Genomic DNA, 60,948 nt, shown 5'->3' with positions numbered 1-60,948 from the left:
AAATGTATCACAATAAATTCTATTTGGACTCCAGACTATACTTGCGTCCCCCTGGACGAGTGTCCCCACGTACAGGTCACCCTCATGCTGTAATGCCGTATGTGCCGCGTGTTGATGCCTTCAAATTTTCCTTTCTTGGGAAAACTATAGTTGATTGGAACAAACTTGACGCAGATGCATTTATCGAAACGCCCACAACTGAATCATTCGAGCGTAAACTGTCATGTGTTTGCTTAATGCATTTTTTGTTTATTGCGGAACTGGTGTTACGTGTTTGTGGAAACGTTTTTCCCCCACCCCTGTAACAGCCCGCAAGGGCTAACAGTATTGGAAATAATAAATAAATAAAAATAAGATAGCCAACTATACCGTTATACGTGGGAATATTGCTTTAATGAAAGAAGTTGTCGTTGCTCGGCGAGAACAGTCCCGATTTGCGTCTTCGTTTCTTGTGATATTCCGTTCGTCCGCTGTCTTAGTTCCTAATATGTTTTCATTGACTGTATATTTATGTGCCCGCTTGAGTCAGTAAACAAACACTTGGCCCGATCCAACCTGTGTAAGATTATAGTTACAAAAAATTATATGACAACAGGAACAGACACAGCAGTCACAAACATGAATGTGCGCGACACAGTAAATCGTAAGTGCATGCATCGGCCAGTGCTTGTGGCGAACCTGTGCTAAATAAGCGACGCCGAATTATGAGAACGGCTTCCTCATTCGGTTCCATGAGCCGTCGGTATACTTTCGTGCTGTGAGGAATCTAATAAAATTACATGACGCTTTCGTGACGCTCGCAAGCTTCTTACAAGAGCCTCTAAGCTGTTCGAAGAAAAAAGCTCCCCACAAGAAGTGATAAGAATCCCGCTTTATCGAATACATTGCAAAATTTGCACATTTCGACGTCTTTGTCAGACGCCCACTGGTACCAAGAATCTGAACGCGAAGGTGCAAATTCATATTTCCAGATGACTCAAGCTGTGCTTGGGGAACTGGACAAGCTGAGCCAGGCGCGGCTCATTATGGAAGTATCTCACGTTACTCATCACAATGAGTTAATTAAGTCGGACTGTTACCTAAACCCACCCGACGGACCATGTACCGCCCCAAACCTATAGCTGAATACCCTACTTTCGCCAGAAGTATAGCTTCTTGGCGGCCTTTCTTTTTTTCATCTGCGTGCGCTTTACCTGTCAGACCGGCTCTTTTGTTTTGCCAAGGCTTCAGCTAACAGCCATTGCGTACTCGTTTTGGAACCAATGCTATCATGTTATTATCATTATTATTATTTGCTTTGAAAGCGTATGTATACACTTGACAGGAAAGGGAAAAGCGGGGAGCGGGCTCGCAACTGCCACCGGAAGGGACAGTTGCGCCTGCCTACTTTTTCAGAAAGAAGGTGATATTAACGCAGAAAGGGAAGACAAGAAGAAGGGGAGGAAAGAGGAAAGAAATAACAAGATGACCAATCCCAAAGAATAAAGCAGCACACACACACACACACACACACACACACACACACACACACACACACACACACACACACACACACACACACACACACACACACACACACACACACACACACACACTGTACAGGGGAGGTATTCTGTAAGAATGCACCTAGTGGATGTGCAGTTCGTCTGCCGTTGAAGTTCTGATTGGCTGGGCTGGGTTGCGCGTGCGCAGCAGCGAGGCGCCGCAGCCAATCAGCACTTCAGCAGCAGACGAAATGGACATGTCCACTAGGTGGACTCTTACAGAGTACTTCCCCAGGTCTCGCACTGTAGGGCCTGTCACTAAAGAACATTAAAATAGAAGATATAGTTGTCCGAGGTCCTCTCAGACAGACGCGAACCTAAGTTAGTTACTTCTAGAAAGGTAAGGAGTACGCAATGAGCCTGATTGCGTCGAGACGCACAAACACAGGGGTACAAATATTCGTCCGGTGTCATACACCGCAGGCCAAGGAGATGATAGTCCCTCACTGGCGAAGTGCGCTGCGCACTAAATAGCGGGACACTCCATTATCAGGTGCTGAAGTGTCTCGCAGCAACCGCAAAACGTACACGATGGACTGGCCACACGTCCCTGTCGGTATGAACGTTCGCACACGTTCAAACACCCAACGCTTAGTTTGAGTAATTGTGCTTTAGCGCGACGAGGCAAGCCTCGACCGCGAACGCGGGGTGGGAACGTTTCATTTGCGACGCGCTGGTCTGGTTGCTGCTAATTACAGCGGGCAGCAAGAAATTATGAGCGGCAGAGGTGGGGAAGCGTTGCTCAGCTAAGTAGTACTAATAGTACTAATAGTAGTAGTAATTTATTATAGAGGAGGGGGGGGCAGTTGCAGATTCACCCGAAAGGGGAAGCATCGATTGCGATATCAGTGTAATAGAGTTATACAATGTGAGGATAGTAGCTTTATCGGCCGTATAAACTTGCAAGGATTCGCTTGCTAATTAAATTAACAAGCATGGTGTCAGCGCGCGTATACAAACGTGATCACGTCGCACTCGATCAGCGCGGGCGCTGTTAGGGTTGGCGTCTGGCACCACGTGCAGAAAGGAATTTCAACCGACCATCTATCACCCTGCCTCGTCGAAATGAGGCGTGACTTCGCTTGCTATGGTTGGCGTCTCGCACCTCGTGCAGAAAGAACTTTTTCTCACCCGACCTTCTTCCACCAGGCCTCGTCGAAATGAAGCATGATTTCCTAATTCGCCATGACCATTTCGAGTGTCTGCCGGTGTGGCGGAAGCCCCGCAGTGTTCAGGCCTTTTTTGTGTGTGTGTGTGCGGCTTTAGAGGGACCCGTTACTCGAACGGCCAAAAAGGGAACTTCCACGAACCAGCAATGCGCAAGGGAGACGGATAAGCGTCTACAATTCCAGGAGGCGGGACGGCCTCCTCCTTGCAGCTGGCTTTCGGTGCCGGTCACGTGACATCGACGGAAGCAAGATCCCTCCTCCTTGCAGCAGACTTCCGGTGCCGGTCACGTGACGTCGACGGAAGCAAGAGCCCTCCCACGATTGTAGAGAGCCTATTTAAGGGGCTCCGAAATGTACTTTTCATCACTTCATGCTCTTCCCATTTTCTTTCACCAACTTTTGAATAAACCGTGCAAGTTTCGCACTAGAAATCGTCTCGCCCTTGCTTGGTCGCCATGGTCTGCCAGATGCCTGCAGCCCGCCGCCAACGCCGCGCTACCCACTAAGTAACGTCGGTCGAGCATTGATAGGCAGGCGCCGCTACAACTCGGCAGCAGTACGATACGCTACCCTGGAATACGCAACAGCACTCGCTCTAAGAACGCTGGCGTGATAAAGCGCGGCAGCACCAGCGAACGAAGTGACCTTCGTGCTGTCTATCGCTTCAACGCAAACTGAGCGGCGAGAACGCAGCACGCACAAAGGTACGAGCCGTCGAAGCACCTAGACTCTGCCCTTAAGAGGAAGCTTTAGCTCGGGTGCTCCTATCTAAATACATGTAAAAGGAGAATTCGTTTTTCTAGGCAACCACTGCACTAAATTTGACGAGGTTTGCTGCATTTAAAAGAAAAACTTAAAATCTAGTGACTGTTGGTTTCGAATTTTCGATTTAGGTCGTCAATATTTTATAAAAATTTGGGAAAAATCGCAAATTTTCAGAAAACGAAACTATCAAGTTTACAACTCCGTAAGTCAGCAAGAAAAAATGATATCGCAATTCTGTGAATTGTACCTGATAGCACATCTAAAGCGGACAAAATTGATAAAGTTACACATGAACCTCAAAAAATGGGGAAATGTGTAATTACAACTTTTGCAGAACCCTCGTAAACAACGTAACAAATTCACGTAAGATGTAAACTGACATAACAAATTTGTCCGCTTTGAATGGTCTAATGGATGCCGTTTACAGAATCGCGATATCTGTAATCTGCATCTTTTGATGCAGAGCTATTAGTTTGTAAACTTCGTGCTTCTATTTTTTTCAAACGTGTGAATTTTTGAAAATCCTTTTAACAAAATTCAAGCCCTAAATCAAAATTCCACTTCCAACAGTCACTAGAATTTAACTTTTTCTCTCAAATGCAATAAATTTCATTAAAATCGGTCCAGGGGTTATCTCAGAAAAACGTTTTTGCGTTTTTACATGTATTTGAATAGGCCGCGTCGGAGTTGGGCCCGAGCTAAAGCTTCCTCTTAACGCAGATCGCTTTCAGGATATGGTGCGCGCCGCCGCGAAATACGCAGTACCCTGCCCCCCCCCCCCCCCCTCCCTCTCCCCGGAACCTAGCACGCGATGGAAGACGGCGGGCTTCTCTCCAGTGTTCCTACCTTGCGCGCGCGAGATTGAGCAGCAATCATCGGCTCCCCTCGCGCGGTCCCGATTTTTATTAGCCATAACATAATGAGACGCCAACAAACAATTTCGCGCTCCTCGGTTAACCCCTTTTCCTCTCGTTTATTACATAACGAGGGTCTCGAATCCGGCAACATTGAAGCCTTCAGGTAGCATGTGTGGGTTTATTGACCGCTTGCCTTCACCCAAAAAGATCACGTTTTCGCGACGCCTGCGGCAGAAAGGATGTTCCACATCCGCCGCCAAGGTCTGTGAGTGGTGGCGCTGGCTAACATTCCCAGGGTTCTACTAGGAAACATGAACGCCCAAGAAAGTGGATGGGGAGACGGCGCCGCGATAGCTCAATTGCTAGAGCATCGCACGCGAAATGCGAAGGTTGTGGGATCATTCCCCACCTGCGGCAAGTTTTTCATCCACTTTCATTTCCAGTAATTCATCGTTTCTTTATTTCATTTATTAAGCACCAGTAATTTCCCCTATGTTGTCCTTAGTGTCAGTGTTTGCTGGCGTATTATAATGTGACTAATAAAAATCGGGCCTCTTGGTTTACCCCCTTTCTTCTTGGTTGTACTGGTGACTGGTGAGGCACACTGGGTCTTGATGATATGGCCCGCTGCTGTAGCTATCTGCCGATACATTTTAATTGAAAGTATTATTTGCCTATTGCACCTTGAAGTAGGCAGTTCAATATGTGTCCATCTTGCACGATGTGCCATGGTGGTGGGCATAGCGACAGTGGTGGCCCTACTGCTTGCTGGTGAGCGTCATACCAGCCGCAACCATCATCATGACATCGTGATCAAGTCGTTGCCTTCATGTTGAAGCTGTTCTCGCTGAAGTCATACTTTCAGTAGCGTCCCCGGCAAAAGCCGTCGGCGCATTGCCAAGCTTGTCGTGAAGACACCTTGTTGTCGTCACACGCAAGCTTGCATAGAACAAACAATTGTATGCTTTACACGGACGCCAACCTAGGCTACAGAGCAGGCTTCCCTCAAAATGCTTTGCACAGCATTGATTCCCCGAAGTACCTGGAGGCTGCACAATTTTTTAACAAGTAGTGATTGAAAGCTCGACACTCATCGGAAGTCTACAACACAACAGGGCGACGCAGCCGTTCTTCGCCTTCGTTTTTTTTTTCTCTTCACTATATATTCACTGGCAAGTCCGTTAGTTTAGACAGAACGCTAAGTGCACGCCTTAGGCATACACTCAAGCTCAAACTGTCTTTTCGTGTCGTGGTATTTCCGATGCGCCTGTCAATGCTGTCTTATCGGCCGTTGAGTAAAACCTGTCAGCAGTGACTTTAATTTTTATGACAGTATTACGCTCTCCCATGTCTGAATTTTTCCAGTAACGGTGAGGAAAAAGATAATGCAAACGAGTAAATAGAGAGAATGGTGCTCGTAGAATATTCGCGCATCCAACCTAAATGTGCACACCTATGTAAGCAGTTTACCTCAGTATAAACGAAATAAGTAATTGCGGTAAAGGGCTAACTCTACTTTGCCTTTTTATACGTTTGCCACTCGGAACGTGGATATACTTTTAAAGAATATTTTTTTCTAAGAAGAGGTCAACTGGCTGTTGTATGGGAAACTAAAAGTGCATTGCACGTTTGTATTGTTCTTCGTCAACGTTTATTTTGGGATGACATTTTGTAGAGTAGTGACTATTTTTACATCAGTGCATGTCATGTGTTCGCTATTTTTAGACGTTCATTATTTGGGACTCCTTACTAGCCGGAACTTGCTGCTTTTTATGCAAGACAGCACTTCTTGAAACATTTTCTCCTCCGCGGACAAAGTATAGAGATTAGAAAATTGCGATCTCATGAGAAAGTTGCCTGTTCTTAACCAATTAAACATCATGGCTACGTTAAAGCAAGAATGAAAAGCAGAAAACAAGAAAGCAGGGAGGGTACGTACTCTAGAAACCTTGCAACGGCGTTCTTCGTGCATTTCGAGAACTCTTTCGTAGTAGGTGGAAAGGCGTACGGGTACATGAGAAAATTCTCATTTGCAGGACACCCCCTTGATATGCCGGCGCCATCGTGATTAGATCCTAGCCTACAAGAAAACGCACGTTAGCGTCTTAGCACAGTAAATTGTGGTAATCACCGTTTATTCTTAGGCACATGAACCCAAAAATTTTCTGAACACTTACTTGTAATCGAAATCTCACATTTGTACGAAGTGTCGTAGTTGATTTAAAGGGCCCCTCACCAGGCCCCATAGCAAATTTTGTTATACGCTGGAAGTTGTTACGTGTCCCCTAGGGAGCGTTCTGCCGCGAAAAAAAATTCAAATCGGCTCATTATTAGCCGAGACAGAAATATTTCAGTGCTACGAGCCCATGATTTCAACAGGCGGGCTCCACTGCCAAGCAAGACGCTCTCTGCACTCGCCCCGTCTAGCCTTCGCGAGCGAAATTCCTTCCCTGCGTTCTCCCATACCAGACCTCGAGGATCGCGTGACGCATACGTCACAGGCCCCGCCTTCATTTTTTTTTCTCCTCGCTTTTTTTTTTCTGCGTACGCATTTCCGCTGACCGCGCCGCGCGCGACCTGTTGTCTCGTTCGCGCAGCGCACGAATTTGGGCGCTGTGCACAAGGAAACATGACTAGCGGTATGTTTCAGTGCTACACGAATACTGAGGCTGAACAAGCGGATCGCAGAGCGTGATCACGCGCTGGAACATGGTAGAAAAATGGCGTAGTTTCGGTACCTGCGCACGTGACCTCACGACCGTTGGAACAAGCAGACGAAGCGGAAGTACATCTCTCGTGCTTCGGTGCGAAGTAAAGCAAAAAAACACGCAGACATTCCACTTGTGTGTTAATTTCTTTAAGCTTTAGTTCGTCAATTCAAGCGACATATCGCACAGATAACAGATGTCTTGAATAATTAACGAAGTCATGTGTCACCACGAGAGACGTCACACTGCGGACACGACTACGTAGGCGCAGAGGCACGATTACGTCACCGTCGGTCTTGGAGCAAGACAGGGGCGTTCGGGTTGAAATTTCAAATCTTTCCGCGGCGCGTAGCGATGTAATACTTTGCAGACATGATTGTCCTCGCGCAATCTATGCTCTGCGTGTGTCAGCTCAATATGACCAGACTTGCTGAGGGGCCCTATAATATAATAAACTTTAATATTTATATTTTTTGTTTAACATATCGTTTCTGACGCAACAGCCGAATGTAGAGTGCAAAGTAGGTAATTTCATCGTTTTCTTTTTTTTTCTTATTGTGAGAGCATTCTGAAGCAGGGGTAGTCATGCTCCGCGAATTGCACATGTCGAAAACTCTTTTACCAACGCCCTCCTTGACTTCGACTTAACCGAGGCGAGCGGCAAGCACGCCCGGTGGCGTCTCGATTGGCTGCGCGGGGTGACGTCATCACCTCGACACGCTTCAACACATTTCGCCCCCCCCCCCCCCCATCCGTGTTACGTTCGTTGATTGGGCCTTGCTGCCATCGGTGCTCTGGAAGACAAAGACCTCGCACCAGAACGGCTCGTCCCAAGTCGCTTACTGACGCGTAGGTCGCCGAACGACGCCGCTGCGCAGCTGAGACTGCCGAGCAGAGTGCCCAATTTGAGACAAGCCACTCGCAGCTATGCAAAGAAATTTTCAAACCACTTGTTATTTCGATCTGCAGGCTGTACACGTTGCGATAGAAACCTTTATCAACTTTCCTAACTTCAACGAAGCCCATTTCTATGCTGACAGCCTCGGCGCAGTTAAGCATCTCAAACAAGTAACGAGAACGTTGCGTATTTGTGAGCAGAAACACAAAATACACAATTCTCCAATTTTGCAGCGGATGCCCGCCATCTACATTGGACGGGCCCTGGGACAAAGACAATTCGCGAAAGTGTTCTTAAATGTGTCAAATAGAACAGGGATCAAATTGAAGAGTGTGAAAGATGGATTTTGGCTAACGCATTTTATAAATCACTGTTGCAGTATCTCTATGAAATAGGCCTTCTTGTTTTTTTTTCAAATTCTCTATTTCCTCTTCGATTTGACTACACATCTGGTGTTTGAAGTTTAAATAAATTCTGAGGCCGCGTGTAAGTGCTCACAAACAAAGAGTATTATTACTTATGCTGCTATATTTAACGTCACCAATTAAATCTGATTTTAAGGTCCCCTTCGGCAGGCTATTAATGCAATCTAAAATACTCTTTCCGCAGCGAAACTGTTGGCACGAGCACTGTTTATTTTATTGCGGATACGCTCGCCTACTTTCAAGAAGCCACGACATTCTGTTGTGAATATTTTTCCTTAGTGAGTGAGTGAGTGAGTGAGTGAGTGAGTGAGTGAGTGAGTGAGTGAGTGAGTGAGTGAGTGAGTGAGTGAGTGAGTGAGTGAGTGAGTGAGTGAGTGAGTGAGTGAGTGAGTGAGTGAGTGAGTGAAAACTTTGCTGAGCTTTAGTAATTGTGTTTTCTGCGGCTGGGGCGGATTCTTCAGGGGAGTCTTCCTTCTTGTGTCTTCACCAGAGGTCTTCACCCGCTGCTCCGTCCGTCCTCTATCGCAATGGTCGGCTGCCCTCAGTCCAGGGTGCCGCTGGCCTCTGCAGTTCGTCATGCACGCCGCACTAGACCTAGCTGTTCTTCGCAGCGGTTGCTGGACAGCAGTTCCTCCCATTGCTCCGGACTTTGGTGTGATATGATTGGGACTACGTCAGTTTGTTGACATGCTCATGCATGTTATGTGGTATAATGTGAGTTTCTCATCCCATCATGGACATTTGTCCTTATATAATGCGGGGTGCATTTTACTTAGCACGTTGAGGTTAGGGTACGACCCTATTTGTTGTTTTCTCCATGCGACAGCTTCTTCTCTGCTAAGGGATTCGTGCGGCGGGGGGTACCACTTCCTGCTGCCTCTGCACTTGTATAGAATGGCCGAGTACTCTCAGAGTACAGGCGTGGGTTCCTCAAGGCTGTCGACTTTGGACGCTCGGTAATTAGTGTACTCTCCAGCTATCCTGTCCGCCTCTTGGTTCCCCGCCAGCCCCACGTGTCCCGGTATCCATACGAGATTGTGCGTGATCGCTTCATGTTGTTCTGTACTGTTTGTTGTTGTGCTTTACAGTCTACTGAGCAGACTATACGGAGTGCTTGGTGACTGATTCTACCATGCAAGTAGCTGCGGCAGGCTGTTTGCGAGTCCGGGAGTATTGCTATCGACTGTCCGATCGGATAGCCTTTCGCTGCCACTAGAGGAACGGCCATTTCTTCAGCCTCGACTAGCATGCAGTTTTGTAGCGAAACGCTGGTTCTCTCTCGTAGCGTCGAGTCCACCATCGTTGCTACTGCATTTTTGCTTTAACCTTGTCTAGTGTATACGGCTGCGTGCACATACACCGTTGTCTTTTGGAGAGCGTAAGTTTTCTGGAGATATTCGGCCCTTGCCTCCCTGTGACCTTTATAGAGGTTGGGGTACATGTTCCTTGGGATTGGTGCTATATTAAGCATGCTTTGGTCCTCGAGATTTCCCTTATCTGCTCAACGTAGCCGAGTCTCTGGAGGAGAGCTCGGCCTGTGGCTGTGTGCTGTAGCCTGCACATTTGGACCGTGAGTTGTGCTTCTCTTAGTTCTCCGAACGTGTACTGAAGTCCCAGGGCTAGGAGTTTTTCGGGTGAGGTGTTTTTGGGCAGTCAGAGCGCAGTTTTGTACGCCTTGCACATTATCGAATCCGCCTTTTGTATTTCGCTCTTGACGTGGCTGGGATATGGGAGGCTGTATGTCATTCGGCTGACCACCAGACTTCTAACTAGATTGAGTGTGTCTAGTTCTCACAAGCCATATGGTGTCTGTTCGAGACTCACGTGATCATGCGTGCGACATGGAGTTTTGATGCCTTTAGTAGCTAGCATAAGGGTGAGGGAACAGCGCTTGTTTGACAGTAGCCACATCCCGAGGATTCATATGATTGTCTTTTCGGGTATCGGTATTTCTTCCAGGTAGACTTAAAGCCGCAGCTCTTCATTGGTTGGGACGGTTCAGTTTTGTTTTCTTCTCCATACTCGTAGGAGCTCTGATTTTTTCGGTTGCGCGCGCTAGTCCTCTTTCTTTAGCGTAGTTTTCTACACAGGTGGCCGCTTTCTGTAGCCTCTTTTCTTTTTCACTAAGTGAGCCTGTGTTGGTCCATATGGTGATGTCGTCGGCATAAATGGTTTTGAGCGCTGTTTAGGTGGCGAATGTTTCTCAATGTATCTATGTTTCGAATGTTTCTCTAATGTATCAGGTCGTAGAGTGCGGTCCCCGTTTTGTTGATTGTGTCTTTTTAGTGCGGACACCACCTCAATAAGCACTTCGCGGAACTCCTGTCGAATGTTGGCGCACGCGGACTGTATCTCGCGTCTAAGGCGGGTATCCAGAGCCTGCATCTTAGCCTCCAGTTCAGAACAAAGCTGCTGAAGCGCATTCATGTGGGAGCTCTGTGTGGTCTGTGAGGGTGAAGTGGAGTGGGGGACGGAGATGTAGAGGAGCGTAAGAGCAGGGGAGGACCCTTCGCCCAGCTTACCTCCAGAGGTTCCGCCGAGTTGTGCTCGGCCTTGGAAGTCTTGGGTTTCTGGCTTTGTTCTCTCGGCAGCTGGTCCGCCCGGGGTGTCTTCGTTGGTGTAGCGTTCTGTGGTCATCCGTTTTGCTGGTGGCGGGCGTGACTCAGTCCTGGAGCGGATGGGAGAGCGGGCCTTGCTTCTTGACGTCGCTCAGCACCGGGACCTTGATCGGGACTTCCTACCCGGGTTTGGGCCTGCCAGTGGTTACTCGACCATGGGTTAAGGATGAGGGTGTAGGCTGATAATTAATTTCGTGTTGTTGTTATTGCTGTTGCTGCTGCTGCGCCTGCTCCTGCTGAAGCATCTTCCGAACTCGTTTCTTGTTGAAGAGGGGCCGAACATGGATGGGGCAGCCCGCGTCTATGGTGGGGTGATCGCCCCCGCAGGAGCGGCACTTGTGCAAGCGGGAGTGTCCCTGTACCGACTTATCAACGCCGCATATCTCGCATACGATGCGGCCCGGTGTGGGGCAGTTGTCAGAGCGATGTCCCAACTGTAGGCAAACTGTGAAGACTTGCTGGAGGGGACGATGTGCGTAGCAGCGGTATTCGGCGCCGTAGTAGCGAACGTAGTGAAGAACCTGGAGTCCTGCGAAGGTGAGGAGTGCCGTGTTCGATTTACCCATCACACGTGCCTGCAGAACAGTGAAACCCGACGTAATGAGGTGATCCATAAGTTCGGACGCGGTCGTTCCCGGGTCAACACGGGAGATGATTTTATTACACGAGTTGTCGGGCGCCGCTATGTAGACCGATATGGCATAGGGGCGCTGGCCCAGGCGAAGGTGTTGGACGCTGTACAGGTTCAATGCGATGTGTTCATGCGGCGTGCATATCATGGCAAGATTCTGTTCCGGGCGTAGGCGAAAAACAAGCCGATCTACTTCAGCCGGAGGCAAACCTGCGGCCTTCCCAATGGCCCGGCTAAGGGTGGGACGAGCCCACTGTTCCAAACGTAGCCCTCCATGTGGACGCAGAATGGCCTTGTAGTCGTGGAGGGGCAAGGGGGTTGCCGCAACATGACGGGCCGACGCAGTTGGGTGGTCTTGACTTCAATCTGGCTGGTCTTCGTGTCTTGGTTCAGCGTCGGGACGCGGAGGTCCGTTTGCGTGTGGCGTATCCTTTGGACCAGCACCCATGCACAGCCATCCTCGTTGGATCGGGAAGTTTCGTCAGTAGTCGTGGTCGTGACCAGACTCGCGTCCATCGCGTCTTCAGCAGGCGCGATCACAGCGTCCGTCGCAACTTTCTTGGTTGGAGCGTCCTCCATCTGGAAATGGAGGGCTTGTGGGCGCCAGCGGCGTTCACGGAATAAAAAAAAAAAGTTGAAATGTACCGGAGCTATAGACCTAGGCAGCGATATTGGCTAATATTTTGAGAACCTCAGCTTTACACGTGCTTCGATGTCCACCCAGAAGAATCCCATGGCTGTATAATGCCAAATTTGATCGCCCGCGGCATTGCCATTTAGGCTGACCATGTCACAGCGTTCTCAATGAAGGGAGGTGGCACAGTTCGCGGATACCATCAGTCATTTCTTTCAATGAATTTATAAACTACACACACGCCCTATGGCTATAAATTTTACCGCGGCACGACTTCTTCTGCAGTGCGTTTAGGTGTTCATGATTGACACCGACTGGCTCAAGAGTAGCATTTCGGACGGCATAAGCGCTGGATATGTTGGAACCACGGGACTCGATACATACGAATGTGCTACTTCGTGGGCTGTGGCCTGCACTGCAGAAAACTGCCCAGGCTCCTCCCTTATGATGAGTACTTTCTGTTTAGAGCAAGCTCCTCCAAGTATTGTATGCCCTGTTGGCGAAAACGAGAGAAGAAATTGTTTTACAGGATTGTCACGCAATCTGTTTTCCGGATCTACTATAGAATTATTGAGACAAAGTGAAGGATGAGTAAAAAGTATAGCGGGTTAGAAAACTTAGGTACATACACTGTGCACCCCAGAGTTCTCATGTGGAACTTCGTTTGGGGGGCATAAAAATTCAAGCAGTTTAAACCACTTACAGCATTAGCATGCAATCTTATAACAATACCGGTTTCGAGTTGCCCATAAATCATAACTGGAAATGTTACGAAGTGGCAAAAATAAGACTTATTGTGAAATACATTAGCGCATACAATGACCAATGTTCTCACAGTAAACGAAAGAAGCTTAGACAAGCGTTCACATCTGACGGCGTTCTTTAATAAGGAAATCCTTCATGGTTTTTAACGCACAATGTCACTTGTGACTTGGTCCCAATGGTAGAATGCGAAAACTAGAGCTCAATGGAGAAGAAAACAACTCAAAGAACGTATATCTGCCTTGTGACCACCAGCTAATCACAAAAATGTATATAAGCATCCTCGGTATAGCTCGCAGAAATCTGGAAGCTGTTATAGGCGTTACCTAGGACAGAGTGGGAAGAGAAATTAACAGTGCTCTTCTAATGAGAAGCATTTTCTTTCTATCTGATATAACACGCAAGTCGCTATTGATCATTTGCATAACACGACCTTTGTGAGAAATGCGTCATGACTGAGCTCGTGAAAAATCGTTAATTCAAATAAAGAGCTAATGACCATAGATATCGTTAAAGTTTTCCCCAAGAAAATCTTGCCCCAAGTTTTTACACTATTTATTGTGGAAAACGTTTTGGAAGCGAGAATGACCATTTCATGAAAGCTGACGGAACTAAGCAGATAAATATTCATCCGAATGCTCTTCAGCATGTTAATAACAACATCGATCCCAGCATTATCTTTAGGACAGAGAGAAAGAAAAGCGTTTATAGTTAATAAATCAAGAAAGCTAGCCCCTGTGGTGCTTCAGGCGAGGTGCCTGGATTAGGTCGTTTTGCTCGTGAACAGGAAGCTTCCCTTTCAGCGCAGTTTCACACAGAGACAAAAAGAAATCACATGGTCACGGGTCCTGTGAATATGCTAAATTAGGTTTAAAAAAATGGGGTTTAGCCAGGTATTCTTTCACAGATACGCTAATGTAGGACCTCGCGTAGTCGTACAGCAATAAACACTGTTCAGGGGTGACAAATTAGGACGGCGCCGCCTAATCGCTTGGCGCAAATATTTAAGCACGATGATGTAGAAGTTCTGGTTAGAAGTCAAGTAGTCTCTTCAAGCTGCTAGCATCAAAACAAGCGATCGACATTGTTTTCTTTTTTTGTGTGTGTCTGTGTGCCTTTGGTTGCTTTTATGGTCGTCGCTTTCTTTAAAGAAAAGTGAACCGTCACTTCACCGAGCGGCGCTTTGTCGCTTCGTTTAAGGGTCATACTGATAGCAGCAACATTCATTTCCAACGCTGATGCCGAGCAGAAATGGCGGGTCTCTTCTGGCTCTTTCTAAATGTTCAGCTGGAATTGTTCGTCTGCTTTCTTTTTCTTCTTTCGTTTTTTGTTCGTCTATCAGTGGGTGATGGGGGATTTTTTCATTCGGTTCATAATCATCATCATAGTCATCATCATCCTAATCAGCCTATTTTTATGACCACTGCAGGATGAAGGCCTCTCCAAGTAATTTGAAGATTGCCCCTGTATTGCACTAGCTGATTCCAACTTGAACCTGCAAATTTTCTCATTTCATAGCCCCACAATTTTCTGCCGTGCTCGACCGCGCTTCCCTTCCCTTCGCCCCCATTCTGTAACCCTAATGGTCCACTGGTTACCTGCCCCACGCATTACAAGGCCTGCCCAGCTCCGTTTCTTTCTCCTAATATCAACTAGAATATTGGCTATTCCTTTTTTGCTCTCTGATGCAAACCGCTCTATTCATGTCTGTTAACGTTACGCTTTTTTCCATCCAACGCTCTTTGCGGGCCGTCATCTTGTTTTCGAGCTTCTTTGTTAACATCCAAGTTTCTGCCCCACATGTTAGCACCGATAGAATGCAGCGATTGTACGTTCTTTTCTTTTTCAACGACAGTGGTAAACTCCCAGTCAGGATATGGTAATTCAGTTTAAGTTTCCCTAAACTATAATATTGCGTAAGATATGGTGGCACGCCACTATTGTTCAATTTCAAATCTTCCGATATCGTTCGCACAGTAACACGCCGGTTTTCATGCTTCGACTGCCTCAAATATTTGATATTTGAAGTGATATGTAACGTGGACGAGTGGCGGAATACGGGCACGCCTGTACCCGAATATTTTCCTTCTCGAAGCTTTCGCTGCTATTGAAAGACACGGCTTCCATGGTGTGTAATCATATACTTGCTGAAGAGGGCTGCATGTGTCAATAGGTGTTGCACGAACGCTAATACAGAAATCACTGATAGCTAAACTCAGAATTCGAGTGAGTCGTGTTACTCGCATGACTGCCAACTAAATGGGCCAACAAGCCGGACAGTGGGCTGATATACACAGCGCCGTCACAAGGTGAGTAGACGGAAATCCTTCCAAAGTTGTGTATACTCTTAGAACCATAGAAAGCGACTAAATAACACCAATTACTTGAGTGTTAATACTGGGAAAAGAAAAAAAATAGTCAGTCCTGCAACCTTTCTGACCAAGGGCTTATATGCTAGACACCAATTCAATAGACATACTATTTAATTGTACTAGCGTAACGTCGCATTTGTCCCTGCCGTAAATTGCGCATCGTTTAGTTGGGAAACGTTAATTTTTATTCGCGAATTCCTGCCGCACTTACTACGTTCATTGCAAATAACCACTATTATAAATATCAATGACCTGATATGACGTAGCGTGCAGTATTCATCGTACAATCTCCTCCTGCGGCTGATAGTCGTATGCGTTACGGTAAATTAAGTCAAATTTAAGGGTAAATTCTAGAGTATATGACATGAATACATACATAAACACGTAATCAAAACTGCAGCTTAATTCTTCTGTGGTTTCATTCAGAGATAGAATCTCTTCATGTTCAATTCCTGCCTCTGTGCCGGATTTCTAAACGAAACTTACAATTTTACTACACACTCCTTTGAAACGAGGCTCTGAAATGTCTTAACGTTGCTTACTTTTTCGGTCGACTACCGGTCACTTTCTCGTTACCAAAACTATTCTCTCCCTTTTTCTTTTATTTTTCAAAAGTTGTGTTGCCTGCCTTCCAATTGCCTGCTATCCTTACACGTGCTCCAGTTCTCCAAGAACATAGGATCCAGCTTTCCGGAAATTATAAAATCGTAAAAAAATGCGAATACATACCATCGATGTCAATGTATCCGCCACCACTTCCATGGCCGACCATGTGTAGCCTAAAACGAAACAAGGCATATGCTGTGTGGTTGCAACCAAGGTCGCGAAAATAGCCACAGACCTGCGCGGCACACGCAACACAGTCAAGAGTGTAAGCTGGAGGGAGACCATCGTAAGCTGATTGAAGACGGTAACTGCAAGTAGTAAGTATATTGGAAGTGTTGTTTTTATTTGCATACGTTTATGGAAACACACTCGGGTGTCTTATATGTTCGAAAAAGTAGGTTGAGGAGGACATGCAGAGGGGTAGTACGGGTGCTTCGATGTTTTTAAAAACGAAGTCCAAACAGGAACCGGTACGCGAAAAGCTGCGTTGTGTATTTGACCCAAATTCCACGCCGAGGTCTTCTTTCACAGTGTACGAACCGGACGTTGTTTTTTTTCGTTCATTTATTTACCCTAAAGGCCCAGCTTGGGCATTACATAGGGGGGGAGAGCAATTGATATACAATATACAATGATATACAATATACATTGTAAGTCGAATATTCTTATATGAAGTAGTACATGCTATACAACCTTTACATCACTTCTAATTCGACATCATACGCCAATAATGATTAAATTATGCAAACAATAATATGACATCTGAAGAAAGGCAGGAAGAAATGTTAATGCTATTAATTCAAGAATGTTTCATTAAGTGCTTGTTTGAATATAATATGGTCAGTTATTTCAGCTATATTACTTGGGAGATGATTCAATTCCGAAATGGCATTCCATTCCTTCCATTCCTTCGTGTTTACATTGAAATCACCGGTAAGAATTAGGGGCACATCGTGTTGGGGAGCGAAGGTATGTGTCAAGAAGACCCCAATCTTCCCACGTTGAGCACCTGGATACACGTACACTGAGGCAACCGCAATAAGCTCAGGATTACGCACTGCACACACGTCGGCGAAGTCTTAAGTCCGGTGCTTCTACGGATTTGAATGGCGCACACTCATTTCCTCGTTCGTATGTTGCCACACCCGTTTCCCGGTGCGCGACTCTGTTAGCTGACACGAGACACCCGCGTAGCCGGTGACATCATGTCGATGACCCCACGTCTCGGAGAAACAGAGTAAAGACACTCGCATTAGGATGTAGTATTGCATGGCGTTAAGCCTGTGTGCAGCCAGAAAAAACGTCCGTTGAGTGAGCAGATGGCAAATCGCTGGGGCTGATCGAGCAGTGCAAAGCAACGTTGCGTGATCGTGTCGAGTTGAGTCGTGATCGTGTTGAGTATAAGGAATTCGTCTCGCGCACTGCTCGATCTGGGTTTTCGGCTTCGTGGTAAAACGTGAAGCCGTCTTCAGCCAAGTGAAGTGGCTCGACTCAGTGCCACGTGCACAAGTTTCTGGGCGTGACGTTTGTTGTATTCGTCAACAACGATCGTATATGTGCCACCCTGAGACTTATGAATCGTTATTGCACCAGCCTGCACCATGGGAAACTATCAACCTTACGGCCCAGCTTTGTGGTCGCCGAGCGTTTTTTAATTGGTACCCGCTCGGGGCGGACCGCGCTCCCGAGTACACTGCGCAACGGTGCCGCCTTTAGCCGCCCCAGTCTTACCATGGCACCACAGCTAAACCTGAGCCACAGTTTTTTTTTTTGCGAGTACCAACTCGTCAACCTCAGTGTGGGCGAGGTTCCCAACCGCACCATTGACCAGCCCGTCCATAACGTCTACGTTGACGATTATCAATACGGCGACGTTCCCAGGCTTCATTTTCAGCTGCACGGTAACGAGGGTCTTCGCGGCGAAGATGTCGGGCCGAATTTTCGGCCGATCGCACATAAGGTTGCTTGCGCAGAAGTTGTCGTGCCTGATTTTCGGCAGCATGCACTTGAAGGTCTCGGCGGTTAACCAGTCGGGCCGCATTTTCAGCAGCATGCATTGTTTTCTCGAGAATTATGAACTAAACTGTCCGCGTGGCGTCAATGGCGACCTGCGGCTTGTGCTGCTCTCTGCACGGTGGCCTGCTGAGCCCGACGTTGCCTGCTTGCCGGCGCGGGTGGCAATACGAGTCGCTTCTTCAGCAGTGGTTCGTATCTTGCGAGGAGGCGCCATAACGCCTTGCGAAGAGGTAACACAGGTAGCCAGACTATGCGGCGCACATCTCACATCCCTTGATACGTGTCACGATACGATACAAGCGGAAACTGGAGGATCCAAAGCACTAAGTCCGCACAAACAGTAACAAGAACGGACTTTTTCTAGTCAGATATTTTTCGCCATATACCCTCTAAATGCTGATATGTATGCTTTTCGTCATTGTGCTTGCCGCACTATACAAACGCGGCATTTTTCCCCTTTCAAAGTACGCATCGTCCCAATGCGAAAGTTAAGCGCGTATGGGCACGCACGAAGCATTAAAACGCGAATCACTTGGATAAGTATGGATTTGTACACGCCACAACATGTAACTGCAATGCAAAGCGAGCTAGCACGCATCCATGGTATACACGGTGCGCCTGTGACATCGCGTGAATTCTCGCGCATTAGGCGATAGCTGCGACTGACACGGGACACCAGCGGCGTGAGTGGTTTAATGTGAGAATACTTGAGTGGTGGTGCTGGTTAACACTCCCACGGTCAGTTCTAGTTTAGATAAACATAAATTCCCCAGAATACAAAAGACTAGGAAAACGGCGCTGCGGAAGCTCATTCGGTAAGAGCATCGCACGCCTAATGCGAACACGTGATTTCGTATCCCACCAGCGGCCAGTTTCTTCACCCACTTTCATTTCCATTTATTTTCGTTCGTTTGTTCCAGTTAAGAACTACCGGTAATTTCACCTATGTATGTGTCCTTGATGTCATCGTTTGTTGGATATATAAAAAAATAATTGGTACATTTACCAATGAGTGAAAGAACTTTATGGAGGCCTGGCGAGGACGCGAACTCGTCGCGCACCCGGCTATTCCTACCTCGGGACCGGTCGGTCTAGCCTACTGGCCCGGTCGCGGGCACTCTGGGCAGCCAGTATTTGGTTGCCTAGACTGGGGCTACGCGGAAGCGAGTTCCACTCTTCCTTGCTGAACTTCGGGTATCTCGACCCGCACTCCCAGAGCATGTGTGCTAGATCGGAGGTCTGCCCGCAGGACGGGCAGGCGTCGTCGCGATATACGTCGGAGTAAACTTACGTAGAACAGTTATTTAGATGAGTCAAATCACCACCCATCCCTCGGCACTTATCCAGCCGTCAAGACAGTGTGTAAACCGGCTGTTCCAAGGTTTCACGGAAGACTGAGCGAAAAAGAAAGGAGGGGGGGGGGGGGTCAACGACGAACGAACTAGGTTTCGCCGGTTTATTTCTTTCCACAAATCCCAAAGCAGTTTCTTCGGAGATGGAATTACTGCGGGTTATGGCGAGCACGGGCGTGGTATCGCCACGGATTCGACCGTGGTAATTTGCTGCTGGACAGTCTTCAGATTCCCTAGTCGACTCGCCTAGAGAAGACGGCGGTATTAGAAGCAGATACTTTTCGAGAGTGGGGACAGAGCGCCCTGATGTGAACTGAGGCGTTTAAGTTGCTTGGATTAGGATACTGACCATCAAGAATCCCGTAATGGGGTAACCCAGCTCTTCGACGATGCGTTTACCTGTCGCTGTGGTGGTTAGGCGAGCGAGTTGCGCGCGTTCTTGGGCTTCGGCAATCTCCTCGGCGGTGTTACGTACCCCCAGCTTGAGCAGGTCCTCGGCATGAGTCCTGATGAGTAGCCCGAGAGCACTTTTGACTTCTTTGGGGATGAGAGCGTTGAGCTTGTCTCGCTCCGGTCTGAGCCAGATGTGCATTGAAATCGTGTACGTGAAGTGGCATAGTACGAAGGCGCTGATCAGCCTTTTCCTTCAAGCCTCGGTGTCAGTTTGCGATTCTGCGAACGTGGCGGAAAGCGTTGTCCGTCTTTGCGGTGATCTTGCGGAGAGCCTGCCGCATCTGTTCCCGCCTTTGAATAAAGAAACATGCCCAGGACCCGAATGACGTCCACCCTGGATATCACCCCTCCGTCACAAGTGCGAAAACTGATGCTCCCTTCGGAGACTGGCTCCCAATCTTTGGGTCTATCTCCCTTCTCTTTTCTGTAAAGCAGAAGTTCCGACTTGGCAGGGGAGCGTTGAAGTCTGGTGAGGCGGAGCTACTCCTCGATCACGTGGATCGCTTCCTGCATGGCTTCTTCGACTCTGCCCTCGCAGCCGCCAGAGCACTAGATGGTGATGTCGTCGGCGTAGATGCTGGGCTTGACGTCACTAACGCGTGCCGACCGCTCGGAAAGATCAATCATACAGATGGTAAACAGTGTGGGGGAGATGTACGAAAAAGCGTCCTTACATTAAGTAGCCATACTTTTTCCTACGTGTGCCAATAATTGTCTTCTGCAGCACTAGGAGGGGGTCCGCAGCATTTCTTTCTCAGATTATACGAATATATATATATATATATATATATATATATATATATATATATATATATATATTATATATATATATATATATATATATATATATATATATATATATATATATATATATATATATATATATATATATATATATAACCGTAATACCGCCGTAACCACCGCAACAATATATATATATATTACTAGGAGATTTATTAGCAGCGGACCCAGGCTAACGGGCAGAAGTCACCAGCATTCGGCCAAGGACAGCAACCACGAGCTCATGCCGGTTGCGATGCTGCTTAGGCGCAGGCTACTATTCTTCGTTGCAATCACCCTCCGCAGAAAAAGGTACCATCCTGGTGGCTTAAGGCGAAGAGGCTACTATTAAGGTCGTAGTACGACTTAATGTTCGAGACGCGGATGGTACGCTGTTAGAGAAGCGGATGGTACTACTTAATGTTAGAGACGCGGATGGTACGGTAATGTTTGCGGATGGTACGCTGTACTTACGCGGCGGACGTTTCGGCATTCGTCGCGTAGTGCCTTCAAAGCACGGGAAAGAAAGGCGCGGCCTCTATCGCTCAGAATTTCGCGAGGGGCACCGTGGCGCAGAACGAAATGTCGTAACAGAAACGGTGCAATGTCACGGGCAATGGCAGTCGGCAGAGCGGCTGCTTCAGCATAGCGGGTCAAGTGATCCACTGCAACAATTATCCAGCAGGTCCCTGCTGGAGTAGATGGTAGTGGTCTGTGTATGCCAATACCGACACGATCATAGGGTCGACTAGGGAAGGGAAGAGACTGTGATGGGTAGACTTGTCCGGGAGTCTATTTTCGGTGTTGGCAATGAGTACAGGAGTGAATGAACTTTCGCACGTAGTTATACGTGCCGCGCCAATGAAATCGGGGGCGTAGTCGAGCGTAGGTCTTGGAGTGGCTGGCACGCACGCACTGTGGGTCTGCGTGGAAAGCGTCGCAGGTAAAATCAAGGAGATGGCTGGGTATCACAAGAAGCCACTTGCGACCGCCAGAAAAGTAGTTACGACGATAAAGAAGGTCGTCTCGAATGCAGAAGGGGGTAGCCTGGCGGCGAAGAGCGCGAGTTGAAGAGATGGATGGATCGGAAAGAATGTTGATGAGAGCACGTACTGATCCAGGGATCTTTGCGCTGCTCCGTGTTGCGCAGTGCATGTGATGTGAGTGTGGGCTCAAGGGCGGACGGGCAAGCGCTGTCAGCGGAGACCGGTGAGCGAGAAAGGGCGTCAGCGTCCGCGTGTTTGCGGCCGGAACGGTAGAGAACGCGGATGTCGTACTCCTGTAGCTCAAGGGCCAAATGAACAAGTCGGCCAGGGGGATCCTTAAGGGAAGACGACTTCTAAAGGGTAACCATACAGATAAGGGTGGAATTTTCCGAGGGCAGAAATAATGGCTAAACGCTCCTTTTGTGCAACCGAGTAATTAGCCTCGGCCTTTGTCAGAGTTCGGTTGGCGTAGGCGACGACATATTCGTCGAACCCTGCTTTTCGTTGCGCGAGTACGGCGCCAAGTCCGACGCCGCTGGCATCGTTGTGGACATCGGGGGGGGGGGGGGGGGGGGGGCTGTCCGATCGAAGTGGCGGAGGACAGGCGGCGAGGTGAGCAGGCGGCGTAATTTCGTGAAGGCGTCATCGCAGGCGGGCGACAAAGCTGAAAGTTCTTTGTCGCCGTTTAGAGGGTGTGTAAAGTATGCACGCATGGAGGAGAAAGTTCGAATAAAATGTCCGAAATACGAATATAAACCAAATAGTTTTTGAAGCTCCTTTAACTTCCTTGGTTGGGGAAAGTCGGCGTAGTGCGGAGCTTGGCTAGATCGGGATCTCGCAATAAAATATGGCCAAGTGTTATGAGCTTGCGGGCGCCAAAATATTTTTCTAAGTTGAGTTGCAGTCCCGCATTAGTGAGGCATTTCAGAACGTGCTCAAGTTGGCTGAGATGCGTGCGGAAATCAGGGGAAAAGACAACTACGTCGTCCAGGTAGCATATAGATATGTATACCATTTTAGGCCGCGTAAAATATTATTCGTCGTCCTCTCAAGAGTGGCTGGAGCGTTACACAGGGCCAAAAGGCGTCACGGTAAATTTGTGTAATCCGTCAGGTGTTAAAATGTTTTTTTAGGTCGATCAGATGGTGCCATAGGGATTTGCGAGTATCCCGAACGCAAATCCAGTGAAGAGATCCATTCTCTGCAAACAGTCTAGGGCGTCGTCGATGCGCGGTAACGGGCAAACGTCCTTGCGCGTTATGTTGTTCAGACGTCGGTACTCGATGCAGAACCGAATAGAGCCATTCTTTTTTTCTTAACGTGGAGAACTGGTGACACCCAGGGCCTGTTCGATGGCTGCACAACGCCGCGCTTGACCATGACAGCAACCCGGTGGTCAATGGCACGGCGCTCCAAGGCGGCAACTGCCAGGACGGCGATTCCGTCGACAGACACTTCAGTTACGTTGGCTGGAGAGGGACGAGGACTTGGGCATTGCGACGGGGATGCATTTCCTGCCTCGGGAACTGCCGCCGTCAGTTTTCCTGCTCCGCGGACTCGGTACGGCGACGCATCGGAGAAAGTGAGCGACGACGTGGAGATGGTGAGCGGCGGCTAGACACGGCGCGGGTGAGCGATCAGGGCTAAAGGAAGAGGTCGGAAAGTTGGATGGCGAAGAGTAAAACTGAGGGTGGAAAGGTGGCGCTCGCCGGATGTTCGAAAAAGGAAGCATGCAACGATAGCAATGGTGCTCCACGTGACCAGCACCACCACAAGTAGAACATGTCGGACGGTCGTCGAAGATGCGCCACTTGTGTAGGCAAGGTCCAAGTCGTGGCTGAGGAGTAGTAAAGTGTTGTCGGTCTAGTAGCGGCATAGGCGGCGGCTAGGAGACCGGCAGCCGACGCATAAGGGGTGGAGAGAGCATTTGTGGACGGCATTGGCCAACTGGCTCTGCGTACGTGAGAGGTGCAGTGATTGGCGTCTGTCCGTGGGCTGGAGGAACGGCTAGAGAAACTTGCTCGTGGATGAAGTGGCGGATCTTAGGTGACAAGGCGGGTGGTAATTCCGGGACACAATACATCAAAGATAGCTGGCGAGTGACCTCTGCGCGAACGAACTCCTGAATCTTTAGCAACAGAATAGCATGGTTGTCGCCGACTCCAAAGCTTGACAAAGAGTTGGCGGGCGCAGGGGGACGTCGCATGTGAAGCCGTTGCCTGCGCAATTCGTCGTAACTCTGGCACAATCCTGTCGCTTCGACGACAATGTGACGACTCTTCCATAATAACATTTGGAACGCGTCGCCCTCAATATCCTTCATTATATGTTTGATCTTCTCCTCCTCTGACATTGATGCGTTCACCATTTTGCAAAGGTAAACAATGTCCTCAGTATAGCTCGCGAAATTATCACCAATCTCTTGGGATTGTGTACGCAAACGTTGTTCTGCACAAAGCTTTCGTGCTGCTGGTCGAGTGAAAACTTGGGTAAAGCTGGTCTTGAAGACCAACCTCGTAGTTAGGTCGGCTTCATGGTTTAGAAACCATAGTTTCGCAACGTCCGAGAGATGGAATGCTACGTTTCTCAACTTGCTAACATTGTCCCACAGGTTATGGGCACTCACTCGCTCGTAAGAGGAGACCTAATCTTCAGCGTCTTTGTCATCTGTCGGCGACGATGTGCGGATCTCGCTGACGCAAGGCACCGGCACAAACCAGGGTGGACGGCGCCGTTGGAGGAGTGCATGCGTCGTCGGGCAAGATGGGGGGTAGGGTGTGACCCAGAAGTTCCAGGGCGGTCGAAACCCAGCAACCTCCGCCACTTGCTAAGAGATTTATTAGCAGGTGACACAGACGAACGGGCAGCAGTCACAAGCGTTCGGCCAAGGACTGCAACCACGAGTTCATGGTGGCGATGCTGCTGAGGCATTCTTGGTCGTTAATATATATATATATATATATATATATATATATATATATATATATATATATATATATATATATATATATATATATATATATATATATATATATATATATATATATATATATATATATATATATATATATAGTGGGTATATCGAATGTGTTCATCAGGAAATACGGTTCCTGCTATGGAGTAAGTTCTTTGGATATTAGGATAGAAGAACTAACATCGTCCAATAGCATATACTTTGGCAGACGCGCCGCAAACTAAACATCAATGGCTGCACAGAACTCGTCATTACTAATAACCAGAAATTACACGGAACACGTGTAACGAAGCGAACGTGCTGCTTACAAGGTTCTCACAGTTTCGCTTTTTTTGTCACAATAGTTATTTGTGTAGACATATGGGATGATCAGTGTAGCTGCTACTGACTAGTTTCCGGTGCTCCTGCTTGGTTTGTATCACAAATAATGTAGCAGAACTGCTTACCAAGTGATGTAAATGACCACGTCAGATCGCTGCATGCGTGGGATGCTGGCTGCATAGTCAAATAGTTTACTTGCCGTAGCCTCAGCTTGTAGGCGATTATCATCTGTCCGCACTATGTATGTTTCGGTTGCCTGGAAGTAGTTTCCTTGTTAGGCCTGCTGAAGCCATTCGGTGAGATGTTTTCGTAATCACAACATTGACGCTATCTTAATACTTACTCTATGTGTGATTTCTATACCCGTCACAACTATCGTGCCAGGGGGTTCAAGCTTTTGCAGCAGCAGATTCGTCTGGAAGTCAGATGTACACACGAGTATATTTGTCATTGGATTGTGATGTGATGCAAATAATTTCACATAGCAGATGCGCCGTTTCTAAAAGACACGCAATACATTCAAAGAAGGTAAGTCACGACACTAAAGTTCAGCAGAAGCCCTGCACTGAATGTGAAAATACGCGTCTGCTTTTGTGACAGAATCTTGAACAACTGCAAGAGAAGAAAACCATATTAGAAGAGACCATGCGAGAGCAGGACAGGTACAGCATTGGTCGCTGTAGAAGCTTCGTACATCGCGCAAGTGCAGCACAACCAAAAGCCCTCGGTTGCGTGCGCTTGCCTGCTCGCCAGTCGTCCCAAAATCCACGTTCCACGTGCTGTGTGGTATGACAGATGCAGGGATGAGCTGGCTACACTCAGCTGCAGGTCCCTATTGGCCTCAACACTATGGCCTAGGTAGTTGTAGGATATATCTTGCTCTCAAGGAGTACAGCTCAGCATATCCACTCGTATTACACCGTCGATCATCATGAAGTCGGACCTCATGTGTAACTGTGTCCTCAGACTCGTCAACAACTCGGACAGGCATTGTTATTTTTCAGCTATCACTGCGGCATCGGTTAAGTGTTCAAGACTAGGTTTGCCTTGTCCTGCTATCCGTCTATTCCGTTGTGCTGGCCGGTGTCATTGTCGACGTTATTCTGTTCGTCAAGCAGCCTCCACATCTTGAACGTCATTATTGCCATAGAAGAAATAATTTGCCTACAACCGCATCGCTAGGATGCGGTTGTAATGTTCCTTTGACCAGCTGAAGGGCGCCCTGACATCTGAACCTGTCCTGTGTCATTTTGATGAGACTGCACCCACAATCTTGCACACGGACGCAAGCAGCCATGGAATTGGTGCTGTCGTCCTCTAGCAAGACGCCTCTTTGCGTGAGAGAGTCGTTGCATATGCAAGCCGCGTACACACCCCTGCCGAGAGGAACTATACCATCACCGAGCAGGAATGCCTAGCTGTCGTTTGATCCGTCCAGAAGTTTCGCTCTTATCTCCACGGCCGCCATTTTACTATCGCTACGGACCATCATGCCTTATTTTGGCTCTCCACACTCAAGAACTCGTCAGGACGTCTTGGTCGCTGGATTCTTCATCTGCAAGAATATGACTTTGAGATCGTCTACCAGTCTGGCAAAAAGCACCAACACGCAGACGCTCTTTCTCGCTGCCCCCTTTCCTACAGCCGCACTCAACAATGATTCTGCAACCACCTCCAGGGACGCAATCCCTGACGTCTCTTGAACGGTGATTTCATCCTCCGCCGCTCTTGACCATCTCACTTCCGACGACCATGAATCATTTTCGTTTCAACCATTCGCCGATTCGTACTGCCGACGTATTATAGACCGCCTTCGTGGAGCTTCACACCCGCCTACACCAGGCTCCATCGACAGTTGACACAATTCAAGCTACGAAATTCCGTGCTGTACTGCCACATCCTTCATCCTGATGGACAACTTAGGGTGCCCGTACTGTCTCGCTGCCTTCATGCTTGTGTCCTTGGGGCCTTTCATGACGATTTTACTGCTGGCCACCTTGGCATCCAGAAAACTTACGACCGCATAAGAAGTCGCTTCTACTGCCCTATCCTGTCTACCAGTATGGCGAGATACGTCTCTTCCTGCGCCATTTGTCAGCGTCGAAAGCGGCCAACATCAGCTCCTGCCGGGCAGCTACTACCGGTCTCGTGCCCTGCGGAAACGTTCGAGGCTGTCTGAATTGATCTCTATGGGCCACTTCCCATGACTGCAACCGGTAGTCGATGGATAGTTACAGCCGTCGACCACCTCACGCGCTATGCCGAAACAGCTTGTGTCAGTCCTGCATCTGCTTCTGAAGTTGCTATCTTCATTCTTCAAGCCATTATCCTGCCTAACGGCGCCCCTCGTGTCCTTCTGTGCGACCGTGGAAAGACATTTCTTTTAGAACTGGTAGACGAAGTGCTCAGAGCCTCTGGAACAACTCACAAGACTACTTCAGGTTACCATCCTCAGACCGACGGCCTGACTGGGCGGCTTCATCGTATGCTCTCTGACATGATAGCCGCCCATATTCGACCAGATCACAGAAATTGGGGCACAATTTTGCCATTCGTCACCTTTCCGTATAAGAACGCCGTTACCGCGCAACCGGTTACTCGCCATTCTACCTTGTTTATGGCCGTTCGCCCAGTTCCTTTCTCGACGTTTCTTTGTTCTCTGCCCCTGTCAGTCCATCTCCATCTTCCTGCGAAGACTATGTCTCCCGCTTTGACCATTGTGGCCAGCGTGCCCGCTTCAACACCGAAGCCAGGAAACATGACCTCAAGGATCATTGTGACGCATCTCATCATGTAGTTTTCTACTAGCCCGGCGATGACGTGCTGCTCCGGACACCAGTTCACACTCCTGGGTTGTGTGAGAAGTTTCAGTCCCGCTTTATTAGACAATACACAGCCCTGGAAATTACTTCTCCCGTTAGTTATCGTGTCACCACTGTTGTTCCCTCAACTGACCGCCGTTGCCGCTCTACCGAAGTGGTCCACGTTTCTCGTATGACGCCCTTCACGTGGCGTTCCCCATACCTTTAGGCTGCGTCCAGGATGGCCGCTCTCGCGCGGGGGAAGTTAGTGTGAGCATTTATTCTGCACTTCTTCATCATCTGTATATTATCATCATCATGTTTGTGCCTTTCATCCTCATCGTGCGCGTAGTCGCATCATCATAGTGGACTGTGCCGAGGGTCCTACGCCGCGTCTCTCAGGCTGAATAAAAGTCGGCCCTTACTGTGACGTCACAATATATATATATATATATATATATATATATATATATATATATATATATATATATATATATATATATATATATATATATATATATATATAATTGGTGATCAGTTTCCGTTAAATAAAGTGGTCGTTATATTATTCCAGGGATGTCCGATCACCACATACCGATCTGTCAGCTGCAACTTGGATTTGGCGTAACACCGCGACCGTCAATGACCACAGTACAAAATTTCCGTAAAGCTCATGATGCTTGCATTCTGGGCTGTTTAGCTCACGAATTTGAAATCTATTCAAACCTCGCTGTCGATCCAAGGACTGATGCTAACAGACTATGGTCGAGCTTCAAGGCTACTGTTACGTATTGCGTGATGCATTTCGTAGCACTCATGACTAATAGACGAGAAGAAAGGTGGTTAACCAAGGGGCCCGTTTTTATTAGTCATATCACAAGAAGCCAACGAACACTCACACCAAGGACAACATAGGGGAAATTCATCATCATCATCATCATCATCATCATCATCATCATCATCATCATCATCCTAGTTACGCCCACTGCAGGGCAAAGGCCTCTCCCATACTTCTCCAACTACCCCGGTCATGTACTAATTGTGGCCATGTTGTCCCTGCAAACGTCTTAATGTCATCCGCCCACCTAACTTTCTGCCGCCCCCTGCTACGCTTCCCTTCCCTTGGAATCCAGTCCGTAACCCTTAATGACCATCGGTTATCTCCCCTCCTCATTACATGTCCGGCCCATGTCCATTTCTTTTTCTTTATTTCAACTAAGATGTTATTTAACCGCGTTTGTTGCCTCATACAATCTGCTCTTTTCTTATCCCTTAACGTTACACCGATCATTCTTCTTTCCATAGCTCGTTGCGTCGTCCTCAATTTCAGCAGAACCCTTTTCGGGAGCCTCCAGGTCTCTGCCCCATATGTGAGTACTGGTAACACACAGCTGTTATACACTTTCCTTTTGAGGGATAGTGGCAACCTGCTGTTCATGATTTGAGAATGCCTGCCAAACGCACCCCAGCCCATTCTTATTCATCTGGTTATTTCAGTCTCATGATCCGGATCCGTGGTCACCACCTGCCCTAAGTAGATGTATTCCCTTACCACTTCCAGTGCCTCGCTACCTATCGTAAACTGCTGTTCTCTTCCGAGACTGTTAAACATTACTTTAGTTTTCTGCAGATTAATTTTCAGACCCACCCTTCTGCTTTGCCTCTCCAGGTCAGTGAGCATGCATTGCAATTGGTCTCCTGAGTTACTAAGCAAGGCAATATCATCGGCGAATCGCAAGTTGCTAAGGTATTCTCCATCAACTTTTATCCCCCATTCTTCCCACTCCAGGTCTCTGAATACCTCCTGTAAACATGCGGTGAATAGCATTGGAGAGATCGTATCTCCCTGTCTGACGCCTTTCTTTATTGGGATTTTGTTGCTTTCTTTGTGGAGGACTACGGTGGCTGTCGAGCCGCTATAGATATCTTCCAGTATTTTTACATATGGCTCATCTACACCCTGATTCCGTAATGCCTCCATGACTGCTGAGGTTTTGACTGAATCAAACGCTTTCTCGTAATCAATGAAAGCTATATACAAGGGTTGGTTATATTCTGCACATTTTTCTATCACCTGATTGATAGTGTGAATATGGTCTATTGTTTAGTAGCCTTTACGGAATCCTGCCTGGTCCTTTGGTTGACAGAAGTCTAAGGTGTTCCTGATTCTATTTGCGATTACCTTAGTAAATACTTTGTAGGCAACGGACAGTAAGCTGATCGGTCTATAATTTTTCAAGTCTTTGGCGTCCCCTTTCTTATGGATTAGGATTATGTTAGCGTTCTTCCAAGATTCCGGTACGCTCGAGGTTATGAGGCATTGCGTATACAGGGTGGCCAGTTTCTCTAGAACAATCTGACCACCATCCTTCAACAAATCTGCTGTTACCTGATCCTCCCCAGCTGCCTTCCCCCTTTGCATAGCTCCTAAGGCTTTCTTTACTTTTTCTGGCGTTACCTGCGGGATTTCGAATTCCTCTAGGTTATTTTCTCTTCCACGATCGTCATGGGCGCCACTGGTACTATATAAATCTCTGTAGAACTCCTCAGCCACTTGAACTATCTCATCCATATTAGTAACGATATTGCCGGCTTTGTCTCTCAACGCACACATCTGATTCTTGCCTATTCCTAGTTTATTCTTCACTGTTTTTAGGCTTCCTCCGTTCCTGAGAGCCTGTTCAATTCTATCCATATTGTTACGGTGAAGTGAAGGAAGACGTTGAATTGGACTAGAGAAAGACGAAGTCTGGCGGTTGCCTGAACGCCATATCCATCATTTGTAAATATAAGTTATTTTACACTCGTGGGCCTGCTTTCTTCCCGCAACATTTTGGTGGAAGGTGCGGGGTACCACCACGGAACTTCGCAGCGGACGTCATCTACCTGCTGCCACAATGGCAAATCAACCGACACAAGCGACAACGCCTCGGCAGCCCGTGCCCACGGTCATCCTCACTCACCCACGGGACCCGGGAACATTTTGTGGCACGGACAACGTCGACGTCGAGGACTGGCTTACGATGTACGAGCGAGTGTGCGACAACAACAGGTGGGATCCTACAATGATGCTTGCAAACGTAATATTTTATCTTAAGGGAACTGCGAAGCAATGGTATGACACACATGAAGCTGACCTAACGAGCTGGGATGTTTGCAAAGAAAAAATGCGAGACCTGTTCGGCAGACCTGTCGGTCGTCAGCTGGCAGCTAAAAAAGAACTTGCGTGCCGCGCTCAGACGTCCACAGAATCCTATGTCGTGTACATACAGGATGTGCTGGCCCTCTGTCGCAAGGCTGATGACAACATGACCGAGGCAGACAAGATTGGCCATATATTGAAAGGTATTGCAGACGATGCCTTCAATCTCTTGATGTGTAAGGATTGTGCCACTGTGGATGCAATTATTAAGGAGTGCCGGCGCTTCGAACAAGCGAAGGGCCGCCGCGTCACTCAAACTTTCGACCGGTTGCCCAATACCGCCGCGACATCTTCTTGCGAAGACCCGCCGCGGTTCGTTCAGCCCGCAGGACCGGAAGAAATAACGCGCATCGTTCGCCGTGAGCTTGAGGCCATGGCCCCGGCTCCGGTTCGTTCAGACTGTCGGGAAAGCGTACCCGCTATCTCCCTTATACAAGCGGTCGTTCGGGAGGAAATAGCAAGTTTGGGCATTCCATCTCTCTGCTCAGTCCGCCATACCAACACCTACCAAATTTCTCCGACCGCTCGCTCCCGGACGCAAAGCTTTCCACCACTCCGTCGCAACCCAGCTGAATGGCGCACAGCGGATGATAAACCCATCTGTTTTAATTGTTCCGGTATTGGACACATCGCCCGTGATTGCCGCAACCACTGGTCGTCGCCTCCTCGGTGGTCGTCTCCGAGTCACTACAGCCAAGTACCCGACAATCGCACTTTCTCGCCCTATACGCCGACTAGGAACATCAACGCCGACAGTGCTCCACCAAGATCCAGCCGATCCCCGTCTCCGCAAGGTCGTAGGTCCCGTTCGCCTCTCGTTCACCGCTCTTCGTCCCCTTCTGCAACCGGTCGCTTCGCTTCGGGAAACTAGGCGGTGCAGCTCCCGGAGGTGAAGCTGCAACTCCGACCCGGCCCACAAATCCTCTATTGACCCTGCCTACATGTGGAAACCTGCTGGACATTGAAGTCGATGGCGTTCCTGTTAGATCTCTCGTTGATACAGGAGCGCAGCTTTCAGTTATGAGCGCTGCTCTCCGCCGCCGGCTCAAAAAGGTTCTGACCCCCGCCGTACCGTGCACCGTGCGAGTCGCCGATGGGAGTACGTCACCTGTCCTTGGAATGTGCACAGCACGTGTGACCATTGGGGGCCATTATACCGTTGTTCTATTTATCGTCCTTGAACACTGCCCACACGACCTAATTCTCGGCCTCGACTTCCTTTCGAAACACTCTGCCCAAATTGACTGCTCCGCAGGTGTTGTACAGTTGGACCTGCCGCTTCCTGCCGACGCAACCACTTGTGCTCCACACCGCTTATGTGCTGCTGAATTTGCAAGGCTGTCTCCACAGGCTGCTACAAATGTCCTGCTGACGCCCTGTCCTCCCGTACCTGATGGCGAGTACGTCCTGTCGCCGCTTACTGACGTGGTTTTGTCGCGTAATATTGCCCTACCGAGCACCTTAATTCGGATCCGCGAAAACTGCGCTCGCGTGCCCATCCTCAACTTTGGGTTCTCGTCACATGTTTTGCCACACGGTATCGCCATAGCGCATATCACTCCTTTGGAAGAATTTCAGATTTCTTTTTTGACCTCTGAATCCTTCCTCAGTACGAACGGACCTTTGTCATCCACTCCTTCGTACTCGACGCCTGCGGACGATGTTTCTAAGATGATCGCCCCCGACCTTCCTTCCGAGCAAACAACACCTCTTCGTCATCTCCTGTCATCTTATCGGGACATCTTTGATTTGGACGACCGTCCACTTGGCCAGACATCTGTTGTCACGCATCGCATCAACACCGGTGACGCCAGCCCCATTCATAGGCGGCCATATCGTGTCTCGGCAACAGAAAGGGCCATCATACAGAAAGAAGTAGACAGGATGATGGACAAGGACATCATTGAACCCTCCAGTAGCCCGTGGGCATCACCGGTTGTCTTAGTAAAGAAAAAAGATAACTCGTGGCGCTTCTGCGTTGACTACCGTCACCTCAACCGGATAACAAAGAAGGATGTTTATCCCTTGTCCTTCTCTGGACGCCTTCACGTCGTGTCGGCTTGTCGGAAAAATTACTGTCCCGTTTTTCTGGTCCGTACCAGATCTTACGCCAACTGTCCGACGTGACCTACGAGATCGCCCCACTCGGTCAGCCTTCCGTGCCTCCCAACTTAACCAGTGATGTTGTTCACGTCACCAGGCTCAAGCCCTATGTCCCCCCAATAAGTGAGGCTGTTTAACTTGCACCGGGACGGAGCTCCCCCACCGGGAGGGTGATGTTACGATGAAGTGAAGGAAGACGTTGAATTGGACTAGAGAAAGACGAAGTCTGGCGGTTGCCTGAACGCCATATCCATCATTTGTAAATATAAGTTATTTTACACTCGTGGGCCTGCTTTCTTCCCGCAACAATATTATAGTTCCTGATGTCCGCTGTCTAACGCTTGTTGATTAACTTCGAAAGTTCTGCCAGTTCTATTCTAGCTGTAGGGTTAGAGGCTTTCACACATTGGCGTTTCTTGATTACTTGTGCTTAATAAATGAAATAAACGATAAATTAATGGAAATGAAATCGGATAAAAAACAACTTGCCGCAGGTGGGGAACGAACCCACAACCTTCGCATTTCGTGTGCGATGCTCTAATTAAGCTACCGCGGCGCCGTTTCCCCATCCACTTTTTGGGGTATTTATGTTTCCTAGTAGAACCCTGGGGGCGTTAGCCAGCGCTACCACTCCCAAACCTTGGTGGCGGATGTGGAACATCCGTTCTGCCGCAGGCATCACGAGAACGTGATCTTTTTGGGTGAATGCAACCGGTCAATAGACGAGGCAACCTAAAGTTTGCCCGCGCGGCACCAGCGCCGAATGCTCCCCTAGCGGACCGATGGAAGTTTCGAGGGTCGTCGCTGCGCTGGCGCGCGCCCGTGTTCTGTACGGCGGGAGCGCTCGTGCGCGTGGTTTTCGCGATGCCGAGTGCGACCTCATCAGCCAGGAAAGGTAGCACGTAATACTGATGTGTTGTCGATTGCCACAGCAGCCTCGAAAACACGAAAGGCCCTACGCAGCCCGTGAAGTTCTACAGATTTCCTGGGAAGTGGTACGAGAAGGACAGACGACAAGCATGGATAACTGCAGTGCGCGGCCGAGTCAAGTAAGTCTCATACTTTCGCATTCGCGTGTAATATCTTGAAAGCGGCATAGTCATATGCCTGTTTTCAGTGCACGGCCGTTTGTTTAGTCGTGTCGCGTTGTTGAATTGTGGTGGCATCCGCCGTTTGTTAGCGGTAAATGCATGCGTGTTGCGCCACTAAGCTCTACGACGCGTGCTCGATTCCCAGCCACGGCGGCCACATTTCGAAAGGGGCAAAATGCAAGAACACCCTTGTTACCGCGTGCTTTGATTTTTGTGCACGTTAAAGAACCCCCAGAGGTTAAAATTATTCCCGAGACTCCCCATTACAGCGGGCCTCATAATGATTTCGTGGTTTTGGCATGGTTTTGGCACTTAGAATCCCCGAATTTATTTGATTGCACTGTGGCTTCCCTCGCGATCGGCATGGACGAGGTCAAGAGAATTATTTCCTTTTTCCAAACGCTGCAACTTAAATTACTAGTTGTGCAGGTAACGAAAGGGGCCGCGCGCTACTTTTGTGTGGTAGCAGACCGTATTTAATGCAAGCCACGGTCGTCGCGTGCGTCGGGAAGCGGCAGATCGGAAATCAGCCGCTCGAGACGTGCGCGTTATGTTTGTTGTTTGCCCATGCTTTCTAAGCATCGAAGTGTGCAAGTATCATAACTTGTAGTGGTACCACTCTTGTAGAATAATATATGCACACAATCACAGGAACGTTACCTTTGCAAACATATTATTGGGAGTAATTTAATCCCCACAACAAATAGGCACACATACTGTTTCATTCATATGCGATGCAGGTGGAAGCGGCACCAAACAGACCAATGGCAATCACAAGTCTTCTCAGCACCACCGGGACATGTGCTTTCGTACTGCAGTGACACAGCTCTTGAGCAGCAGCAAGACACGTGTGAAACAGACTCCAGAACATGCCTTTGTGAAGTGATGGAACCGTCAAGAAGCAGCCCAATGGATCTGCAGTCATCGAGTGGTATGGCAGAAGTTCCTGCTGCCAGTGTGACTTATGTTGTAATTGAAATAAAAGTGGCTAAATTTCTGAACATGATGCGTACCTCTAACTCGACGTCGTCTACGATCTTGTCGGACACCTGTGACACGCACTTGGCTTTCACTCTCACATCACCGTCCACAATTTGTTCAACGCCGTACACGTTCGGAAGCAGACGCTCCCCTATCGCGAGGTTGCCGCCACGAAAAAAAGCTGTCGGCGTCGGCAACCTTCTTGAAACCGCACGGCAATCATTGCATCGCTGTTGAGCAAGCAGGCGATCTGCCGCCGTCGAAAACGGAGCGCCGTGAGAACGAGCAGCGAAGAAAAGCGCGGACGGCACAACGTAAACGAAGCGGAGACTACGCCATACTACGCCACGACGCGACCGCGCTGCTTGGCGTTTCCACATTGGGGCGCTGTCAGGAAGCGGCGCAGTAGCGCCGCCTGGCCATGGTTTTCTCGTCTATACACCCACACATGCTACCTGAAGGCATCAATGTTGCCTGATTCGAGACCTTCGTTAAGTAATAAACGAGAAGAAAGGGGGTTAACCGAGGGGCCCGTTTTTATTAGTTATATCACAAGAAGCCAACAAACACCGACACCAAGGACAACATAGGGGAAATCGATTGTGCTTAATAAATGAAATAAAGAAACGATAATTTAATGGAAATGAAAGTGGATGAAAAAACAACTTGCCGCATGTGGGGAACGATCCCACAGCCTTCGCATTTCGCGATGAAGACTAATAGGCCACAAAACCATAACCCTTGGATAACCCGCCAAGTAATACACGTAAATCGCAAAGTGAAAAGGTTGCATCACGCAACCAAAATGAAATGCAATAATCCTACAGGCGCTCCTAATCTGGCATGTACTATTGCAGATTAAAAAAGAAGCAAAAGTGGCAAAAAAAGCTATATTTTACTCCAACGTATTTTCAATCCGTCTTTACTGACGATAACGGTGTCACTCCCCCAGTCATTCCTGTTTCCCTTAGGCCCATTGTATACCATTAGTAATAAGTGACTCAGGGATTCTTAACCTACTTCTGAGTATAGATCCCAAGAAAGCATGTGACCACGATGATATTGCGAACGATTTTCTGTTCCAATATGCAGAATGGTGCAGTTAATACCTCGGCATGATTATCGCGAATCTATTAAAACAGCTAAACTGCCATCGGAATGGAAAATAATAAAAAGTAATGCGAATTGATAGAGCAAGACAACCATCGGCCACTGTAATTTCTGGCCGTTATCACTCATCAGTACATCGTGCAAGTTACTCGAGCACATCGTTAAAATAAACCAACCTTTCTTTTTAGAAAATAACCTTCTGTCTACCTGTCAACATGGCTTCAGGAAATGATTATCTATGATAACTCACCTTACCGAAGCAGTCCACAATCTTCAGCTTAGTATCAACAATTGCAGCCAAACCGACATAATTCTGCTTGATATATGGGAGGGTTTGATCGGGGGAGCAATAACAAATTTAAAAAGTACAAAGCACTGTTGGGGATGGCGAATTTATCAATTGCGTGAAAGACTTTCTAAACGACCAAACACACTTCGGGGTTTCGAGGGCGCATCATCAAGGACAGCCTCATTTAACTCAGGTGTCCCCCAAGGATCCGTCCTGGGGCCATTATTATTCCTCATCTTTATAAATGACGCCACGGCCGACACAGACTGCAAAACTAAACTTTTCGCAGACGATTGCATCATCTACAGGGAAATTCACAATGGTGATGATCACTCGGCCCTAAATGTTTCGCTAGATAAGATACATCACTGGCGCGAGCAGTGGCAAATGACTATCAACATATCAAAAACTTTCTGTATGAAGATAAGAAGGAAAAAAGTAACATCTTTACATAACACAATTAACAACACACCGCTGCAAGGACTTACGCAGCAGAAATATCTCGGCGTCACCTTGACTTCCTATTCGAGGTGGGATATGCATATTAACAACGCCACAGCAGCGGCTCTGCGTAAACTGTTTCTCTTACGAAGGCGCCTGCCACTCGCTCCGACACCATACTAAACTCATAACCTCACAACATTCGTGCGCCCAATCTTAGAATGTGTTAACACTGTATGGTTTCCGCGTACTGTCACTGCTCTATCCAAAATTTAACGGGTACAAAGTAAGACCGCTAGGGTTATTCATAACAAGTACAAGCGAACCGATTCGTCTTTTAGCATCTTTTTAGCATCTTCCGTACTTGTCGCGCTTGTCCTTGTCTGTCTTCCTTGTGTCCGTGGTTTTGTTCGCGCTAAACTACTACTTCAAATATGGACGACCAACTAGCCCAACGGTCAACTCTTCTACCTGCGCTCGACACAACAACAAAACTGGCACGTCTGAGGTTTCTGCGCCAACTCCTGCATAAACACAAACATAAGCAATGGAATCGTTTACTAACACAGAATCCGTGGCGGATTTAATTTCGAATAGTAAAACTATGTCTACTAGCTAGTCTTCAGCTTTTTTTTTGCAACGATGCTGTGTATGACTAGGGCTCCATGCATTTTGGTTCTCCGTGAACAAAAACTATCATCATCAATGGTTCCTACCCCCGTAAGCATTCATGCTCCCGTGCAATGGCTGCAATGCAATGGCTCAAGCCCCGTAATGTCTCGGCCATTACGGGGCGTAATGGCTAAGCCCCGGTGCAATGGCTCATAGCCCCGTAAGGCAGAGGCAACACGCACTCCGCAAAGTGAAGCGAACAGTGCTTAAATTCCTTCTAATCACGCATGCAACACACAGAACAGCATGTCGAAAACTGTCATCATCAATGGCTCATACCCCCGTGAGTATTGGCTCATACCCCCCTCCCCCCAGCCATGACTCATACCCCCGTAAGCAAGCAAAAAATACAATGAGTCATAGTCCCGTAAAGTTTATGGCTACTTTCTCTGCGTGAATTAGCTGTGATGACACTACCCCTGCTGTCGTTGCCGGTGATTTCATTGTGGATGTGCCGGAATCGAAAAGGGAGTGGTTTACGCGTTCATTATTGCAGGACATATCCCTTGCGGTACCACACCAATCCGGCCCAACCAACCACCCAGCGACATCAAATCGCATCAAATGTGCATCAAATCTACGCACATACGTGCATCGATGTGACATTATAAAAAAATGCGTTTGCAATTGCGAAGGATATAATGACCCCCGATCAAGGCAATAAATGAGTGTACGTACATTTCGTCACGAATACCATCCATCAAGACAATAAATGAGTTCGTACCGTTATTCGAAATTATGCGTCACCTCCGTGTCATGTGCTGAACAGCTTCGCTGGTCAACCGCATTCACAGAGTGGATTGGCTCACGATTTCTTTTTTCTTTCTCTTTTGGTACTCTGTTTCGTAGCAAAGAACGAATTGGCTGTTTTCTAGGTGTGTGTATCTTTTGTGGTGCATAAGTTGGTCCGCTCTCCTGTTTACATGTAACTAGTGTTGTCATTTTCTGCTTCAATATAGCTGATGTTTTTATGCCGCCGTCAAAATACAGTTACGTAGTGTCCATTGCATTGCAGTGCTTATGCCCTCCTGCTTTGGTCTCGTAAGAGACTGGCAGTATTGTGAATGAATAATTCAGCAAATATATATGGATCGGGTCCAGAAGGGTGGTTGCGCCCCCCCTCCTCCTTCTTTCGGCAAAATTCCGCCTATAGCGTATACCTACAATCTTTGGCAGACTCTTTTGTGTTATATCAGCTGAAACCGAAACACGTGACCTGTAAGGCTCTATTGGCCCGTATTTTAGCACTTCCACCTCAGTAGCATATAATGCGGCCTAAGCAGGGAGTAACGCCCTATTCTCTCTCTGAAAAAAATAATAGCCAGAAGGAAAGAACGAGAATAAAACGTATGCTCGAAATCGTCTGTACGCCATATTGTGGCTTCGGACCTTTTGAAGCAGCAGGTTGAATAAGTTATCTCAGCTACGACGTCAAAATATACGCGAGGTCACTGGCTCAGCCAAAAAATAGTGGCGTGTGTGGGTCCATTTGTAATGTCGTTTTTTTTTGTTGTTGGGGTTCACGAAGAGAAAATACTTCTCTAACATGACCATGACCGTGTGGGCTAACCGATCAGGCTTCCGCATTTGCAATGTGAAAGACTGGTGAGGGGCCTTTCTTCACCAACATGAATGCATAAACAGCAAAAAAAAATACATATTGGGCGTCTCCTCACTTGGCTAACGAGCGTGGCCGTGGTGTCCATAGGATCCAGATTTACTGCTTTCATCCTGTTGGTGTGCGAGTTGTCCTGTATAATGTAGGTCTCGATGTTAAAGCTGCTGGGTAAGCTTTTTTCTGTAACCAAGGGAATGAATTATTACTTCGTTTGCTTACGTGGGGCCACTCAGTAGCCAGAAGGTAAAATTTTGATATAGAACCCACCGTTCAACTCAGTAGGGCCATCTTGAAAAGCCTCTATTGCTGGAAGAAGAAATAGCGCAATATATTTTTCATATCACGAAAAGATGTCACAAACGACAAAACGCGAACAACGTAAGCCGCATCTCTGTACTTCTTTTCTTAGGATGTGTGGCTGTTTTAGTTGTTACTAAAAAGGGTGGAATTACACTTCTACATACATTCAAACACGGTCGACAGCGTTTTTCTTTGGATATGATCGCATTCGATCACTGCTACGGTGCAATCGGCTGGTCGCTCTCGATTTCTGCATAGAGCACTCTGGTGGCATGTTTTACAGTGGGCTAGTCGAAATCGAGCACTCGGAACACAATTGTTCGGTTCTTTCGTAGCTCCGCGCTCCCACTCAGAACCTTCGGAGGCGCTCTCTCGGCTTTGGCCTGGGAGGAGGGGGGAGGGTGTGTGAGGAAGGGTGACAGAGCTCCTGTGGGAGCCTATGTCGTTCCCAATCTCAAATGGCTTTGACAGCCTGTCCATGCGGTATAATGATGCCTCATTTGATCGACCCAGAGCCCCTTCACTTCCTTGAGACAGCTTCAAACATCTGCTTTCAAGCTGCATTTTTCTTGACTCACGATCTTTCTCGCATTCCTCTCTATCCCGTTCTTCTCTTTTCCTAAAAAGTTGTAACCCAATTTCAATGTCCTCCTCACTGGCCTGTTCGGAAATTAGTTGTAATAATTCCGATTTTAGCATTTCCTTGCGTACCTCTAGGTCAAGTTTTCCACCAGCAATCAACAATTAGTCTCTCAGCAGCGTCCTTAACTCCATGATTGCTGCTTTACTGCCTTGATCCTGCTCGCTAAACCTGCCTAGGTAAACACAACCTAGCTATCAATCAACAATCCAGCTTCAATACTGTTCTAAACAGCACAACTATAAAATGAAGCCTAGAGAGTCAAACCAAGAACCAAGCACTCACTGCAGACACATCACCACGTCGCAAAGTCCATCCCACCGCTGCCCCCAGTTTTAACGGTTGGGGTCGGTTATGAGATAGATGGTAGCTGGCCCATGCCATCGTCTAACTCATCCACGCTGAGGATGTTGTTGAAGGGAGAGACTTGTTCTCATCGAGAACGAGGAATATGGGATTTATTTACAGTATTTACATGAGAACGTTGCAGTTCATCAATCTAGCCCGACTGAGAGAGAATGCACCCTCAGCACCCGCGCCACGGCTGCTTATAAACACTGTGTCCTCCCTACATCTGTAGGTGAGGGAAGACGACCGTTCAACCATCGACCAATTCGGAGCATCCAAAGTCATCGTAACCGACCCGCCTTTGAGGGGGAGGGTTCACACATTCAATTCTGCACAGGTTCCCCTAACCACACCGAGGTGAGAGGGTTATCGCAGACACGGGTCTTGCCCTGAGCAGGCGCCTCTTGGCCCCAGAGTTGACTCCCCAGACAGTGGCCGCCGCGTCTGTCCATTGACTGACGACTTCTAAGACCCGTGAGACGCCGCCGCAGAACACCTTCCAGGAATTCCACCGCTTTAAACAAACCGTGACGGCAACGGCGACAGCGACGGCGAATCCACAATTCTAGGCGCCGTTGGTCCGCCAACCGCGCCTAGAAATGGTGGCACCGACGGGCTGGGGACTGTCGTATTGTCGTCCTTACAAAGCGAGTTGCCGCAGTAGACATGGTGGCGCCGTTCGGTTGGGGACTGTCGCTTCCCCGAAGATCGCCAGCCTCCGCAGGTCGAACGTAACAACACCAATTCGCAAGCGTGGCCGGTTCCAGAAGTTTCTGGCTCGCTACACCGGGCTTTTCGTCATCACTGATCGCTTAAGCGGCGTGACGTTTTCCATTGCTCGTCTCGTTTATCGTGGCCACTGTTCTATCAAGACTAAACTCGTTCACGTCGCCCGCCTGAAGTGCTGTCTTCCCTGTGACTCCAGATGCACGTAACAGCTACTCACCTAGCGAAAGAAGGAAGGAAAACTTTATTTGGTCCTGCAAGTAGTGATAATTAATCACTAAGCGGGCCGCTCCCACGTCGGGACCGGAAGGCCAAGCCTCATGGCCACATCGTGAGCCTGCTGGACAGCCCAGAATTGTTCATCCAGGTCCGGGCTGCGAAGTGCAGCCTCCCACCTGGACGCATCCTTGATCGTCGAGTCTTCAATTCTTTCGCGAGACCAGAGCATGTGTTCGAGCGTGGCTAAAGCACCACAATCTTGGCAATAAGGCTCTGTATACGTCTCTGGATAAAACATGTTCAGTCTCCGTGGGCAAGGATAAGTACCAGTCTGTAATAAGCGTAATGTAAGTGCCTGAGCCCTGTTTAGTTTAGGATGCGGCAAAGCGTAAACCCTGCGATTAAGAAGGTAATACTTCGTGATTTCATTGTATGTGGAAGGGGAGCCTCTATTCTCGGGGAGTACCGCCACGCCGTTGCGCGGGGCAGAGCGGAGGGTAAGATCTAGCTTCATCTGCGAATAGAGGAGCGTCACACTAGAGCGACAGCGAAGACGGAAGAAGAGGAAGACGAATTGCGCTTGTCTTTGAAGCGGGTCGGTGTCGGCGCGGCAACTCTATTGCCTTTTTCATCAACTCATATTTAAATAAACGCACTACCGCTGTAAATGTATTATTGCGATAGCAATTATATGGGCATTGCAGGCGCATTTCTGACGTCGGCGTAGCTGTCGCCGTGAGGTTCTGTATAAAGTTCAAGGGCGATAAAATGGTCGCGGCGCACCGTATGCTGCATGTGCCATCAGCCGGCGATCGCGCCTAGATCTCGCGCACGCAACGAACGAGAGTGGAGAGGAAGCGTGCCGTCTTCCGTCACGCTCAAGGCTTCGGGGGGGGGGGGGGTAGGGAGGGGTGAGGCACGTTCTGCTTCGGGCGACCCGGGCCGCTGTATCTTGAAAGCCATCTGCGATGGGTACCGAGTCCACGCAGCGCTGTATTTTCGCGTTCGCATTGATGCGTGCGGCTGCACGAAGGTCAATTCGCTCGCTACTGCTGCAGCGTTTCCTCACTGCAGAGCTTTGAAAGCGAGTTTCCGCGGTCATCGAGTGAGGTGTGTTCATGTGTGGGCGCGGGATACCATGCTTGTTAAATAAATAAGCATGCCTAGCTATGTTTACAAGTTTATACGGCTGATAAAACTGCTATCCTTACTCGTAAGCTGGATGTCCACTTATTTGCTATCGCAATCAATGCTTCGCCTTTCAGGCAAAACTGCGACTTTTATTCATTCATAATGGCACTTCATTTTTCGTTCGAATGTTCCAAAATGTCACAAAATTAATGGCATGGAAAAATTGAGCGGATGGACTGGGAGGAAGGAAAGAAGCGGGCGCTGAAAGATAGCTTGACCATTTCGCACCTTCGTGAAAACCTTGCGCATGCATGTGATCATTACTATCAATCAGCGATGAACAAAGGGGCCTTGAGCTTAGCTCATGGGTGTAATTGTCCATATCGCTTTCAGTTACTGTGTAATTGCGATGTTGGTAGCAATTTCACAAATGTTGCAAACTAGATCACTTACTTGAAGCTGTAATAATATCAGAACGTCTCTCACTGTGCCTAATTCTAGATATCTTGTGGGGTATTTCTCCGGATGGCGCTTTTTCTTCATTTGTAATTGGGTGAATCAGATGAGTGAAATTCAGCAGACCGACTTGGGGAAGGAAAGTCGGTAATATGAACTCTAAGCACCATAGATTTTTACGAGAATTAAAGTAGGATGACATTTTCTTACTATATGGTAATGCCCATGCGCTTGAGGCTTCAAAAGCAGCGACGCCTTCATTTTGGCATCTTGGTAGAGGTATCTCTCATATTCAGCGCCCGGAGCCTGTGAAATTATCTTGGGATAAATATCATGTGCCGCAAGTGTCGATGACGTTTAGTCTCTGTTGTTCATTCTTACGAAAAGAAACTGAGAAACCGTAACTTTGATTTTCATTAGTAGAATGAACCGTCTAGCATGTATGCAGCATGCAATCGCACACACAAAAAAGCATTGCTATATCTCAGCGTTTGCTTACGTATCTCTCAGTGACCCCAGCTTCTGACACTTCTCGCAGGTGGACCATCTCGGCAAAAACAGAGGCCTTGGTTAGGGAAAGCGAATATCCGTCTCCCAGAAGGGCAGTCTTGGTAGAATTGTCTTTCCTTGTGTCTAACACTCTAGGGTACACCATGACCCCGTTGTCCATATGCAGAGTCGGCATACCTAAAGCTGGAAGAAAAAAATTTGGTGTTTCTGTTTGTGAGCTCAGCCATTTAACTGGCATGCGGACAAGCAACGGACGTACTTACTGCAGCTGAAGATGGTTTGGTGCACAAAAGGCAAAATTGGCCAGTGCGTATAATAAAACCTAAATGGTTGTATCTTTGAGGGAGTTCGTATCCCATGAAAAAAAAATAGGTTTAGCGCCGAAAAAGAAAACGAAAAGCTCGGTCTTATATAGTTTAGGACGACAACACAGGCTCTACCTTCCTACTGAGTTTATGATCGCTTGTACAGGCGTCAAAGCAATGCGAGCCACGGACATGATGGGCATCTGGTTAATCACTGTCTCGTGTGCGGGCAGCCCTTTGTTTGAAGAATGCATAGTTCTAAGCCGAGATACCAACCAGCTTACACGTGTTGTCATAAAAGCTGAAGGCATAAAAGAGTTGGACCAAAATTGTGGTAGTAAACCCTCGATTGACTTTTCATAAATGGAAGTTTCATATCTTGAGCGCTCGTTGGTAAATAGTATACCAAGCTTCACGGTGTTCTTCTGGGACTATGAGTTTTTTTCAACACTTTTATTCTTTTTTTTAACAGTAAGATCTTTTTTTTTCATATGATCGACAACGTCCAAAGCAGTTTCTGTAGATGTAGGCACGTCTTGGGCCGAAAGACAACTTTGTAACACTGCTTATCCGGTGAAAAAACGGTGACCAGAAAAAGATAAACAATGTACGCGTCTCAATATGAACAGGATGTTCCAGCTATTATCCAGCGAGATTAAAAAAAAAAGGAAAACACATATACTTCGACGCGAATAAGACCAAGTGAATGTTTTTTTATATTCTAGTTGACAAACCCAGGCCGTAATTTTCAGTCACTACATCCAATCAGTAAATACTAAAAGCAATAAGCCAACTATATTATTATTGGTTTAATTTTCAAGACGTGAATTAAGTGGTTGTAGAGAATTGTAAGAGACGTAAAAATGACGGGTTTCGTGGTACGCATGGCATGTTTAATTTTTCTGGCAATTGCCTGCGAAACCTAAAGAAATATCATGTGACTGCGCACCCGGGCGCACTGAAGTCCCTGGACCTTCTAAATGTGGCGAATAGCTTCGATCGCGCCACCGAGCTACGCGATCTCGTGATTACAGTTACTGCATACTCAGTAGCTCAATGCAAGATAACTTCACAGAAACATGCCGCCAGGTTTTGGCCAGGTGCAGCTGGTCGACATGCACCTGACGCGCACCCTTTACTGTGCTCCTCCGGCGCGTGTTCGCACCTGGACGTGCCATTTGATAAAATGTGGCTTTGATATCAAGATAAATGCTTAGGCAGTAGCCCGGCTCTTCTCCGTTTGTCCACGCAAAGGGAAATGAAACAGGAGTGAAAGGCTTTGAAAGAGACGCCGGTTTCTCGGATTGGCCACCTATAATACAACGCAGCCGTTTTATGTAACGCGGGCCGCAGCGCTCGTGAAAGTAAATGGTTTTTTCTTGGCACAAAGCAGGAGACACTACCGGCAGTCGTCGCCGATTTAGGTGGTCCAGGGGCTTTAGTGCGCAAGGATTGCTAGCGCCATCAAACAGTCTCAGTGGCAAAGCAAGCTGTTAATGTTATACTGGGCCGAGCGGTGGCGATAACAGCGCGTGTTCTTTGTGCTGAGAACAGCTTCCGGTGGTTATAGAGGCTCTATTCTCAACATACATGGCGTCTGCGGGGCCGCAGTTATCAACCATGCTGGCTCTCAGATAGCCTGTCGAGAGGTGAGGTGTTTCCAAATTTGTGCCGGGAAGCCGAAGCCTTGCAAAATTCAATTTCGCGTTTTCATTGAGATGAAGAAACGTGACGTGAAGCGGCAGACTTTTTCGACTAATACCTTTTTTATTGTCCTAGGCACTTATACTGCGGTATTAGCCCTTTAAAAAGATCGTGAACGGTAGTGTGCAGACGCCCGCACAATGCATTTGCAATTTCGCGAATATGTGGTGGCGGTCCGAGATATCCACCATGTCACCTTATTGATTGGCTGAAGGAATATCACGTGAGGAGCGTCACAGGAAGGGCCGTTTTGTAAACATCAATGTGACGTTGCGTGACGTTGCGTTCGGCGGCTATTGCGGAGATTTTCCGTGATATTCTTGTGGTGCAACGAGCCGCGCGAATTATGCTAATGAGCGGCCATATGCAGAGGAGGTCAAGAGCGATATGCTTATCATGGCATTTTCCCTGTCGTTTGAGGCCATGAAGACCTTTGTTCACAATTCATGCCCGTAGCGTTTGCGTCGCCCTCGGATGGTGTTGGCGATAGAGTTTCCTACAATAATTTCTAGAAGGAACTCTGGCGCTGGGGGGCAAAATTCATGACACCACAAGGGAAATGACGGTTACTGTACATAAATCTGTCTGATCTTCATGCTTGTGGCTTGAGACGTTCTTGTGGCTTTGTTTATTGCGCGTTATCTGCCTTCATTGTACTAAATTTCAGAGCAGTCTATACTTTTCTAAGTCCAGAAGAATCTAGATGGAATGGATGAATACTGGGGTTTAACGAGCCAAAACCACGATTTAATTATGAGGCACGGCCTAGTAACGGATTCGGGATGAATTTTTACCACCAGTTGTTCTTTAACGTGTCCCCAAAACACGGAAAATGGGCGTTTTTGCATTTTGCCCTCATCGAAATGCCGCCCCCGCAGCCGGGATTTCATCCCACGACCTGCAGAAGAATCCGCAAACACGCCGTTCCGTACATAGCAGTCAACGCTGTGAAAGCTACGAGAGAAGTTTGGTCAAGAAAAGTTTGTAGCAACCGTACGTCACTATAATACGTTATACGTTATATACGTTGTCCCCCGCTCCTGGGAAATTCGGTTACCTCGCATGGTCTCCACGTGGGGGTCATTGCCCCCTGTTCTTTCTTGGGAGTAAGGTGGCTGCCCGACAGGGGGCGCCACTACAGCCACTCGGCAAACCTGTTTTTACTGTGAAATAAAGCCAGTCGACTCTCTGTTCTCAACATGTCGAAACGTGTATTACTTGCCTCCGCTAAGCCGAGCTCCCAACAAGTGGTGACCCAGCAAATTTACGTTCTTGTTTTTTTCGAACACTGCGATGGACGACGCTGCTCCTACTACAGCTGATAGGGAAGACGCCACCGTTACGTCTCCTGTCATCGCCGCAGTGCTTCATATTCCCAGCTTTTGGCACAAGAAACCTCGAGTTTGGTTAATGCAAGTAGAGGCCCCTTTTGAACTCCGGCGCATCACTTCCCAGACAGCAAGGTACCTGCACGTCATCGCCGCGCTACCCTCCGACATCGCCGATGCCATAGACGACTTGCTAGCGGGTACGCCTTCGGCCACAGCATACGACGACCTGAAACGCACAGTCCTGCAGCGCCTCAAGCCATCACAATAGAGTAGGCTTCAACAGCTCCTTTCTTAGGAACTCGGCGACCAACGACCATCACAACCCGTGCACCGGTCGCTCAGTGGCTGGGTGATCACTCCGCAAACGAAAGCCAGCTTCCAACTTTGCGCGAGCTGTTCTTGCGGCGCCTTCCACAGTCCGCACGCACGGTGCTGGCGGGTTCCGATGAGACGTGTATCGATCAGCTAGCTGCACTCGCTGACCGCATATGCTACTGCTCGTCTGCGGCACAGCTACCTAGTGCCGCTGCGAGAGTCTCAGATCCAGGAGAGCGACTGTCGCGCCTGGAAGAAACAGTCGACCGCCTTACCAGTGCACTCGAGAAGCTAACGACGGGTGGCAACATTGGCTAACAACTTCGGTACAACCATTCACGTTCACAGTCTCACAGTGCACCTAGAGACTCGCCGCCGCAGTTGTGCTGGTAACACCGTCGATTTCGTGAACAAGCAGGTCACTGCACCCAGTCCTGTTCTTGAACAGGAATCGCGCTGGCCAGTCGCTAAAGGTGGCATGTGACATCGGTCCTCGTGCAAGCCGCCTATTCTTCATAGTCGACCACGTCACCGGCACCTGCCTCCTCGTCTACACCGGAGCCGAGCTGTCTGTCGTGCCCGTCACGGCCTCAGATCGCCAACGCGACAAGTCCAAACCGACGCAGGGAACAACACTGTCATCGCATCGTATGGGCTCCGGTCAATGAAGCTAGACATCGGACACCGGCGCTTGCAGAGATGGGTGTTTATGATCGCCGACGTCAGCTTTGCCATGCTGGGAGCGGTCTTTCTCAGCCATTGATCGGCACCTAAAGGATAACCTCACATCCCTAGATGTACTTGGATTGCAGTCCAACCTCACCCAATATGGCATCCGTACATTTCGGCCGGTCTCAACGTAGGACAACATACTTGCTGAGTACCTGGAACTCCCGAAGGCCCGAAACGATGCGTTGCCCGTGAGACACAAGGTGACGCATCATATCATCACCACTGGCCCACCTGTTGCTGCGCGGCCACGGAGGCTCGCTGGACGGAGGTTGGAAGTCGCCAGCCGTGAGGTCGAACACATGCTTCAGTTCGTCGTTATTCGTCCTTCCTCCAGCAACTGGCATTCACACCTCCATCTGGGTCTAAAGCAGGACAGTGGCGACTGGCGGCCTTGTGGTGATTACCGAGCTTTGAATGCCGTCAGTACTCCGGATGAACATCCCCTTCCCCACATAACATGATTTCGGTGCTCGTCTCGCAGGAACCAAAATATACAGCAAGACCAATCTGAGGAGTGCGTACCACCAAATTCCTGTCGAACCCAGCGATATTGCGAATACAGCAATCACTACTCTATTTGGCCTATTTGAGTTTGTCCGTATGTCTTATGGTTTGAAGAATGCGGCGTAAACTTTTAAAATGTTCATGGTACGGACTCCCGTTCTTTTTTAGGTCTACCTTGACCACATTCTCGTTGCAAGTCGCACAGACAAAGAACACCTTCGCCTCCTATTTGAGCGACTGGATGAGCACGGCCTAGTCCTTAAGCCCCAGAAATTCATTTTCGGAGTTAATTGAAGCTTTGGATTTTCTCGGCCATCGCATTTCATCCCAAGGCATCAAGCCACTGGAATCAGGGGGTGCGGCAAATCGAGGACTTCCCATTCCAAGCTCCTTCCGAAAGTTGCGCGAGTTTCTGGGGCTCAAATTTTCACAGGCGCTTCATACCATCCTATGCGCAATTTCTTCAACCACTTACGGACCTGCTGCGTCGTGACTCCAAAAAAAATGGCTGTGGCTTAGCTAAGGTTAAGCCCAGGATGCGAAGCATACTAGCCTTTATTTTAACGCGACAGCGTTAAGGAGCTCGTGTCGCAGAAAAGCCGGTGTCGTCGGCTCAGGCGTGTGGCGCTTTCTCAGGCGCACATTTCGTTGTCGCGCCGAACGCTGCGTTGCTCGACGCTCACCGCGTCCGATGCGGGGCGCGTAGTCGCTGCGCCGTAGCAAAGCCACCTAGAAACAGTCTCTGTAGCACGCCGCAACCTTCGCTTCTCATTCCAACGAGCAGCTCTGTCTCTAGGAGGCATCTCATCTCGTGAGTGTCTAGCAGAGGCAAGCGCAGCTGCTTATATACCGCCGCGACGGCGCGAGTTGGAGCCCCGTTTCTCCTCTGTCGTGACGTCACGGTGTCACGTGGTCAGCCTTGAAGGCGACGGCGCGAGTTAGAGCCCCGTTTGTCCTCTGTCGTGACGTCACGGTGTCACGTGGTATTGAAGGCGACACCGCCGCGCCTGAGGAGCTGGGTTGAGCTCTTGTAATATGCTTCGCATAAAAACCGCCTACCTTTCACTGGTCCCCGGAGCACGAACACTCTTTCCAGGAAGCCGAAACGTGGTTGGCTACTGCAGTGTTGCTGATTCATCCGTTGCACGACACCCCAATTAGTGTTATGGTCGACGCGTCGACCACGGCAGTGGGTGCAGTGCTACAGCAGCACGATGGCACATACTGGAGGCCGCTGGGATTCTTCTCAAAGCGTCTCAAACCCACAGAAGCTAGCTACAGCACCTTCGGGACGGAGATGAGTTGTTGACAAATTCGACTTCACCCTGCCATCTGCTAGCCGTCTGGTTAGCTCAAATGGTAGAGCGGCTGCCCCGGAAAGGCGGTTGTCCCGGGTTCGAGTCCCGGACCAGGACGAATTTTTCTTCAACTGCGAGGCTTTTCTTTCGAGGAGCCCGCATGGGTTTCCTTTGTAGGAATTGCTACCAATGGGTGGATGTCTGATTTTCCCTTTATAATTACTTCTCTCCACCTTGCAGGTTTCCGCAGAACTATTATGTTAAATAACTATTACATATAGTGATGGCTCTATTGATTTAATATATGGTGATTACTACATTGATCGAATAAAGACGCATACACGTGACTTCGTGATTCTACCGTCCTTTATTTTATTTTGTTAGCATAGTGATAACCCCTTTGGTAGGCGGCCATGGGCTGAACGACGACGCCGGAAAGATTTTTAGTAAACGTCAAGTCTATACATGACCGATGACGCGTAGCTGGTACACTGACCTGCATCGAATGTCGAACCTATCCTCCTCGCGGTACTCGGGTTCCCGACGGGCATCGCGCATGTACGCTTGGCGTTGGCGGCCCGCTCGTCGTCGGTGGCCTCCTTTCGCAGCCGCCGTGCCCGCTTCTGTTCGCGAAGGCGATCTTCACGGGCACGCTGCTGTTCTTCATCGGACGGAAGCCGGCTACGCGACAGTCCGGGCCCGTCGACCGAGGCGCACTCGGCGTTAGCGGCGTTGCTCACGCCGTTGCTCTTGGAGGGCACGTTGCTCTCCCTCGGTGCACACGATACGCGTCCTACCCACAGAACGGCCACAATTCAACGCCTGATAACGTCGCTAGGCGACGTTGATGTCACAGTAAAGAGACGCACACACAACGTCGGACTACAAAAGCACCTTTGGCGTTTTTGTAGTCCGACGTAGTCCCACGTCAGTCCACGTTGTAGTCCCACGTTATCGGTGCGCGGGCGAGCGTCGATCGACGCCGGGTGCGTCGATTACTCGGTCTACACGAACCTCTTCTACGCACGCAGAAGAAAACGGAAACCTAGCCATATACTGCTTCGATGTAAAGATCCCGAGCCATTCCACTCTGTGAAGGTGGCTGACCAGCCAAGCTGCTTATCACGTAGGCGTGTTGCTCCTCGGCAGTGCGGAATATACGCGGCCTCCACATTACGACGACAGAACAGAAGTGCCATTCAAAATACAGAACGAAAACTTTCTACTTTTCATATACATTCGCCTGAACGACTGGACTGCCGTCCCGAGGAGCTGGAGGAAACTAGACACGCGCGACGTTTCGAAGTCGCCGCCACCATGCTTGTACAGAAGGAAACAAGATACACAAGCGCTTGGAACGCCAACAATGTGGGCGGTGTGAACGTATACATGGCCGATGCGAGTCGCACAACGGCAAATCTTTGAGAAACCTTTGTTGTCTACCTGAGAGCACACTGATCCCGAAAATGCTGCCTCTTGACAACTAATATACTAGAAATGCGTATCCGAGGGACGCCGACGAGCCAGCTGTGAACGAACCCACTGCAGGAAGTCTCTCTAGTCTACACCGCGTTGACTGCAACGTATGGAATGAAGTATATTTGCAGTGGTGACGGCTGTTTAGTTGGCCAGATCGAAACGCGCTAAGCGTCTCAGCGCACTGGCTTGCCCACGAGAAATGTATAAGGGTGTTCTGTGCCGCTTGTCGATGCATGCGTCCGTGGCGTCATTCTGCCTCTGGACACGGACGCGTTCGGACGCAAGATGTCGAGCTCTGCAAGAGGCTTCAGTGGCCGCGTCTGGCCGTGGTAACAGGTCTTTGTCGCCCCACCGAATTATCGGTTTGTACTACCGACTTTGCCATCAGGCGAAACTATGAAGCAGCGTTTGCTTTTTATACCCGCTACAAGAGCTCGGTATACTGAACGACGTGATCGGTATAGGGCCCTTCTAAAAGACGCATGTGTGGCGGATCAAACTACGATTCGGGTGCAAAAAGACATGGCAGTTGTTGAGGCACTTTTTGGATCCGGCAGCAACTAAGTCGGCGCAAAGGGGGCGAATGGCTAGATTAGTGCATCAATACCAATGCACGATTGCAGAATTTATACAGGAACTCCGGGATTGTTACGTAAACGGCGCCACAGGTGGTTGCTTGCCGCACTACTCGGGGCAGGAATATTCAGAACTACATGAGGACTTTACGGTGGCGGAGGTGGAGTTTGCCATGGGGCAGCTACGTACTACGTGGGCCGCGGATCCGGACGGGGTTACTAATAAAATGCTGGGAAATCTGTATTTCAAGTCGGTGGGGGCGCTCACGGACTTGATGAACAAGTATTGGGCGGCCGGGGAGGTCCCGGCACAGTGGAAGCATGCTGGGATTACATTTATTTCTAAGCTAGGGAAGAAGCTTCGTATTGAGAATCTGCACCCCATCTCGCTCACGTCCTGCGTGGGCAAATTGATGGAGCACATGGTCCTCAACAGGCTTCAGGGGTATGCGGAGGACAAGGAGTTCCTGCCTGCAACGATGATTGCCTTCAGGGCCAATTTGTCCACGCAGGATTTTATGATACAGCTGAAAAAGGGCGTGGTTGATACTGGGTGCGGCACGGGCACCAAGGCTATCTTGAGGCTCCACCTAAATAAAGCTTTTGACAACGTTGCCCATGAGACGTTGAAGAACCTATCGGACATAGGACCGGGGGGTAGAACCTTCTGCTACATGAGATCATTCTTGGAGGGCAGGATTGTGGAGATTGTGGTCGGAGAAGTGAAATCGGATTCCTTCCCATTGGGGACCAGGGGGACACCGCAGGGGTCGGTTCTTTCGCCGTTCCTGTTTAACCTCGCCTTAATTAAGATACCGCCGAGGCTGGAAGAGATAGCGCAACTGAAACACATTCTATCGAGACGACATTACTCTAAGGGTGACCAGGGGTAGTGACGGACAACTGCAGGATACGCTGCAACGGGCAGTGGATGTTGTGGGAAAGCTAACCGGGGAGGTAGGACTTTCCTGTTCTCAGCCCAAGTCCGAGATTTTAGAGCGCAGCTCTTTGGAGTCCGTTCCTGGGTTTCGCGTCGTCGTCGGCGTTGTCGTCGGCCTCGTAACCAGCTCCGCCCCCCTTTCATCCCCCCAGCGCTAGCAGCGACCGACTGATACCGCTGGATGCCGCTGACGCCGCTAGAGAGTCAAGATAACGTGACTGCATAGAACACCGTCGCCGCCATGCAGAAAGAGGAGGAAAGGGTCCCCCCCCCCCCCCCCCTGTTCTTGTGTGGCGGATAGGGTGCTCTTCAGTTGCCGACGCGCCGGTTATTTCACGTAGGCCCCGGCACGTCGACGAATACGTGACCCCCTTCCCACGGCTAGACCTGGTTCTTAGCGCAGCGGAAGCGAGGGTATCATATTGTTTGTGTCGGCATCGGCGGCGTTGTCCCTGAAACCAACTCCGCAGCTGGGGTTGACTCACTATCGGCGTCAGCGGCATCAGTCAGTCGCTGCTATCTCTTCCCTCCTCCCTTTATCGTGTTGTCCGCTTGCTGCGCGCGCTTCTGCCCCCATCGTTTGCCGCTGGGTGTACACGCCGCCCCCCTCCCCCCTCTTCCTGCGAGTCTCCGGTTGTCAAAGCGCCGGCTCGAACTTAATTCCTTTCTTCGCTCCTCCTCCAATGCAACCCCTGTGCGGTGGCAATCAGAGAGCCAGATCGGTGGCGGCGGATCTGTATATGTGCACCGCCCGAGCCGAAATTGCCGCTGCCGTTCGCCACTGCGAAATTATCTGCCAGTTCTTTCTGAGCCATGAGCGAGACGACCGATGGAAGTCCTCCGTCTGCTGCTGCTGCTGCTGCTGCTGCTGCTGCTAAACGAGCTGCCAGAGCAGAGGCCCAGCGCCGTCGCCGTCAGAATCCAGAGGTGCGTGCCGCCGAAGCAGAAGCTTACCGTCGCCGCCGTCGAGATGATCCAGGAGTACGCGTCGCCGAAGCAGAGGCTAAGCGCCGCCGCCGAGAAGACCCTGCCGTTCGCGCCGCCGAAGCGGAGGCTCATCGCCGCCGTCGAGAGCAACCAGCAGTAAGCGAGGCTGAAGCAGAAGCTCATCGCCGCCGCCGAGAAGACCCTGCAGTTCGCGCCGCCGAAGCGGAGGCTCATCGCCGCCGTCGAGAGCAACCAGCAGTCCCACGGCTGTGACAACCTCGCGAGGCACTTGTATAGATCTCGTCTTTGAGAATCAAGCATTGGTGTACCAAGTCGAACATACATCAGTCTATTTCTCCGACCACAAAGCTTCCTTCATGACTGTCAAGAACTGTTAGTGGAGTCTTTGTTAAAGGAATACGTGTGAAAAAAAAATTATGTGATAGCGCATACATGTGTTGCTCGATTTGTTTGCCTCAATCTATCGAAAAGGTGAAACAGCTTATTTGCTGCGCTCAAATTTCGCATTAGGAAGTAACGTAATCGTCGGTAATTTTTTTGTAGTTAGGGACAAACCAAGAGGACTACATGCACGGCATTATGTTCCGCCACCCCTGCTAGAGGTCCCGGTCGCTGAGGCCCAAACGCGATTAGGATCCTAGGTCTGTAAAGAGGGTCGAAAGAAAAAGAATTGTGTAAACTAGCGCAGGTGCTTGTGCTCAGTAGGATAGCTTATGCGGCGCCTTATATGAAGCCAGACGTGACTGAAGAAGGCAAGGTGGAGGCTACGATTAGAATGATGTATAAGGCGGCCCTTGGGCTGCCTAACAATGCGTCTAACGAAAGGCTGCTGAGATTAGGGGTGCAGAACACCATGGAAGAACTACGGGAGGCACACTTGGTGATGCAGCTCGCTAGGCTTTTGAAAACAAAATCAAGCAGGGACGTATTGGAGAGGATCAGCATTAGGGTTGAGGCTCCTGCCGGGGACACGAAAACTCAGGTGTGGCGGGAACTCCACAAGACCTGATACATAAAGCCGTTGCCCAGCAATATGCACCCGATACATCATCAGGAACGCAGGAAGGCAAGAACTAGCGCTTTGCATGCTAAGTACGGGAAGTACAAAGGGGCAGTCTATGTAGACGTCGCGGAGTATAAGGACAAGGACGCATTTGCGACTGCGGTGGTGGACGGGCGGGAACGTTAGGTCGCCTGGTGATCGGTCAAAGCCCGCTCCTCAGAAACTGTAGAGGAAGCGGCGATAGCGTTAGCTATAACTACTACTGAATCTGACCTGATTCTCAGCGATCCGAAATTTGGCGACGGGCAGAATATCTGTCACGGTGGCACGATTGCTGGATCGGCCCACGAGGCGAAAGACTAGGGAGGTGAAAATTGTCTAGGCACCAGCACACTCTGGGAATCCTGGGAACAAGGCGGCTCACAAGAATGCTCGAGGTTTCCTCAGCCGAGCAGGTAAGCCGGTCGTTCCAGGGAGGTCCACGAGAGATGGGCTGATGTCCTTTCACGACTTTACAAACCATCATAAACGGGAGTGGAGGATTTAACCGTCCCCAGAAATGAAATTGACTAAGGTGCAGGAATGCATGTGGAGAAGGTTGCAGACTAGATCTTTTACGAACCCATACGTGTTGAGCAAAATATACCCGGAGGATATTAAGCCGGTATGCAGATGGTGCCAGGAACTGGCAACCTATGACCAAATCATATGGGAATGTAGCGTAGTGGCGCCACCAGCGAGGATTATGTATGACGCGCCCTTCTCTCGAGCAGTGAAAGGCCGTGCTGGCCAGCTCAGACCCGGTCGTACAGACCAGCGTCGTGGAGTGGGCTACCCAGGTCGCCTTCAACCATGGGTTGATGGCCATCTAACACGGAATCGTCCGCACATGCTTTTTGACGAAATAACGTTTTTTTCTATCCATCCATTCATCCATCCATCCATCCGCCGCTGCACTCCACGTTCGCTCTTTCATCCTTGGCTGTGCTCGTTCGCTGTGTTACGCCGAGGGACAACGCCGACGCGAAACTCAGGAACGGGCGCCTAAGAACTGCGCTCTAGATCCATCGTGTACTTAGATTTAAGGCGTGCGTTACAGAACCCCATGTGATCAAAATTAATCCGCAGTCCCCCAGTACGGCGTGCCTGATAATCAGATTGCGGTTTTGGCCTCTGAAGCACCATCATTTATTTAAAGTATAACACTTCCCCCACGTTGCGATGCGCCGTGCGAGGCAATGATGAACAATGACCCTCAACAACGCCTCAAGCAAACACGTCTGGTTGTGCATTTTTCATACTACCTGGACAAACACAAGTGATGCACACAGAGGAACATCACCTTCTCATACTCGCGTTGCACCAAGCGCCCAATAACTTAAACATTCGCCATCAGCATCCCAGCCAAATAACTTAATTTTACGCAAACACTACAGGAAGCATCGCTCACACTGATTCCCACAGGGTGTCGCATACGCATCATCTTTATCTTACTCCATGAACGTGGCTCATAATACGGGCGTAAGTAATGTATGCGATACACGCTTTCCGTTCTCCCTGTTCTAAAAGCTGTTACATCATATGGTAGCAAATATTACTGGAACGCTTCGTTAAGATTGTAAAGCAGCCATAGGGATTAAACGCGCGATATTTACGCAGCCATTCTGACATTCTTGTAACATTCGCAGCTGCGCGCGCAAATCTGCCGAGTCCATGTGAAGTCGGCCTTTGATGCAGACCCGATAGCAAGGACGACAGTTGTTGTCTCAGTTATTGTCTCATGTCCTTGGACATGAGACAATATATATGAAGCGTGTCTTGTACATGAGTCCAGCGGACGTTGACTGGTGCCCGGGATCGGTCTGTTTAGTAATGTTGGGCCCGTGCAGCGTTATGCATTATAAAAGCTTCCACAAAAATTTGCGCACAGGTTTAGCGTAGAAGCCAAGCCATATTGCCGCAGAGACATCCTGCGAAAACCTGTTCGCTAAATACCTACAAAGACATCGCATTATAATTCGCTACGGCTGGTGTGCGATTATAAGATTCCGTGGTAAGGTAATGATGGACTATCCGTGTGATTTACGCCCGAATATATAACCTTTTTTTAAGATTCCATGATAAGGGGATGAAGGAGTCTTCCTGTGATTTAGGCCGGCATATATCATCTTTTTTCTTCGCGGAGTGTCTGCATGCCTCACTGAGTCGTTACACAAGCTGGATGACATTACGTTCTCATTGTGCGATTAACGACATACTCTTCCTAGGATGCGGGCACAACGAGTAATGACATAGCAAGCAGACTTGACTAGATTACCCAAATTCCTAAATTTCTTTTTTTAAGACATTATAGAAAACACGACTACTTCGCGAAGTGACATTTTTCAGGCTCTTTCGAAGCGCATAACACTTTCGCTTACTGATGTACCGATCAACATCGCCAACAACCAGGGGACTGTACCCTGTACCCTAGAATTTCTTTTTCAAGTTTTATATCCTTTCCTCTGATTACCCATCCCCCGTCTTCATGGGCAATGTCCCGTAATGCGTCATCGATATAATATAACGAGTAAGCAAGCGACAATAAAGTGATGCAGTTTAGTTTCGTATCTCTGCGTAGAAACTTTACAGCAGATGATAACCAAAGCGAAAACTTATTACGTGAGCAAGATGCGTCTAGAACCAGAATGACAAAGACAATCATACCGATGGGGCCATACAAGACAGAAATTTGGATGAACCACCGCATACAGCGCTGCATTCTTTGCCTGAGTACGACAGCTGTTGTACCTGTACTGCAATTCTCGACAAAGCAGCACGCTTGCTGTATCGTACTGTGTAATAAGATTACGACTCTCTCGTATTTACTTACATCTGCAGGCATTGTTTGTCAGGTTACGCATGCTGACGCTCGTGGAGAAACGTCACGCATAGAATAGATATTTTTTTTAGCGATTTATAGCATGAAAGGTTGCTGTCGCGAGAACCTTTCTATACGGACAGATTCACTTGTATTTTTACGCTGGCGCGGATGACGAGGAAACGCCTGTCATAAACACTTGCCCAAGACATTTAGACAGCCACGCACGTAGTGTTCACTGCGTGAACTTCAGGAACGAGAGAACCAAGGCCTTGACACATCATGACCGTTTCTGCCTGATTGATGAATGTTCACACGTCACTCAAATGTACAGAACGGTCTATAGAACTCATCATTTCAATATGTCACCACCGTCTGTAGCACACTGTAACATAAACATCACGAAGACCTTTACCAAGCCAGAGGCTACAAAGAAATTGAAAAGTTTCTACTCTATATGCACCGGCCACACCAGCTAAGTGTTTTCAAGAATTGAAAAAAAAATAACGAAGGGATTTACGCGAATGGCGGTCACTGTATTTTGATCGGCACTGTTCCTGCTTGTCATAAATAGCTTTTTTTCCATTCGCAAAAATAACATTTATTTAATTTAATTAGCTGCCTTTTCATTAACTTACCTAATGAATAAAGCGTTAATGAAACAAATGTCGAGGATGTCGAGAAATGATAGATAAAAGCGTTCAAAGCAATCTAGCTCTTGTGTGCTCCTCCTTTCATGCGACAAAAGAAAGCCCATGAAATAAAAAAAATACCGCGCTTCATCTTGATTGATTGATTGATTTATTGATTGATTGATTGATTGATTGATTGATTGATTGATTGACATTCACGCCTTGCTGTAGGTGGCAACGACTCCAAAATTTCAACTGTCATTTGGGAACTCAGTCGAACTAGTAGGCCCCTGCTGATTGCTACCTCTTTTCTTTTTTACGCTCTGGCATGTGCGAATGATGTCTTGTCAATACTAGATTATGAAAAGTAGTGTCAGTGCAAGAGTGATGAAGGAGGTACTCGCCGAATACTGCACCATGGAGGCCAATTCTTGCTCTGGTGAGACAGTGCCTTGCTGAAGCGTAGTTCAGCAGTGGATATCAAAATAGGCTGACGAAGATCGCTTTCATGCAACGCTCAGCTCGAATTTTGATTGAACGTGCTCGTGTTGCAGTTTATGAGGTCCGAAAACTCAAAACCAGAATTTTCTGAAAAAGAAACGCTTTCTATTTACGCTACAGAATGTAAGAAAAGCAGCAGTAATGCAACCATCCGGACTTAAAGTTTTGTTCCCGTAGCGTGTAAGAACAGAAATGTGTGAAGAATCAAAATGAATCTACGATTTTCCATACAAAAACTGTCTAAAGACATTAGAAAATTTCACATCTGTCCGATGATACACGCTGCGTGTAGAAACTTATATTTTCTGTTACATAATTATGTCTTGGCGTGCAAAAAAACTCGTACCATGTCCCCCTACAAACAAACGGTTGTTTCTCCTTTCTTTGGCAAATCTCAGTAAATCTGATAACACTAAAGTACATGATAACACGATAAAGTACATGGCCACCGGTACGCGGTGGCCGCGTACTTTAACCAGGTCCAACACTTGTCAGTGCGGCACGAGCTGAGATGCGTGGACATGGTAGAGGTTTCTTTACTACATGGCGCAAGATTTAATTCCTTGATATTTCGCCAAAACATTGTCTCTGCTACGGATTAAGTTTCACTTTCTCTTCCAGGAAAAGATTCGCTGTACTCTTCCAGTTTTCGTTTTCCATTCACATAACACATGTTGGTTCTTTAGTAAATGTCGAGAGGAGTATGAGCCAACAACGTGTCTGATAAAGCTGCGATCAACGTTAAGTTCATGCGTCGGTACTTCGTAAGTTTGTTTGCAGGCGTCCTTCAGGCCAACCTCGACATCTTCCCATGCGCACTCACAAAGCTTTTGTGTTAAGGTGTTGTCAGGGCGCGGTCTGTGGCTCATAAGTGTAAGAATCGGACCTGCTCAGAGGTCAGCCCAAAGCCTTTCCAGTAAAACTGAGACCTTTACCCCACCCAAACGGTCCCTGTTTACCTGCTTGAGCCTTTCTTCTGTCCAAACAGGAAAAGAGCACGATAGCGCCATGCTGCATGTCTGTGTAATCTGTTCGAGTTACAATCGAATTTCAAGGAAGCTGTTTCTTCCGAGCGCATGTATTCATAATTTTTACGCACAAATTAAAACAGATACCTTAAACACTGCTGTCATCAAACATTGCAATCATAACATAACCTTAATTTCTTGCAATTTTCAACTCGGCGTCACATGTCCTTCTTTTGGGACACCTGTATAAAACGTTCGCATAATGCTTCTAAAAACTTTAGAGCGATGCACTATATTTCAAAGCCGCAATTAACTTACAAAATTTAAATATTGTGCACTAATTAGCCATAACGTGATCCATGTTTCCAGCAAATATAAACTGGGTACGCGCTTAAGTGGTCCCAGAACAGCGGAGAAATTTTTGCCTTCTTTATAGAACAAGCGCGTAACTGTTTGGATGGCCAGGATCAGTACAGCTCAACGCAAGACGCCTAAACCATCAAAAACTTTCACGTTCATACATTGCCCACAGCCAGCTGTTTATTCTTGCATATCTAAATTTTGTATACCTACTTTTTTACAGCGAAGCTGCTAGCCTCTAGTTGGTCGAAAATTTTCGTGGTGTGCTCACCCTAAAACTGGCAGCTCGAAAAGGGATTTGTGAGTTTCCCTGTAACACAGTTATGTTTTCTCGTATGTCCGAATTGCAATCCGATGCTATCATGCCTGTGGACACATATTTCACTTTGAGAAATTCAATTAGTTAAATAACGCACTCGCTCTAGCTGGAGGGCCTACAAAACGAAGATTAATGAGGATAAACATCAAAGGGCAGCTGGAAAGGAGCTTTGTCTTTTAGTTTCCGCCTGACAGAATTATGTTTTTGTATATTCGTTTAACACCGTACTTGCCGAGCTCCAGAAACTAACCACCGAGCAAACCGCGTTATTGTATTATTTACAGGACATCAAAGAACAGTCGAAAACTACTGGCACAACATTGGTCGACCTAAACAAACGCATGAACGCTATCGAATCCAACTACGCTACCCTTTCTGCTCTCCACTCTGAAATAGACACGATGAAAACTTTTAACAACCGAACTTACCTGCAAGGTCGACAAACTGGAAGCATGAGTGGACGACGCAGAAAATCGCTCCTGTCGCAATAATCTCATTTTTTACAATCTTCCGGACACTAAACCCGCTGAAACTTATGCAGACTCAGAAGAAACTGTCATTCGCCATTGCTCTCAACAACGAGGCCTTGACATCGACCCTAATCTAATACCGTCTCTGGCGTCACTCGCCTAATCGTACCAGGCCTATCATCGTAAAATTCACCT

The 60,948-nt window shown here is 48.4% G+C and overlaps 1 protein-coding gene across 2 annotated transcripts; it reads right to left on the bottom strand.

Annotated features, from left to right (window-relative positions):
- Positions 1 to 427: 427 nt before the first annotated feature.
- On the bottom strand, positions 428 to 57,464 carry LOC139057903 (venom metalloproteinase antarease-like TfasMP_A). 2 transcript variants are annotated; one of them, XM_070536687.1, is made up of 13 exons: positions 57,350 to 57,464; positions 43,499 to 43,692; positions 43,211 to 43,305; positions 42,997 to 43,130; positions 39,447 to 39,485; positions 39,238 to 39,359; positions 36,410 to 36,472; positions 25,215 to 25,286; positions 24,997 to 25,127; positions 16,113 to 16,162; positions 12,634 to 12,742; positions 6,275 to 6,415; positions 428 to 555 (listed from the first exon to the last, which is right to left on the bottom strand). In XM_070536687.1, exons 1-13 carry the CDS (start codon positions 57,402 to 57,404, stop codon positions 483 to 485), a joined length of 1,278 nt encoding a protein of 425 aa, XP_070392788.1. In that variant the 5' UTR covers positions 57,405 to 57,464; the 3' UTR covers positions 428 to 482. The 2 variants fall into 2 exon arrangements, with proteins under 2 accessions (XP_070392788.1, XP_070392789.1); XM_070536688.1 differs by lacking the exon at positions 36,410 to 36,472.
- Positions 57,465 to 60,948: the final 3,484 nt, after the last annotated feature.

Source organism: Dermacentor albipictus, chromosome 3, assembly GCF_038994185.2.
Source record: "Dermacentor albipictus isolate Rhodes 1998 colony chromosome 3, USDA_Dalb.pri_finalv2, whole genome shotgun sequence".
Lineage (NCBI taxonomy): Eukaryota > Metazoa > Arthropoda > Arachnida > Ixodida > Ixodidae > Dermacentor > Dermacentor albipictus.
Note: the sequence above shows the minus strand (reverse complement) of the source record. Positions and strands in the feature narration are given on the sequence as shown.

Excerpts from the sequence above, each read along its gene's own strand:
- LOC139057903 (XM_070536687.1), bottom strand. The coding sequence starts at position 57,404 with ATGCAGCGCTGTATGCGGTGGTTCATCCAAATTTCTGTCTTGTATGGC. Across the intron at positions 43,693-57,349 it reads TGTCTTGTATGGCCCCATCG|CTTTAGGTATGCCGACTCTG; the intron begins GTATGATTGTCT and ends TTTTTCTTCCAG. Across the intron at positions 39,360-39,446 it reads TGGCCCTACTGAGTTGAACG|AAAAAAGCTTACCCAGCAGC; the intron begins GTGGGTTCTATA and ends CCTTGGTTACAG.